Consider the following 71408-nt stretch of genomic DNA (forward strand, 5'->3'; position numbering starts at 1 on the left):
ATGTGGCTGAGTCATGGTCTTTTCTCAAGGACACGGTTATGTCTGCAGTTGATGCGTGTGTACCTGAAATTAAGCTTGGTGGAGCCAAAAAAACAGTGGATGAACAGTACAGTTCTAGCTCAGCTGAAAACAAAGAAGGAAGCCTACCAGCGTTATTTACAGACTCGTAGCGATGCTAACTATAAACTATATGCAAGAGCTCGAAATCAAGCTAAAGAAAGTTGTCGCACCGCAGTAAAAACCCTCGAAAAAAATATTGCTAAAAATGAAAAAAAGAACCCGAAAGCCGTCTTTTTGTACGCTAGCTCGAAGTGCAAGATGAAGGACGGTATTTCTGAATTGAAAGGAGATCAACGAAAGATATCCTATGAGCTATGATGAGAGCAAGGCCAACGTTCTTGATCAGTTTTTCAGTAGCGTATTCACTGATTTGAACAATATTCCAGCTATTGAGGAGCGCCCAGTGGGCTCTAAATTAACAAGCTTTGAAATACAATAAGAAGAGGTTCTCAAGCGCCTTATGGCTGTAAATCCAAACAAGTCATGTGGACCAGACGGCTTCCACCCCAGATTACTCAAAGAGTTAGCAACTGTCCTAGCCGGCCCTCTGACGTCACTTTTTCGAAAAACTTTGAACGAAGGAATGTTGCCGGCTGACTGGAAAGAAGCTCAAGTGACACCATTGTTCAAAAAAGGTGACAAAAGCTTCCCGGGCAACTATCGCCCTGTCAGTTTGACAAGTGTCGTTTGCAAGGTAATGGAATCTGTTGTGAGGGATCGATTGATAGATCATTTGACTGCAAATAATCTCCCATCAGACTGTCAACATGGCTTTATTGCCGGGAGATCCTGCACCACTAACCTCTTGTCTACTCTGAATGAATGGACCCGCCTGCTGGACGAAAGGGAGCCAGTAGTGCAGTGTACCTCGATTTTGCCAAGGCATTTGACAGTGTCCCAAATGAGCGGCTGTTGCGGAAATTGCAGTCTTTGGAAATTGACAGCAATGTACTCCAATGGATAAAAGATTTTCTGGTAGGGAGACGTCAATGTGTCAGTATTAATAATGGGTCCGTATCAGACTGGGCTTCAGTGCGCAGCGGCGTGCCACAAGGAAGCTTTCTTGGGCCTGTTTTATTCGTTGCGCTTATAAACGATCGCCAGAAGCTGTGTCTAGCGTGTGCTCGATGTATGCTGACGACACAAAAATTTATAATACAGTGAAGAATACGTCACAAAAAGTACAGTTACATGGTGATCTTGACAGGCTGGTTGACTGGGCTGATAAGTGACAGCTGCGTTTTAACGCTGACAAATGTAAAGTAATCCACCTTGGCCAGAATAATGAACAGCAAGATTACAGTATGAGAAGACACGGTTGCAACGACAGAGTGATGATGTCGAAGTCGATAATGGAAAAGATTTAGGAGTTAATATCGACAATGAGTTGAAATTTCTAAGCATTTTGAAGGTCAAGTTAATAAACCAATAAACGACTTGGACTGATCAGACGCTCTTTCGAGTTCCTAAATGCAGAAGCGATGAAGCAGTTGTTTGTTGCTGTCGTGCGCCCGACCCTAGAGTTTGGAAACGTCGTGTGGTCACCGAGACTTGAAAAGGACAAAAATTTAATAGAGAGTGTTCAAAGACGTGCAACAGGGATAATTCAGGGCTTGAAAGGCAAATCCTATAATGAGGAAAGATTAAAGATTATGAAGTTCCAAGCCTCAGTTATCGACGTCTGCGTGGGGAACTCATTGAAGCATACAAGTATACCTATGGCTTATACAAGGCCCCAGAAGGATTACTAGAATTTGAAACAAGAACCAACACCAGGGGCCACGGCCATAAACTAAAAAACTGCGTTGTAACACATCCATGCGACAACATTTCTTCTCGCTTCGAGTCACCGACATGTGGAACAGCCTCCCTGATAGCATCGTTGATGCTCCGAGTATGAACGCCTTCAAGAACACTAGACGAAGCTATGCAGGAGCATATGTTCAGTCTTAAAATGCCTTGCAAATTACGGGCCAGGCAATAAGTCTAGCAGCTATCTCAATCAATCGTCAGTTATGGAAAGATCGGGTTCCAAAGGCCGGGGATCCCTTGTGAATCAAATCACGAAAAATTCAAGAATCGGCAACAGGCCATGGGCCTATTTCTTCAGTGCCGACACTTCTTTTCTATTCTATTCTATAAGAGAAAACGTTTCGGAGTCCAGCTACATCGTTAGTTCAAAAACCTAGAACACAGGTACAAACAATTAGTAGTATTAGTAGTAGTATTAGTAGTATTCACATTCAAACAATTCACCTAAACTTGAGGACATTAGAACTAATATCGAAAATAAGACAAATAAAAAAGAACATGTGGAGAAAGTACTATCTATTTACAATTTGTAGGGGATAGGAACTGAATGCGGTTTTTAAACTGGGCTTCTGTTTGAAAATATATTATGATTCTAGAATTCGTAGGTCAAAAACGCCGGTTGTGGAGGCTAAAACTCTAAAATCACTTTTAGACACCGGGACGTTGCACTGCTCGGCATGAATACATACGGCTGAATGAGGGGGATGCGCAAGTATGTTCCCTGTTCTATAACTCCTGCCTCTATGCTCTGCAAGCCTAGTATAAAAATTGCGCGATGTCGTACCGACATACGCAGATGCGCATTGCGCACAACTATATTGATAAACTAGGGATGATCGCATAAGAACAGGGAGAGGATCTTTGTACGTGAAAAACGAGCTAATTTTAAAATTGTTCACTAGCAGTACATGAAGATTTACATTCGGGAGGTATTTAGAGTACCGGTACAGATCTTTCAATTCCTTTGCCATCGTCTCAGATGCGGGGCCAGAGTAAGGAAAAGAACAATAAACACTATTCCTATCGTCACGCTCGGGAACCACCTCAGCATATTGTTTAGACAATAATTTCTTACAGGTTTGTGGACAGCTTGAAGAGTCTCAATAATGTTCAGGGTTTGACTATGGCTTCATTTGATGTAGAAAATTTGTAACATACCCATTTCTGAAACTATTGAGATTTGCCTCAATTCTTTGTTTAAAGGTGTCAATGAGCTTGTCATGGTTTGAACAGCAACTTTTAAAAATCTCTTCTTGAATTATCAGTTTTGAACTCTGTTTTTTTATTTGCTGGCAAGTTTTATAGGCAAATTGACGGTCTATGCATGGGTCTTCCTCTCGGCCCTACCTTTGCTAATATTTTCATGTGTTACCACGAGGCTACATGGCTGGCCAATTGTTCTATTGAATTTAAGCCAATTTTCTACAACCGATATGTAGATGATACATTTTTAATTTTCAAACATCCCTCTCACGTGGGCCTTTTCTTTGATTATCTTAATCGCCAACACAAATCTATCAAATTTACTATGGAGCTTGAATCCAACAATAGTTTATGTTTTCTTGACTGCAAGGTCGTAAAATCCGATGGCCGTTTCCAGACATCTGTATACCGAAAATCAACGTTCACCGGATTGAGCATCAGCTTTTTTAGCTTCTGTTCCTTTCTTTACAAATTAAATGGGATTCAAACGTTATTAAACCGCGGTTTCTGAATTTGCTCTACTTTCCATAATATGCACACTGAATAGTAAGGAATTTACACGAATATAATCGCTGATAAACTTCATTTGAGAATCCACAGGATAAATCTTCGAAGATTTTCGAAGGCAAGAGAATAAGAAGTGAAGAAGCAGTGGAGCAACTGCAACCAGAGAAAAACAGTCTGATTAACTGACAAACGTAGTTCAAGTAGGCTTTTTATGATCATATTCTGTATTCCAATTTATCGGCACATAATTTTACAGTGAAATGAATTCCCAGCATTAACCTTGCCGAAACTAAATCCGGCAGCAGCAAACAGACGAGGCGTTCCTTACGACAAAGTTCCCGCAGATATGGGTGACTTGTGATGCGAGTCGTTATACTGTAACGTAACAAAGATGTCTTGAATTGCAGTAAAATATGAAGGATTATTTAATTAGCAATATGATGTCACGTTTGGTAAAGTGCGATCAATTATTGATTCACGAACCTTCTAAATTATTGCCGATGGCTCCATTTAGAAGTGGCATAGATGCCATTCAGAGGTTTGATTTAGGTAAAATGTGCAAAGGTTAGTTATAGGTTGGCCCAACTCAGCTAAGTTAGTAAATAAGTTAATTAGTAATAAGGTTAAGGTTAAGGTTTTATGCCGGCATAAGGTCAAAGTAATTAATGCGTCATAGACGACTTTGCATTGTTGGACCCAACCAAAGAAGTGAATTCGCATGCATTAACAGGACTAGGGGCCCATTCCATGCATTAAATCAAGTTAATATAGAGAGAAAATGCACATATTATGCTGTACATTATACAGCAATCTAGAATGCACCATTTATCACCTCCTTCCAAGCTCTTGACTGTCAATTCCTTATCCTAGACGTTAATAATTATTCAAACTTAATCTTCATGGTCTTTCTTAAATTAAAACGGAACATAATTTCTTATAGAATTTGAATATTTGCGCAGTACCTTTTCGCTGAATGGGTTTCCTTCACAATTGGTGTATACTCAAGTCAAATTAAGAAATTCTTGTCTAAACAATATGCTGAGGTGGTTCCCGAGCGTGACGATAGGAATAGTGCTTATTGTTCTTTTCCTTACTTCGGCCCCGCATCTGAGAGGATGACAAAGGAATTGGAAGATCTATTCTCTAAATACCTCCCGAATGTAAATCTTCATGTACTGCTAGTGAACAATTTCAAAATTAGCTCGTTTTACAAGTACAAAGATCCTCTCCTTGTTCTTAAGCGATTATCCCTAATTTATTAATATAGTTGTGCGCAGTGCGCATCTGCGTATGTCGGTATGACATCGCGCAATTTTTGTACTACGCTTGCAGAGCATAGAGGCAGGAGTTACCTAAACAGGGAACATACTTGCGCATCCCCCTTATTCAGCCGGACGTATTCATGCCGAGCAGTGCAACGTCCCGGTGTCCAATAGTGATTTTAGAGTTTTAGCCTCCACAACCGGCGTTTCTGACCTACGAATTCTAGAATCATTTTATATTTTCAAACAGAAGCCTAGTTTAAATGCCGCATTCAGTTCCTATCCTCTACAAATTGTAAATAGATTTTACCTTCTCCACATGTTATCTCTTTTTTATTTGTTTTATTTTCGATTTTAGTTCTAATGTCCTCAAGTTTAGGTGAATTGTTTGAATGTGAATTTTAGGCTACTACCTACTAATTGTTTGTACCTGTGTTCTAGGTTTTGAACTGACGATGGAGCTGGACTCCGAAACGCTTTCTCATATAATAAATGGTGAACTTTTTCGCTATTTCTTTACTTTTACATTCCTGGTGAATTTGCGACTTAAGCAGCCAAGTGATCTTAGTACTTATATCCAAACAAATTAGTGTTCATGCAGACTGGATTTCAGTTATTGGGATTACAGGATTTGGGCAACAGGATGAGGGAATTTGGTTTTGAGATAACAAAATCCTAACTTGCAAAGACTATAAATTTTCCCAGAGCCATGCAGGTTCAAACATTATTAGGGTGGCTTAATAACTAATAAGTAAAGGATGGCTTAATAACTAATAAGCACGTCTGCAACACTGCATCTTTTGGGTGAAACCATGATGTCCAAGCTAAGTGTAAAATAAAAACATGTGATGAGATATTGATGACTTATCATGACTATAAGTATAGTACACACTTATTCGCTAGATTGCAGAAAAAAATCAGTTAACATCACCGGAGAAAATATACTAAGCATTGACAGCTTCTTTACTTTTAAATTTCTTGAGCGGTCGACTAATATCTAACCACCGTAAACCACGGAGAAGCTTCTGTTTTGACAATGCGCAATGCACACTCCAGTACCCGACATCCGACACTGACAGACATTCTAAAAGCCCGTTCACACTAGTGGCAACAACATGCGCTTTGAGTCGTTTGCTGCAGTGCCTCACCGCGCACAACCGTTCACACTACGTTTGTAAGCGATAGCTCGAGACAGCGCGCTTTGAACAGTAGTTGCTTTACCTAAATAAAAAGTTACAATATTCGTACCAATGTTATATCATTCTTTCAAATTGCTAAACGGTAATGCATAAATTGACAGGAGTAGCTAAAATCACAGAAACTAAACACGTCATGTAAAAGTAACTTACATCATTTGAAATCTTAATGTCTTCATCGAGAGTAGACGTTGACTGACGAAGAGCATCGCTGTCATTGATGAACATCAATGATTCAAAGCACCATAGTTTCGGTTTGTACACTTGGTCAGCACCTGCGCCAGATTTGGTTGATTCTCGTTTCAGCTTAATTTCACGATGGAATTGTGAACGCAACGTATGGATTTTCTTTCGAACTTCAGCAATGGTGACTTCTACACACAAGTTTCTTAAAGCTCCAACTATTTTTACCATAGCTTGTTCCTTTGCATTTCGATTTTTGTACTCCTTTGACCGAACACTCCATAGGCATTCATTTTCTCTATAAAGATCAATTAGGCTCTCTACTAGAGACTCCAAACGAGAGTGGTGTTAGTCGACATTTGGTGTGCCGGACCAGCGTACACAATCAACCTTACTTACTAGACCACAGACAGCTATCCACTAACTAAGTATTTAAAAGCAAAGAATAGTCCACAAAAATTCATATCTTTATAGAAAATGTTTCGGAGACCAGCTCCATCGTCAGTTCGTAGAATATAGAACAGTGGTTCCCAAAGTGGGCGAGATCGCCCCTCTGGGGCGGTGGAAAGATTTTGGGGGGCGGTAAGGAAGAAGAGGGCGTTAGGGGGGCGGTAGGGAGGGCGGCAGTCCGATGTCGAAGTCAGAAGTTCCAACGTTTGTTTGACGATTTGTACACAAAACGTGCAACACATGACTCCCAGCGATGGTTCTTTCACCCAGATCTGTTTTTTTAACCTCTCCTGGGTTTACGTCTCGGACAAATTAACGGCCGGACTCGAGGCCGGTCTCACGGCCTATTTCCAAATTCAATGATCAAGGAATATCTCTCAAACTGATGAACTTAACTCGATGAAACTTGGTACACGTATTCATTAGGACCTAACGGTAATGTTTAGCTCGTGATATTTTTTTGAATTTTGACTTCGTTTGTTTTTGCCATAGTTATATGGCAATACGGGCCGAAATTCACAGTGATCAAGGAATTTCTTCCAATTGATTCTTTGATCACTACGAATTTCGGCCTTTATCGCAATATAACGCACGAATGAAGATGAAATTTAAAAAAAATTTACGAGCTAAACATCACCGCTAGGTTCTGATGAATACATGTTCCAAGTTTCATTGAGCTGCGTTCGTTAATTTGGGAGATATTACTTGATAATTGAATTTGGAGATTGGTCGTGCGACTGGCGGCGAGTCCAGCGGTAAATTTGCGCGAGACGTCCTTCCTAGGTTTCTAGTGCTGAAACAGTTAAAACAGCTTAAAACATATTGGTTCACTAAATGGGATTCTATTTGTGAAATACACATTTGTGTTTAACCTTTATCTTTTAAAATTGCAGCGTACTAAATTTCAAGAAAGAGGCGTATGTTTTTATATGTGTCTGTGGGGGCGCTAGAAATTCACTAGGGAGCCAAAGGGGGCGCCAGCCTGAAAAAGTTTGGGAACCACTTATCTAGAATCACAAATCAGAAGTCACAAATTAATACATTGAAAGCACAGAACGAATTGAATTTCTTTAATTAATTTAAATTCTTAATTTAATTTAAATTCTTAGTTAATTTGCGATTTAAGCAAACAAGTGATATCAATTCTTTAATAGCTATCTACTAAGTGCCGCGCTTGTGTTTCATGAGGCATGGCCCCTGTCAATCGCTAGCTCGTCAATCGGTCAATAAGCGCATGCAGAGGCTGCAAAGCGCCTCTGCATGCGCTTTGAGGCACTTGATTCTCGTGTGTTGCCCCTATCGGGCTCGCCAAGCTCCCGCGTTTCCAAGTAATCCGCGTTGCTCCGCCGCCATCTTTGTAGACCATTCTTTCGTTCTTACTCGTTTCAGTCGGTTGGATGTTTTGGTGAATGGTGATTGGTGACAATGGAGAAAGAAAGAGCCAAGCAGAAAGGATTAAGCTATTGTGAAAAACTACTTCCTTCAGCTAGAGACCGTTATTTAAGAAAATTGCTAGACATTAACGATGTTGATCCATATGAAGTGCCGGCAAAGCAGTGGTGTAAAGATTTTGCAAGCCTGCCCCCCATTTCTGTTTCACACGGTGATTTACTGAACTATTTCGTGTTTGGCGTCAGCCAATACACCTTGCAAGAATTTAAGGCATTCAAGACGCTTGAATCTTACAAACAATTTGTGGATGGATGGGTGCAGGAGATATACACCCACAAACCTGCCAACTGTAACAACACTGTCATTGCTGCCAAGGTGAGGATAATGGATCACGAGTGAGTCGGAGTGAAGGGTGGAATCATAATCATTAGAATTTTCAAATTCTACATAGCCTAGTGACAAACCAGAGATATTCTAGAAGCAGTTCATTTTTAATTTCCTTATTTACTGAAGATTTAATCCATTAAACCAATATCTTAGGCAGCAGTTAGGCTATGTGTGAAGTGTGATGCCGTCAAACAGCCTGAACAGGCAACAGCCAANCCTGATTCTGTTTTGGAAAGACAACTGCTTGTGCAGAACTATGTTCACCATGACGATCAAGAACAAAGATAGAAAGGAAGCACCGTGTTTATAATAGATATGACCAAAGTAAAGAGGTATAACTAAATAATGATAATACGTACCAGAGAGAAAATGTCTTGAGCAAACGAAGATTTTCTGTTTAGTTTCAAATGTGATGGCCCCACGTCGAATCGCTGCCACCCATGCTCGTCGACGTCTTGTGGTAACGTCGAGAACTAAGCTGCCTTGTCCTTCCTTCACGGCTGGTAAACTAAAGAAACTCATTCCATTGTCAAGTTTTCTGTTTAAATGGTCGTGAGAACGACTTGTACATCCAATAACGGCGCAGTAGCGTCCCATCTTCAAGCAAAAATTTCAAATGGAGACTTAGATTGAATACTGTAGCGAAAGCTAGCTCGGTCTACAAACATGGCCGTCGATCCCACAATGCATCTGGCGATTCGGAGCCGTGACGTCATCCTTGCGAGCCCGATAGTGTGAACGGGCCTTTAGAGAATAAGGAGCTCTCGTGTTTATTGGAAATCCACGAGAGGTGCAACGTTTTAAAAAAATGATTTTCTATTTAAGCAGAAATGGGCGCAAGTAATATTTGTTCCAATATAATCAAATTGTTCCTTAGTTTAGTCAGGTTGGAGACGCAACGGAAGTTCCCTTCTTCTAGTGAAGAGATCCAAGTCTCGATGCTTCGCTCTATTTAAACTTTTGGAATTTAAATATCAAATAAAATTTTATGCCAGCTTCTTTAATATGTTTGGGCACGTGTTAATATCAGAATTTATGCTTGCTTTTGTTGGAATTAGCTGGTTCAACGCTATTTTGTGTTTATCAAATTCTTTTCTACTGCACCCCAAATAAAGATAATAAAAAGATTATAATAAGCAAACAAATTGATAACAAAGAGATACTACTTAGATAAAAAGTAATTTAGATAATAAGAAATGCAACGAAATTTGTGCATTTGCTAACATTCTCATTATTGTATGAAAAATAAGATAATGTATTCGAAACGTTTGATAGTCGCTGATTTGAATGGCAGGGTAGAAATGCAGGCTGTAGGCTGCAGTTGCAGCAGAGTTTGGGAGTCAGCTTGTAGCGGATCTCGCTACATAAAATTAATATTATGTATATCAAATCTCGCTACCTAGAACTAGTTTTATGTTCATATTAATATTAATACTTACCATATTAAGTTTAACACATAAAAAATTATATAATCATCATAAGAATAGTTCGGAGAAAGCTCAGTTTAGTCGATGGCAACATCTCACTTCCGCCACGCCTAACGCCTTACCATTTCATAGCCTCCTAGATCTAGAACGGTAAGGGTAAGCGTCCTATTTGACTCCGGACATTGAACAGACAACATCTCGCGTAAGCTCTCTAACTTACAAAATCTGCCCTTAGAATAGCTCTTATTCAGTGTGTTAAGTGTCAGAGTAAAGTAATGTCAGAGAGAGACATTGGAAGTTTTGAGTAATCAATTTTCATTGACGTAGAAGCTCACGTGACATATAGCTCATTTGTGAAATGGTGTGTAAATAGTGTATTAACATTGCCCTATTAACAGTGTCCCCACATCGGCTAACATTCGGCCCCTGCAACGCATAAACTCAAGACCACGTGCCTCCGTTAACTTCTCTACGTGCTTCCGGTAACATCTCAACGTGCCTTTGGAACATAATCACGTGCCCGCGTAAGGACAACGTCGGAAACATTGCGTGCCTTCTACGACGCCATCGTGCTCTGCGTGCCGACGCTTCCCCACGTGCATTTAGCGAACTTTCCCACGTGCATTTAGCGAACTTTCCCACGTGCATTTAGTGAACTTTCCCACGNTTCCCACGTGCATTTAGCGAACTTTCCCACGTGCATTTAGCGAACTTTCCCACGTGTATTTAGTGAATTTTTTCTCTACGGGCATTTAGTAACACGAAAGCGTGCTCACGGTGTTATCTCCACATCTCCACGCGTGAACATCTCTACGTGCCCTCGTCACCTCGTGTTTCGGGTAACGTCTTTTCGTGTCTCAGCAACGCCTCAACGAGGACGTCACGTCCACGACGTCACACCACGCAACCACGCGTATCTCCACTCACCACGCAACCACGCGCATGCCGTCGACCTTCATCACTGGCCTGGCCTTCCAACTCCCTCCTGGATCATCACATATCGAGCAGGTCACGTGAGCTAAACGAGTAAATTCACTTTATCAATTTATCGTGTGTTTATTTACCCGACCAGTTTCGTCTTGCCGCACCTAAACCTTTCAATCTGAACTTAGTGAAAGATACAAGTTGTATTGGCCTTAAATAATCCTCTGATAAGAGTAAAATACGATATATATACCCCATAAGCTGACACAAAACATTTGTTTAGTCTTCCTCAATGCTCGGTGACGATAGGGTGTCGTACCTCTGACTTAATTTAACTTGTATGGTAGTGGACGAATCGTTCTGTGCAGCTTTAAGAACACTGTTTACAGGTCTGCAATTATTTAAATGCGCAGTAAAAAGATTTATTTCCGAGATAATGCAAGTAAAATACTAGATATTTTTGTTTTACTTTGCAAAAGGTAGCTTCCCAGAAAAATGACTGTCTACAAATTTCTCCATTTTCAAGTTTCAATCGAACTCAGATAATAGAATAAATGCGTATAATTTATTAAAACCAATAAAAATGTCTATAAAACGAATACATTAGGAAGTTCAATAACACATTGAAGCAAAGTTTTGTGTAAAAAAATAAGTTTCTATGTTAAAGATTTGCAGCGGAACGAATCAAATTTGTGCTGTATATATTCTCCTTGTAAACCACAGTAGCCCGTAAGGGTTACACGGTAAAAATTAAACTGTTGCAGCTATAACGAGCTGCCAGCGTCCAGGTCGAAAATTGGATAATTTTCCCGTTTACAGATGCCAAAGCTTTTGGAGATTATCTAAAATGTTGTACTTGAGTTGGCATTACTTGGCGTCTCACGATGTAAATATTTCACAACCTAAAAGCCGAAATAATAACTGAAAATTTGAATTAATTCAGATTTAATTGAATTTAAATACAGACAAGAAGATGTACACAAGTTATTGTTTGCATCATTATCCGTTAAAATTACCTGTCGTTTAATACCTTTCCAGGTCTTTAAAGGCTCAAAGCAATCCCTGTTTATTTCACAACCAGTTCTACGGTATATGTAACTCGTAGCTCATATAGAGATGGTTTATGAAGACGATAGCGTATATAAAAAGTATTCAGAAAATGACCCTGAAGCACAGGAGAGCAGATTTGCTGTCCGTCTATCGGAAGCGACGGACGGTAAGACTCTCTCTCGCGCTAGTGGTCCCGCTCGCTCTCATTTGAGTGACTTGGAACTTCTCAGCGATACGGTTGAATGCAGCCAGAATCAGCAGGACAATAACACGCAGGATGATAATGTTATTTCTTCATCACCAACATGTGTACCTGACTCACGTTATTCATATAATTCTAAATCGTTAGAAAATTCACGAGACTCTGGTAACTCACAAATTTTAGGATCCATTCACGACCGTTGCGATCTGGAGGTCCCGATTCACAAGTCCAAGTCTACCGAGGAATCGGGTCTCATAGATGAAAGTCAGGTACCAAAAGCAACGATAGTCAAGTCTTCGGCGGGGAAAATGATTGCCAGTAATAACCCCATTGATGATACCGACTCAAAAGCTTCCAAAGCAAACTCAATCGTCGGTGATTCAAATTTTAAGAAGACCCAGCCGAAGTTCGTGCCTCCTGATGGCGGGTACGGCTGGGTCGTGGCCCTAGCTTCGTGCATGGCTAACATGTGGATAGTTGGGTTCCTGAGGAGCTACAGTGTGTTGTACCTCAGCATCATCAACCAGTTCGGCGGCACANATGATACAGACTTTCAAGTTCTCGATGTAGCCTCATTGTCAGGACTCAACTGTGAGCTGCGAGATTTTTATTTCGATGCTAGAAATTTTCTTCCAGAATAGAATGTGTCTAAACTATAACATACCGATGGAAACTTCCGCCTCAAACTTGTGACTGATGCTACAAATTACTATTGAGTTCACGTTTGTAGTGATATACAGGGCCATCAATATTTAGCGTTACATTGTTTTTCCAAAATCAATACACTCGCAAAACAGTGAAATGTGTCGTATAAGGAACCATGTCGACTGTTCTCTGGAAGGACCTAAAGTTGTCCCCATTCAAGCATGTCAAAAAACACCAACTGTCTTGGAGGCGTTTGTCAAGTTGTTGACAAACGCCTCCAAAGATCCAAGATTCTTCTTTCCCGCATTCATGATGGCACGCATGATTCATGATGTTGAACACCACTTCAACTCCCAAAATGATCGAATTTAATCGAACCTCTGCCTACATAAATACATTTTCAAACATTCACAATTGTGTTTCATTTCATAGTTCTAACCACTCAACGTTGTAATGCTAAATATTGATGACCCTGTATTGCCCACCATGCATCAGACGTCGGAACAACGTTGAAGGATTAAACGTGGTTCCAACAAAATCTGTTCGTAATAATCAAAGATATTTCAACCTAATTCGACTGATGGTAATTGCTTACATGCTTGCACTCAGAGAAGTAAGAAGGATCTGTCCAAATAGCAAAGCCATTTCTGCGCTTATGTGGGTCATCGTGACATCGTGAAAAAAGTGTATGAGTGCTACGGCCGTACTCGCCTTGTGTTGCGAGTTCTATCAAAATTTCGACAATCGAACTCATTTACTTCTCTTTCTGTGCCCACGCTCCCGCAGCACGGCGTTAGCAGCAGCAGGCACCATGTTCGTCCCGCTTACAGCGACGCTGGCAAGTGCAGGGACTGCAATGGGTTGCTACGGGTTTGGCGTGGGTGCCTACGTTGTGCTTCTGCCCACCCTTCTGGCCAAAACTCTGGGGGTGAAACGCCTCCCTGTCGCCTACGGCTTCACCAGGCTCACTATGGGCTTCATGAGCCTCGTCGCCCCACAAGTCAACGGTGAGGCGAAAAAGATTTGCGCTTTTTAGCGAATTTTATCATTTATGGAAAAAAGGCGCTATGTCAAATGCGCTCTCTGTCACTCACTGCAGTGAGTACTGAGTTATATTTTTTATTATGAGTTCTGGTGTACGTGTCTCATCTTTCAGATAAGTGAACGTCACTCTGAAATTAAATAAAAAATTAGTTTACAGGCAGGAATTCGTAATCCGTTGGACTTACACAAAACTTGTCATTAATCGTGCGTTTTAGAGTCTATTAATTCGATGTTCGTACATTGTTGGCAAAAGAATATTGAGCGTTCAACAGTTGACATCAACTCCAAGGTTGTCAGAACTTGCGGTCAGAGTTAGTCTGCATATATTGATCCGGTTTGAGGTCGGTCTGTCAAGTCACGAACGTGCAAGACCGTTGCTTTTGCAAGGGGTTTAAGATGAACTCTAATGTTCTGAGAAATGTCCTTAACCAAATAAGATATACTCATTATACTATTTTAAACATAACAAAACATTAATTTCTTACTTTATCTACTTAAATTTTAAAGCCATAAGTCGTTACGAGTTACAAAATAAAATTCCAAAAAACAGAAGTTGCTAGTTACATGGAGGATGATGCTTGGTTTAGGTCCGCGACCCTAGAAACGTGGCGAGATTCGCCATCCACACGTAGTGAACTTCAAAACTGGTTTTCAAGGCTCCAATGGCCATCTTGTTAAGACATTAACCTCCATTAAAATTGTTATCGATTGGCGATGACTTTTTCATCTAAGGTTTAAATAACATTCGGACTATACGCTAAGGTCAATGCCTCGCCACATAACTCGCGCCGCTGCCTAAAGATGGTTAAATCACGAGTCACAAATACGATTCGGCGTTCATGAGGGCCTCACAAAAATTCAAAAGTTGATGGAAAGACGTGATAAAAATGTTATTCAATTTAGTTCATACGGTCTATCATTCTTATTTGAGACTAAAAATTAAGAAACGGCAACTAATTTTGTGCCGTAGACGTTGAAGAGTTCATATCATACGTTGGAAACGGTGCACTCAAGGAAATAAGTAAAACTTTGTATAAATATGGAAGCCTGTATTGCGCTTGAGTGGGTCATCCTAAACCAGTTAGTTAGTTCCGGCAAATGGGCGTATCAGCTTTCTGCTCATGCTGTGAGTAGGAAAGTGTGTCACTATTTATACAATATGACTCCACTCATTATTCGATTTATTGTAAGCTTTAGAAGGTCCCGTATGAACGTGTTGCCAATGATGGCAAGTAAGTTACAATTCGTCAACAAAATTTGCCATTGTCTACAAATTTTTTGTAAGACCACTGTTTAAAAATTTGCCATTGTCTGACAGTGTCATTGCCTGACAGCAAAATTATGAGGTCTAAATCTACATATTTTTTGCAAGGCCATTGTCTAAAAAATTTGCCATTGTCTACAAATATTTTGTGCGGTGCTTGAACGCGCTGTTTGATCGTGCAGGCGCACTCGTGGACGGGACCGGGAGCTACGCGCCCACGTATTACCTCATGGGCTCGTGTACGGCAGTGGCGGCCATACTCTTCTTGTTCATCCCGCCTCCTGTTACTGAGGAGCCCGACACCGCCAAATGATTATAATACATCGTAGATTTTATACTTCCTTAAACAATGTATTAATCCGTATTGGAGGCTGTAGTTTTGTAGTAAAGATTATTATTGTCTTTTATTGATTAATAATAATATTTTATTAATGTTATTTATGTGTTTTTATTGATTTACATTCCCAAATATAGCTAAAATACATTTTTACAAACCTGTATGTTCTACCTTAAGAATGGATCGAACGCGGTTCAATCAAGCTTGGTTCACACCATGCTGCCGGGCACGTGCCAGGTGCCTTCACGTGTTCGGTACGGTCACGTGCCGTCCTCATTTCAGCTCCCTTCGTATCACTTGCCATGCTAGTCACGCAGCGTTGCAAACTGGTATATTTCCATACCAGATGTATGGTATTTTGAGAAAGAGTCAGGTAAATATATTTTTGATCTGCTATATTTGCTAAAATCGGGCATTTTGAGCGGTCAATCTGATAAACTCGTAAAAAAACAGTTGGCAACGCTGCAGTCACGTCCCGGTCAAAATACCTTTTGCCTTGATCGTCCCTAGCATGGCAGGTGCCTTGCCTTGCCTGTCTGGTGCGAATGCTTATATAGAAACGCATTAAAAATTATTGGACTGGATCTTGACTGACATATGCCCGGCAGTGTAGCGTGAAGCAAGCCTTACAGCCTTACCGTACCAGTCCTACAGCTCAATTTATTACCGTACCAGTCCCACAGCTCAACTTATTACTGTACCAGTCCTACAGCTCAACTTATTACCGTACCAGGCCTACAGCTCAACTTATTACCGTACCAGTCCTACAGCTCAACTTATTACCGTACCAGTCCTTCAGCTCAACTTATTACCGTACCAGTCCTACAGTTCACCTTATTACCTGTCTCTTATACACATCTAGATGTGTATAAGAGACAGCGATAGCGTATATAAAAAGTATNTTAGCTGCTGTCTCTTATACACATCTAGATGTGTATAAGAGACAGGTTCTACAGTTCAACTTATTACCGTACCAGTCCTACAGTTCACCTTATTACCGTACCAGTTCTACAGTTCAACTTATTACCGTACCAGTCCTACAGTTCAACTTATTACCGTACCAGCCTACAGCTAAATGTGTTCAATATCTTTGCCTTAACTTAAGCAAATTTTGCCTTGTATATGCTTAAATCGAATGGAAGACTGCTAAACTGCTCCGTAGCTTGCTTTACAATGCTCGCAAAATTATGAGGTCTAAATCTATTCTCGATATTCCTTGTTACTTAATTAATCAAATTGCAGTCTTCTGCTTTCTGCCTAGTATTTTGAAGCGAAAATAACATGAACAATCTATGCACTCATAAATTTCATCATAAAAACGTAAAAATTGTTCAAAATGTCTCCTGTGAAGATTAATCACGTGTATAAATTAACAATGATCCAGGAAAATCAAAATACGTTTCGTTGCCGGTTTATACCTAATCGACATTCCTCCTAACTCACTAGCAAGCGGACTCATGTTGACTAAGTATTTCCATCTTATGGCGAAAGTGCCAGTCATTCCCAAAAAAGTGAGGGATGAGGTGAACGGAAGCTTTTCCTCGAATAATTTAAAATGGGAAATTAAAGGGAATGTATAAAGGAGTTTTATTGATTTCTTACACGCAACTCCGGATAATTTAATGTCACGAAGTTTGAATACTGAAATAATACTATTGGCAACTGTAAAGCCCTGTTGACATGTAAATCTTATCTGAAACCATCGTTCAAAAAATAAATATTGCAATAATAGTTACTCATAAAACTATAAAGTATCTTAGACTGGAACTTAACTAGCCTGTTGTGAGGATCGGCCTGAAGATAACTTACTTCGTTAAGATACGGGGCAGCAACGACGAAGGTATTAGCGTAGATATTAGATGCGGTAACGATTAAGAACTTTAATATGCAGACCTGACATAAACTTCCTACTCGCTGTTGCCATGTTAGAGGTATAGTTTATTTTAAGTAAAAAACTCGAAATTTTGGAGTACTACACTATTTCAGTATTTTTGATTTTAGGTCATCGACAGCAAGGTAAGGGAGCGGCAACACGGCGAGTCCATGCAAGCAGAAGTCAAAGAACCACTGAACACGTGAGAAATGAGACTGGATATGCAGTGACCGCATCTTATTCTGCATCGTCACACTATCTCTGCTTGAAGCGCTAGCATTTGTATGCACATGGCAACAGTTTTCCGTGATGTTCAGTGCAAGACGGTGCAGGGCACGTCAAGGTCTTGCTTTATTCTAAGTAATTATGCGTGTTACTGTTACCATACATTAGGCAGAACAATGGCCTCTGCTAAAATATGGAAATAAGGACACTGGTTGATGGTGCGCTATATTTAAACCTAAATCAATTTCCTATTCACAGTTTTTTTTATTTTACTGGCACTGTCCAAGACTAAGTTCTTTGTAAACATCATCTCTTCTATTGTGTAAAACGTTTCTTAAATAATATCTTGGTGATTCGACGGTATGAAACATGGATGGAGTTAACGTTATTCAGTCATGTCCAACTTCCCAACTTATAGCATCATGTGCACACTTTTATTTCACTTTTTCTGTCTTCACCTAAAAAATCTTTTTAGTCAACAGATTGTTGGCAGCCAGTAATTAATTAACTAAAAACGTTACATTATTTTATCGTTCGGATTTGTAACCTCTTAACTCACGCTCCATCATGGTTTGCGAATCAGGTGGCAATTCAGTAAGTACCGTAAGTAACAACGAACAAAATTTAGCGACGGCTGACAATAAAGTTCTCTCAGCCTCCGCTACTGCGACAGACAGCGAGCTTTGCTCAGTTGTTGTACAGATACTTCCAGGTCCTCCAAGTACCGGCGAAGAATATTGCAGAGATATTGATGACGCGATCGAAAACGGCTTGCAATATCATAGATTTTCGCAGGGAAATGATTCTCAAAATAACAATCCAAAAAGTTTCGAAGGGCCTATTATCTCAAAATGCAAAACTAACAGCTATAGCGAAGATGCTGAGGAAACAAGCTCACTAATGGTCGAAAACAGCATTAAAAATGACGAACGAGTAAATTCTGCTCGGAGCGATAAACTTTCCTCGAGCTCAAGTCACAATTTACGCACTGACGACGATGCTTCCAAACTAAAGACGAAAGAACCTCAGTTCATACCTCCAGATGGTGGGTATGGCTGGGTCGTGGCGCTTGCTTCTTGCATGGCTAACATCTGGACCATCGGGTTCCTGAAGAGCTACAGTGTGCTGTACCTCAGGATCATGAACGAGTTCGGAGACTCAGCGTACCGTGCATCATGGATACATGCATTGCTAAACATGTCTGGGCTGCTGCTGTGTGAGTTGTAGAGATGTGCGAGTCATTTACTTTGTGTTTGAATGTCAATCCATTCATTTATGCTCCTTAATGATAGGTTGTGATTGTTTTTTGACGTGAATCGCCGTACATTCTTGATAATTAATGATGTAAAACGCTACAATAATCTTATTATTTAATTTATTTTTATTGTGAATTTTATAAGGCCATATCATAAAATTGCCATAAAAGGGTAAATGAATACTGTGGCTGCTCTTGAGATAGTCATTCATTTTGCTGCCTTTGTAAATGAATGCTCGATCCTTGCTGCCTTTAACTCAGTGGTGATTACTGCAATCTAATCTACCAGCTATCAAAGATCATTATCTCTTAGAATAGAACTTGACCTCATAGTTTTAAATTCTCAGGAAATTGATATACATTGTGAAAAATTATTCACGCAGTGCCATGACATCCTAAAAGAATGTCACTGATAATGAGATTGTATGATATATTCAAGGGCTTTGGGGAAAAATCCATAAATCCAGAAACAAACCGTTTAAAATTATCTAAAATAATCAACGTAGCATCAATATTGTGTTTTTCAAGACCAAAAATATGAACGTTAAGACCAATCGTTTGAGCGGTCATTTCTTTAATATATCACTTTTAAGCGATTAGTCTGCTTTGGCGCAAATGGGGTTTACCCAGTTGCTAGAAGATTAGTGATAAGTTTAATGCGACATAAAAGTGATCGTTGCATTGTCAGGCATTGCACCATTCATACTTTTGCAGCGAAGTACATCTCGCTTTTGTTTACCTTCAGGCCCGGTGACTGGTGTGTTATGTGTCAAGTTTGGCTCCAGGAGGGTAGCCATTGCCGGGGGACTTCTAGCCTTCTGTGGACTACTATCAAGTGCCTTCGCCACATCCGTCTCGACTCTTGTCTTCACGCTTGGTCTTCTTGTTGGTGAAGTCATGAACTTTAAGCCTCACGACCTGTTATGGATGATTTCATTATCTTGAAACATAGCAGTCTAATGATGTCTCTGAATTACGGTCTCGAGTTTCAAGATCATGCCATTTCTTTGCACTTTAATAATTATCAATTTGCGATCATATCAAGAATTTTGTTACTGATAATTAATGACGTAATATTTGAACGAGCCGTGATAAATTGACATTTACATCGAGGTGCGATGTTAGCATTGCAGGATAATTTGCCTTAAGAATATTAATATGACACCTCAGGTTTTAGTTCCGTATCAGCCAGAATTGTCCTGTTGTGTCTATAATCATGCTTAAAGTAATAGCAAAAATTTGCCATACTTCAAGTTTCTTAACAAGCATTATTAGAATCCATTTATCCATAATGTTGCGAGGGACGCTCTCAGTGAGTTAGTTGAAAACCCCACAGGAATAATTAATTATGGAATGCTTTTGTCGATTAATTAATTATGGAATATTTTGGAATGTGTCAATGTTTTTCGGGTTGTGTGACTGACGTCTACAATTACCCAACAGGTGTAGGAGTTGGTTGGATCACGACTCCTGGCATCCTGATTGTCAACTTGTACTTTGACAAGCGCCGTACAATCGCGTGTGCAATTTGCGTGTCTGGAAGCGCCATCGGAGGATTCTTCATGCCGATGTTGCTGGAGTATCTCTTGAGTGAATATGGACTGCGAGGAACTCTTCTGATCAGCTCGGCTCTGGAACTCCAATGCGTTGTTGCTGCGTGTCTCTTCAGACCCACAGACATTCAGGCTCGTATCCAGGAACAGGATAGGAGAAGAGCCTTGCGTTCCGTCCGAAAAAGCTCGTCATTGCCTTCGCCTGTTGCACATCTTGAGAAAAATCCAACGTGGTCGAAACTCGAAAATTTCCTGCTGTCAAATCACCAAGCAGCGCAAAAGAGCCCTAGTACTATTGATATATTGAAAAACGAACGCCGCAAACTTTTAGCGCGTCAGCTGTCCCCTTATCGCAGCGCGTCTCTTTTGGTCAGTGTTCCAAATTTGAAAGAATTCACAATTCCTTCAGATAATAAAAGAGAATATGAACTTGAAACTAAAAGGACTCGCACTGTGTCGGAGATGGAACCAGTCTCTCATCATGCAGCGTCAGCTGATCTGTTGAAAGCAGGCGGAAGAAAGCGCTTTTATAGTGAATGTCAGAGCCCCAATGATGACAAGGACTTTGACCTTTTGAAAAATAATTCGTCGCTGTCTTCAGTTGATGAATTTTCTTCCGGTTTTCTTTCACCCAAGGCTCCTACATCTCTAGAGACAAAGGCATCGCATCACAAGATTTCATTAAGACAACTTGCGTTAAAACAGTCGTCTCCGAAAGTTGATTCTCCGCCCTCACTTACATCGAATGGTAGTGCAGCTTCGAATTTAAACGAGACAGGGGAGGATACAAATTTCAGTGTCGAAAATCTCGAGTTTGGGAATTGCTTTGTTGAACCTGATGCCTCGCCATCTGCATTAGAAAATTCTTTCAAGAATCCCGGAATCTCAAAAGTCAACGATAGCTCAGAGATGGACAAGAACATCCATCCAGAGCATCAAGTGTTTCCTGAGAAGAAAAGATCATTGAGGAATGAATTAAAGTCATTCGTGACGGCTGTATGCGCGAGTTTTGACACCCAGGTTTTGCATTCAAAGTCAATGATACTCATGAGTATTTCATCATTCTTTATAAGCATGGCTGCTCCATTAGTTACATATTATCTCCATGCATACTTCACGTCCATTGGCATGTCGACCGCTAAGGTGACTACTTTGTTGTCCATTACTTCAGCGTCGGATTTCTGCGGCCGCATGTCCATTGGGTTCCTCGCTGATTACGGCTTCTTCAAGCTGTCACATCTGATATTTCTGGTGTAAGTTGATCAACTGATAGAAGTTCAAAGTTTTTGAAAGTATTCGATGTCACCACAACTTCGCCGTTAAAACCCTATTTAAACCAGTCGTTATCCGTACAAAAAAGTAAGTATGTTGGTTCTTTAATATCTATCAGTTCTTCCTTATTAGCGAAACTTCTTAATGTTCGAAAAACACTTGAATGCAACAGCATTCCCCTAAGCGAATACTTGAGACTCGATATAAGCGTGAACTTGTATCATGCACATAGATACTTTAAAAGGTACGTTTTATTCACTTGAATGCGTGGCTGCATTATCCATATTACCTGCAACCGCCCTGCTTGCCGTAAGGCTCCAAGTTAACAAACATCAACATTCACTCAGTTATGCTTCAATAGACATGAGTGGCTAAAATTTACTGGAATGCTGCTGGAACAGGCGTTGACAGGAATAACATCGTTGCAGGACTTCGCTGGCAGCAGCGGGCACCATGAGCGTGCCGTTGACAGCATCGCTGGCAGGCGCGGCGTCAGCGATGGGGTGCTACGGGTTCGGCCTGGGGGCGTACGTTGTGCTGGCGCCTGCCATCCTCGCCAAGTACTACGGCTGCGAGAAGCTCCCTGCCACCTACGGCTTCACCAGACTTGCCATGGGCTTCGCCAGTTTCATCGCGCCTCAAGTCAACGGTGAGACTATGTGTATTTTTATTGCCTCGCACGAGTATCTGTGAAGTTTTCGATTTCGTGTACAATGCTGGAAAACTCGTTAAAACGGCGAAAAAATATATACGTGGACCTGAAAGCGAGTATTACACATTTCATACCCATTTAATATCCACATTTCATATCACATCCACGAAGATGTGATCCAAAAAAAAAAAAAAAAGGTTACCGGATTGTACGAAGATTTACGATAATTCCTGTTTGGAATTAGTCGGCATTAATCTTTATTATTTGTATTTGTATCGGCTTATCCATCGGAATTCGATCAAAGCTTTCAACAACTCGTTCGTAATTTTCCAACTCACAGGCAGCGATTAATGCATTTTTGCCGCAAAAAATATAATAAGCTTTCGATTTATTGGACAGCGCATTCAGGGATCTTTAAATCTCATTATCACTTATCCCATAGGGGTTAGAAAAAGTCAGTGTAAAAATAAGTAAGATCGGGATTATCAAATATGACAGGAACTTCTATCATCAAGCGGAGATTAAAGCAACGTTATTTGCGATAAAACATAAATTCCGAAATGCCCAGCCACTGCGTTTGCAATTTTCTGTGGGAATTTTAGATATCGATAAAATTTGCAATTTAAGATATCAAATTTCAGAACACATCAATCCTGATCGAGTTCAGGGTAAGCCTACAAAATAATTTTTTCCTAAATAACTACTGCTCACATATGTCGACCTAAAATGATTCAGAATTGAAAAGATACGCCCAATCCTTGTTATGCATTCGTGAGAACCTCTTATCATTCGACGAAAATCTTCGAAATCCTGTATTATATTATAGAAACGCAATCAAGGACGTAATATCAGATAAGCAGTGCCCGGTCATTGCATCATTCTTCCCTGCATTAGAAAGAAGTGAGTACAGTGCGACACGTGAATTGTTTTATATTTTAAAGAGTGCAATATCTCCCTCTGCCACGTCACTCAATGCACTGACTCGTGTCCCATTACTAACCTTAACTGTTGTTAATTATTACCTTATAATATGAAATAATTAACGTGTCGCCACTGTAACCCACTTTCTCCTACCGTATTCAACATAAGTTATAGGTACAGGGGCGAATAAAGGCCCAATTTAGGATATATTTTCTGCGCTACTGGACAAATGATTCAAAATATGGTTATTGAGTAACGATTAATCGCGACAAATCAAATTATTTTATAGAAATAGTGCACATGCTTTAAAGATTCAGATACGGATTTTAGCCAAGAAATAACGTTTTAAAGTTTTTAAATCATAATTATGTGTTGAAATATCATACCGGATAAATTCAAGACATTTCTGTGGACGTACGATTAACTAACGATTTGTTCCATAATTTTAGCAGGAAAAAATATTCGTGCTCTCGAATATGTCATAAATTTCTACATAGGTAACGCATAAGTGAAATTATATTTTACCGACAGGGGGCGAATAACGAGTGCATGTTTTGGCAAAAATGTGTTCTGCACGACGTTTATTTTGCCTGTCATGATGCCCGTTGTAAGATACAGTAAATATTCTCCGAAGTGCATATGGTCGAGTTCACATGGCTATTAAGAGAGGAAAAACGTGTAGCGAAAAGAAATTTTTCTGATAACAACCAAGGAGGGCATTTTCATGCAGATAAGGCGATCGGATGATTGCCGGACGGAGAAAAAAATGCTTTGGTCTATATTTAGATGCAACGATGCCAAGCGCACAAGCTTCCGTTAATAATTATTCCTCGGTCAAAGACGGTAAAGTAACTTCTTTTCACAAAGAATATATTTAGACGCTTGAATAGAATTTTAACTCTGAGAGAAAAATCCTAAAGATTTCCTTCAGTCACTAGAATGAATAAAGAGATGATAAAACGTGCAATATTTTTAAGAATACAGTAGTAGTTGGTTGCCAGGCAAGAACATCTTGTGGAATTGGACAAATTCCAATCGAATTTCTTGCGAAATTGAACTAATTCCCTGGGGATGAATCCCACCAAAATTTCCTGTGAAAAAAACTACAGACGCAGGTCAAGGTCCCCCATCAACGACGACCAGGACCCAGAAGTTTCCTAGGTCACAAGTAATGTATACTCGAATACCTTGGCTCCCCGCCATTGATGACGTTCAGATCTCGTGAGCGTTTTGGCGTAACGCCTACTTAGTTCAACATGAAAGAGTCTATGCTTGCACAGGCATGATTACGCAACGAACAACGTGATGTTTGCAAGAATCTATGTTTAAGAAACATGATTACGCATTGGACAAAGATTATGCGGAGGCCATTGCTTCTCAGCGTTTAGGGCATGAGCAAATGAGGCTTGCTTCAACATTATTCATGGACTGAGATTCTATGTTTATACTCTATGTTTATACAGGTAGATTCTATGTTTATACTCCAAGTGCTTTTCAATAATGTTGTAATGAATAATCAGTGCATTAGAAACTAAATATACCCTTATAATCTTTTTGGAATAGATTTCATTATTATCTCAAAGAATATGAACTCCTGAATATCCATCCCTATTCAGGACTCGAACAACCCTATTTGAATTCCTGAATGCCAAGCGTTTTTATTTATGCGACTCTATTTGATTGTACAAGATCAACGAGTTTCTCGCATGTATTAATTAAACATAACCAACGATTGTGACGGTCATTTATATATGAACTTATTACTTTTATATTTTTAGATGAACTTAACTTTTCGCAATTTAGGTTTCGAAATTTTTAGATACACAATGGCGTGTCATAACCTCACTTTTAACATAATTCTACCTAGCAGTCTTTTGGACTGACAAAACTGATAATTCTTCTTTACTATTAAAATCAGATCGCTTTTATTTCTTTAAAATTCTAGTTACTATTAGCTCGACTTTCATGATCTACTTAGGCTCTTTTTAGCACATTTTCTCATTTATGGAAAAAAATGCACTATTGTGCTCGCCATGTCTGTCCGTGACTTCACGTTTTCGACGACGAGAAAATGCGCTCTCTGTCACTCACTGCAGTGAGTACTGAGTTATATTTCTTTTTTGTTTCACAGGCGCCCTGATAGACAGCACGGGAAGCTATGTGCCGTCATACTACTTGATGGGCTCCTGCCTCCTCATCTCAGCTGTCGTCGTGCTGCTAACCTCCCCTATTGTCTCAGACACGCCCACCGCCGATGATTAATTTCGGAAGCTGGAGAATTCGTTGCTGGATTTATAGGTTTATAATGATGTTGAAGTTTCAATAGCAATGATATATGTTTGAAGTAATTTAAGAACTATTTGTTTCATTCCCATTTAATTAAAGGAAAATCTAGATTTACTTCCATCTGGATACGTACATTCACAAAGAAGACTCCTGCCACCGTATGTTGTTTTTGGGGTAGTGATCTCTTCACGCCACGCGAGGCGTTTTTAAATCATAAGCTCCAATGTCAATAAATTGCATTGCAGTGCTCCAATGTCAATACATTGGAGCACTTATGTTGTGTGAAGATAATTCTTTTGAGGAACTAGGCAAGTGAAAATTACATCATGAACTTTGAAACTACGAGTGCTGCTCCTTGTTTAACAAATAGCTCTATTTTAAATTGTCAAAATACTAAGATTTGCACCAATAAAATTTCATAGGTGAAACCAGCAAAATTTTTAAATGCAGTTTTCAATTTTAAACGAGTCATTCCATAACAATTAGTCTACCGATGCTAACTTTCAGGACCAGACCAACAGTGTAAATGACGATTATCGTATTAGAACCAATGAGTAAAGAGCCAATACTTGGGTGGGTGCTGATAGATGAGAAGAAAAGACTAACATGTTGGCCTACTTATATTTACAAGTTCTCCAAAATAATTATGAACCACTTTCGGCTTAGAAACTTAAAATGTTATTTTAACTTGAAAACAAATAGACGTTATTAGGGGAGAAAAAATTACAATTATAAAAATTTACTTGAAATTAGTTTGGCTCTTGCATATCGCAGATATATAATTTTTTAATGCACTCAATAGAATGGTTCAAAAAAATACCTAGAAGGCCTATTTGAAGCTATACAGGACTTTTAGTTCATCTGTAAATTACTATATAGTAGGTACGATGCATCAAGTACATGATGCGCTGTATGATGGGCACATAAAATATGCAGACTGGAGCCCAAGTTGTTCACTCCATGCCGGTGTATTTTGGTCGTTCAGCGGTAAGGGTGTAGTCACGCTTATAGGTGTCAAAGGTGCCATATTCATGCTTCAAGTGAGGGAAGAACTCGGTTCCTCTAACACGTACTTCCTTGTAGATGGCGCCACCCAAACCAAAGAGTAGCATCAATGGAATGCCGACCGCTAGCGACCGCCCTGTGAGCCGAAAGGTTCCAATTTAACAAAAATCAGCATTCACTTAATTATACGTAGTACTCAATTTGACTATACAATTAATTTCAGACATACGTAGACAAGATATTTAGGTAACAAAATCCTAAACAATCTGCATGATTTATAATCAGCAATGACAGATGATGCAGATAAATAACAACCTAATTATTAAAAAAATTGCCAGGAAAGCACACAGTTGCTGAAGTTTCAGTTAACAAACAACATAGAAAATATCTGAACAATCATTTATTTTTCTATTTTGTCCATTAATGTTGGATATATGATCATGTAAATGCTCCATTCCATAAATAGTGTTTGATAGAATAAAAGAGTGCACATAAAATCAAATCTAGATAATAAGCAAAATTTAGGTTATGGCAAGAACATCTTAAGAGGCACAAATCATGGTCCAGAATACTTCCAGTGGATTATTGCATTCATGATTGCAAAGTAAGAACATCAACCCTCATTAAACAATCTAGCAAAAAATGAGTTTTAGAAAATAAAATGGTTTTTATTAATCATTTGCGAAGGAGCCTTCAATTGTGAAAATTATTTCCAGTAGAACTTATCACTACCAGAAAGCAAAAAAAAAATTACCATATTAGAGATCAATAGTAATTAATTAATAATCCACTTACTACATGCTCCAATGACAATGCCAGCTGATCCAGCACCAACAATGTAGTTGAAGTGATCATCCTTTTGGCGCATTTGGGTGAGGGTGCACGTCGTTAGACCAAACACAAGACCAGAGAAAAAACCCGGCACCATGTACCGTGGGTATCTTATAAGTGCTCCACCGATGTTGCTTGGTTTTGAGATGTTAATGACATCAAATGTCCCCATGGCCAAGGCTTGAAAAAATACATATAAATTAATATTTTTCATAAGTTAAGCTTAAAAACATGAGAAATGTGGCTTGAAAAATACAAATAAATTAATATTTTATATAAATTAGACTCAAAAACATGAGAAATGTCTAATATGAAAAAATAAACAGTCAAATATATCTAAAACTGTTATGAAAGAAACTAGGAAAGAGTCATTGGAACTGGTGGCAATGTCTGCAAGCACAGGCATTCCTGTCTTGTTTAGAGGTGATTCCTGCCTGATTTGCCAGTTTTGGTGCTCAAGAATCAGACTGTCAGTGGTATGGCATAGGATTCATACACTTTCTGATGCATCTATAACCCTCTCCTGTCTGCCATGAGTAACCAGAGCAATATTGTCTCAAGCCTCCTTCCCAAAAATGGTACATTCTAGTGGGCCAAAATGACTTGCATTGATGCTTGCCACAATGTACGACCACTTTAAAATGTTTTCTGTTGCATACAAATGTCCTCAGGTTTCTACACTCAATAGTTTACAGATAATTTAACACATTGACTATGAAGTGTTACATATGCATACCATGAAATGTATTTCTCTAGGACGTAGTGGTACATAATTAAGGGTTGCCAAAAATCGGATAAATCCGAGAGCAAAAAAGGCCAAAAAAGGCTGATAACTCAATATATACTAGTTTATTTTTAGGTTCCACTATAAAAATTCTATTTATTTTCTTTTTGCAGTATTTAAAATTTAATTAGGAAGTACCCCTATCATAAATTTTAGTCGGCCAATGCAATTGAGAAAAACTAAATCAATTTTTACATCTGATTTACACTAGATTGAAAATTCTTATTATTACTGAAATCTCAAGGCTTAACAGAAAACTATTTTATATCATTTTTTAATCTTATGGATTGATTGTGCATCTTTGTAGGCTATTAGATAGAAGATTGTTCATCTAGCTGCTAGCAGGAATATTGAGGCTCCATAAATGGTGTGACTGGGAAAGTTTGATAGGTACTCTAGTGTCTAGTCCCTTCACCCTTGCTTGAAAAGTTGAAGGAGACAAAAACACCCTTGCGGCCTTGCTTGCTAGCATGATTCTGTATGGAAAACATCTACCTTTCAAACCATCAAAAGAGTCTTCATAGTATGAAGATTAGGACTAGTACACTAGACATACCTAAAAAATGGTATGTTCATACCATTTTTTGATTGACAAGATTACTGCTAAATAAATTACCTCCTATGTCCCATCTAATTATTAGTAAAGTTGCATAAGATCATATAAGATTTCAAATTTAATGAAAATTTGTCACTTTGGAGCTTAAAATTTTTGATAACAAATAGGAAAATTCTAATCCTGCTTGCCTGTAATAAATTTTACCATTTCAAATCACTTTGCCTAATTTATTTCATAATATAAAAAAATTATATATTTTTCTGTGCAATTTTTCTGAATAGCTTATAAAAGGATCTGTTTTAGTCAGCAATTTTTTAGAATTTCTGTCCTAATGCAGAAATTCTCAATAGGCAATGAATGTTTTACCAACCAAACAGCCAACAACTGAAATTTGTTGGCCTTTTTTCAGAGCTGCTAGATAGTACTACTGTACTAGACTACTAGTAGTAGTAGATACATCATACATGGTCTGATTATCGTCTGATATTGCTCTCATAGTGGAAGTCTATGAAGAGAGGTACTTATGTCGGTCCACCGCCGAGCGGCGGTCCGTGGTCTTAACCCTTCGCAAGGCCCCATGCCCTTGGCCCTTGGGCCCCTGTTGCAAGTTGCAATCAATGCAATGGTCTAAACTCAACGGTTCGACTCCCATGGTCTCATCACAACTCCCTTTAGAAATACATAAAGTTTTGAAATTTATATAAATATATCAATAAATATTTGAACTGGGAAATTCCTTAGTTACTTACGTTGGTTCCAGAATGATATCAATGACGTAAAAAATGACAATGACAATTATGACATCAGTTAAGAAGCTTCAGCCATGAATGATCTCAGCTCTGCTCAGTCCTTTTATCTCGTAATTAATTATGTTAGAACTTCGATGTTCAAATGTTGATAGGTACTACTGGCAAGTGTCAATATCACAATCAAAATTATTTCACCATCAGAAATATGTTATAATATCACAATCAAAAATATTATTCACAAATAACATCGATCGCAATACTAAACTGTTTTCATATTCACTGGGATCACTGCCTTAACTGCAGTGACGTCACACAACAACAAAAGAACACATCACACAACAAGACATCAAACAATGCAATATTTCGCATTTTTGCTGCACCACAAATAAATAAATGTGAATAATTAGCAATGGAAAATGTGTTGCTGCAACATTTTGAGAGACTGTGCCTAAGCAGAATAATATATTATTATTATCATAGTAAATATACTAAGTAATAAAGTAGTTCCTTGAATGGCCACTGCTGGCGCTAGGATCTGGATGTATGCGCCATGTTTGTTTAGAATTCAAACAATTTGATATCTTACTGCACCACAAGTTAATATATTTAAATAATTAATAATGGAAAATATGTTGCTGGAACACTTNCTGCTTTATTACTTGTTCAGTTGACACTTGCTGTACAACCGGACTGTTTTTAGGGTAAAATTAGTTATTTGGGGTAACACGTGCATGCAACCTTGTAATAAGTTCGTGGCTTGTAAATAGTTCGTTCTGTTTGTCATTACTCAGCGTAAATGGCTTTTCATTAAAAATTACCCGGCGGCCGGCGACGCATCTTTAAAATGGCCGGCGACGCTTTGGGCTTAAAAATCCATATATTGCCGATGCTGCATCCACCCTCTGCATAGTGGAATAACCTATGGATTGGCACCATGATTGCTCTCCAATATTGTTATAAAAAGTACACAATAAAGATGCAAGATTCACATTTATTAAAAATGTTTCATTCTGGAGCTATGAGGTCTTAGTAATAAATAGGGAAAGTTAGAACTTCTACCCACTTACCACATAGGCAAGGCTAAACCAACTTACCAAGCTTGAAGCTTCTATGATTCTATCCACGTAAATTTTGAAATCATGTGAATTTGAAGCAACAATAAATCAGTAAAAAACTTGAATAAATTATATTTACCAGCCTTGATTGTGACTTCAAATATTGGAGTCGTTGATTTTGAGACTGACTTAGACTTCCATAAAAAATAATATAATAAATTTCAATACCTATTTCATTATTACCGTATCAACGGTATCATCGATACCATAAAATTTAAAAAGGTCTTACCTAGAAGTGATGTTTGTTTGGTGACACAAGCTGTCTTATACAAACAGTGAGTACCATCAGGGTAATCATCGTAACTGTACTTCCATAGAGCTCCCATTATACGAATGAATTATTAATACTGAAGAAAAATATGAAGTGACACTGACAGCTGACCCGACTTGTAGCCGAACGGAACGCAGCCACACATTTCCGAGGAGATCCGTTAGAAAGGAAAGACAAAAATTATCTAATGAAATACATGTTTTACTATTGATATGTTTAAAAGCTTGGAAATGATGTTCAGAGAAAAATGTTCAGAAATCATTGTCGATATTCTCATGACTTCCGACATTTCTTTGACGAGCGACTGAGGGCTTATTGGTAAAAATGATTCGTAATGATGATATAAACTCTATTTTGAAACGAATTTTCGATTGCGATTTTAAACGCTCGACGTCCCTGTTGCTATATTTAGCGACGTTTTCAATTATGCAGTCATCATGTCAAAAGATGTCAATGCAAATTTGTCTAAGAAGTAGGAACTGGTTTAAAATAATTTAGCTGTTATATAAAAATATTTTGTTTGTTATATATTGCTTAGTGTTTTAAATTTCCACTGGGAAAATTAGAACTAAATGCAACTGATTGAGTAGTATATTACGAATATTCTACACGGGTGCAGTAGTTATAGTTCGTAGTATCAATATTGGATCAGTCAATTATCATTTGACTGCTAATAATCTCCTATCAGACTGTCAACATGGCTTTATTGCCGGGAGATCCTGCAAAGCTTCTTCAAACTATCGCCAGTCATGAAAAGATCCGGTCAAATGACACGAGTTTAGATTCTATGAACAAGGCACGAAATGGAAAAGAATCGGCGACAGGCCACATCAGGCCTACACTTCAGAGCCGACATCACTATGTTATGTTATGTTAAGTCCAGCAGCTATCTCAATCAATCGTCAGCTATGGAAAGATCGGGTTTCAAAGGCCGGATCCCTTGTGAATCAAGTCACGAAAAGTTCAAGAATCGGCAACAGGCCATGGGCCTATTTCTTCAACGCCGACACTTTCTATTCTATTCTATAATTGTGGGCTTGTGTGGGCTCCAAGATACCTGCAACAGTTCTGGACAAAATCGGGGCGAGGTTGCCGGGCGGGTAAGCACAGCAAAATTGTAGCATTAATTGCGTGTTTGAGGCCCGAAAAATGCTGCGAAGATCCTTCGATATTCAGAATCAGCTACAGGTACAATAAAAATCGACGCTGACATTGCTATTACTGTTATAAAGCGACCGAGCAGACTTTCTGTGTCTGTACAAATTATCATGTCCAAGAAACGACGACGGCCTTTGGCTTTCTCTGGTCGTTGAAAATCCTGGACTGCCTCCAAGGCAAGGGATCAATTCCTTCCATCGTGATTCGGTGGCCCAGGAAGTCAAGTTGTGACGGACCGAGTTCGCATTTCAGCGGGCTGAGTTTTAGACCGTGGTTAGTCAAATGCGTGAATAAGGCACGTATGTCTTCGGGAGCGCAGCCGTGGGTAACAAAATTGACTCGCAAACAGGGTTGGGCCCAACGCCAACCATCAGCATGCAATATCTACTCATAGCCTCAGATCAATGAGCTATGCCTATGGGTAACTCTGGCTAACAGTAAATCCGCTTTGCACAACACAGCCGGAGCCTGCAAGGAGCCTGCAACACGGCGCTGTGCCTGCTTCACGGCGCCGGAGCACAACTGGCCGGAGCGCAACAGGCCCTACCGCAACAGGCGCAGGTTAGGTTAGGTTAGGTTAGGAGTAGCCTGTTGCGGTTGGGCCTGTTGAGCTCCGGCCAGTTGTGCTCCGGCGCTGTTAAACAGTGCCTGTGACTGAACGGCGCTGTTGTGGTGGGCGCTCTGTGACGAAAGGCGTGAAGATGCCCGACTGCGTTACGCACGCGAAGGTATATGAATCGCACTGTGGAGTTGGGCTATGCTGACCTCTAGCTATCCACCCATGTCTTCTAGATGCTGCTCATCGTCATCTGATGCTTTCAAGATGCCGTCGATGTAGGTAACTGTTATTGTTATACTGGGCGTTATTGGACGAGATCCTCCTCCGCTTAAGGGAACTGGCAAATCACGAAGTGCTTCATCAAGAAAGCGTTTAAATGTCTGACTAGCGGAGCACAAGCCAAAGTTCATTGTGAGGAACTCGTATCGTATGTACCTAATGGAGTGACAATTGGTTTTCAAAATCTCATCTGGGTGACTTGGCACGTGTAAGAAGGGAGATTTTAGATCAACAAGCCAAGAAATTTTCTTACCATTAAGTTTGGCAGTGAAATTTGTGAGGAAGGGAAATGTGTATGTATCAGGCTTAGTTATCTTGTTGATGACCCACTGGCCTCCAGGAATTATTTTTCTGGGGACCATATGGGAGAACCCCATTCACTGCGGCTGGGGCGAATAATTCCATCGGGTAGCATTTTCACTTCAGGGGTCTAACTCAAAAAGATGATGCAACATCTGATATAATAGTGATTAAAGTGCACTGGAAGGCAATTTCTCATTATAATTCATTATCCCTGTTCAGCTCTTATGTACAATGGTTGAGGCTCTGTGTGTGAGGCAATAGTATATTTTTCAGCATACTCGTAAATTCGATGTTCGTAAGTAATTGAATGTGCAATTCAAATCCTATCACCGAATGTGGTAATCATCCAAACATTTTTCTCGCGAATGTGTTGCATACGCTTTTTTAAAAAATGTGAATAATATTGTACCTTAAGAATGTTGTAATTCCGCATTTTTTACGTTGCAAATGAATTCAAAAGTTGAAAATTGCAAAGAAAAAGTAAATGAAGGAAGGATTAATATTAGAGTGAAAGTAATCAAAAACCCTAAACAGAAATGAAAGCTTTGTCTCTTATTGTAAGGGAAAGGCGTCAATCAGAATTATGCACATACAAATGTTACTCGTGATTACTCAGTTAGGTACAGAAATATGATGGATGAGATACGACAACATGACATTGAAGCTACGGTGGATCGAACCCAAATAATCCCTTATGAATGTGTCCCCTTATCTCTTTTTCCGGAAATTGTTAACATGGCGGAAATACCGGAATTTGTACACTATGAGATTGCAAGTTATCAGCGACTTATTTATTATTACATACACTGTAAAGAATTTAAACATTACTATCATTATCTTACTTTAATTTGTAGTTGGGGAAAATCTTGAAAGCAATCATCTATATCTACAATAGGATTTAAATCAACAAATGAAATGAAAAGAGGTCAATATATCTGAACTTCGAAACTAAATCTGATAAACTTGATCTCCAGCTTGCCGGGATGGGTCGTCTGCCGAAGACCACCACTGCCCTGGATGTAATACACCATCATGATTCCTGCTTTCCGGAACGTAGCCTTCAACACTTCTGGCCGTTCGTATCTAGGCCGTGGGTCGAACCAGCCCTCGGTCGAACGGCCACTTGTCGAAGGACGATAAATTTTGGAACAGAACTATGCTATCTGAAACCTAACCACAGATGCGGTGAACGTAAAATTACGTAATTTAACGATGCCCGGAAGTCAGATTCGATCCGCCCCCTGGTGGTGCACGGCAGGTTCTATGCGAGGCCGGAGGAAGACAAAGCCGAGTGGTTCACGGCTGATTGGTGGATGTCTGGAGAGATCGAGTTCGATTCAGGGCTTATTGGTGCACAAAATTGGTGGTGCACGGCTGCGCTCCCGCCGGGATTTGTTGGAAGCACAGTTAAAGCTGCTCAAAGACGCTCAATATTTTCGCGCATTATGTTTTGCCAGTATTGACGGAAGCCATGAGATGCTTAATATCATTGCGTAAAATGGTTTGCACAGTATACTGACGGCAGCCATGAGACGCTTAGTATAGTATAGTATCTTCGACATTGAAGAATAGGCCTGGATAGGCTTGTCGCCGATTCTTGTACTTTTCTTAATTGGCTAGACTGGCCTTTTGATCAAATCTTTTCAACGGACGGTAGATTTAAAATCGCTTCTGGATTTCAGTTGTTCCGTAGGACACGAGGCATTTTAAGACTAAACATATGCTCCTGCATGGCCTTGTCCAGTCTGTTCTTGAAAGCGTTCATACTCGGATATACCATATTACATACCATATTACGCTTAATGTCATTGCGTAATATGGTTTGCACAGTACTTCTAAATTGACGGCAAGGCGCCCAATATCATTGCGCCCAGAAGTTCAATATTATTGTGCAATATTTTGGTTTATTGCGTCTAGAGGCTTCTTAAAGTGGTCTCCATCCGCACGCCATGCCGGTCTAGTGCCGGACTACCAGTTAGCAGCTAACGTCCTCCAGGAGAGGAACGTGAAGAAATCTGCTGTGACTCGGGGTCTGATGTTCCGCTGATGAAAGCTATTTATGCATATGTTTTCGGTGCTTGAATTTAAGGAGTAGCAGTCGTCTCTATTATTCATCACTCAATATACAATCAGTTTCTCAAAATCAGTTGGTTTCCAGTAAAGGTAAATTCAACCAAAAATGGATAAAAAAGTGTAAACAGAAGTAACAAAATTAAAATGTTGGTGAGATCTACGTATAAATGCAAAAAATACTCTCGAAAACAGATTGAGCATTAATGACGAGCAAATTCTTCCAATTTACATCTTCTTTGCGATTTGCTTCGTATTCATTATTAGACTCATGCACGTAGAATTGTGCAATATGAGATATTAAGCGTAACACTTCGGGGCAACTTAGCTATACTTCGTTCCATTTCATGATTAACAATGTACCTACTTTTTATTAATTAAGATGTCTATAATACTACACTTAAATGAAATGAAAAATATATGTAGAGAGAAAAATTTTTGTGGGCCTGAGTGTCAAGTTTTTTACAGGACTGTGTAGTTTTCAGGTTATCGAACATTTTTCTATACAAGTTTCAACGAAAAATTACTTGAAGTTAGTTGTTGGGTGAACATGTTATTGCATGCCCGCTAATTGCCAGCTCAGGTGCGTGGTCACGTAAATTGAAAATAAGGTACGTTCTGAGAATAATTTAAAGCGTACGGAAGCTTTAGGTCCGCTACTTTTCAAACCCTGATAAAATAATATTATTTAACAAATAAAGTTCCTGGATTATCGTTAAATTCTAAAATGAGTTTTCATGAAGTGTTATTAGTTAATATTAGTTCTCATTTAGTTCCGTTTAACGTTAAGATTCTAACATGAGTTTCCATATGCACTTTTCAGTACACATTGAGGTTTACTGAAAAAAAGTCAATAAAGTTCCTCGACATTAAAAATTGCATCTAAATAAATCCTCTCTCACAAATAATTTATGTGTCATCGCATCATCCATCACAGAAAATTTAATAATATGTATGTGTCTGCTGTGAGGCTAACTATGTTATAAAATTAATTCAGCGTAGCCACTTGGCTTTCATATTGGTTCAGACAGACTTCAGTCCCTCTTAAGCTTCACCGGCCGAGGTATCTCATCTAAGGAGGCCGCAGCACTGAGGTACAATTAGTTCACGACAAATTTCACTACAAATCGTCAACGACTCGTCGTCAATTCTATCAGACATTGCGTCCTCCACCAAAGACCCAGCGTTGACCCCTTGCAATGGCGGGCAGGCGGGAGAGCCTGTTCAGGAATACAAAGTAAGCCTGATGTTAATCTCACCAGAAGTTCAGTATGAAACTATAGATTTATCCACACGCAATAGGACCCGGCTTTGCTGAGCATCAGGGCATAGAGATGCATACACGTTCATTATACATGTTCACTCTCTTATTGTTCGTGCAGGAGCGTTCCGCAATAGCAAACTTGGTGGTGGTGAGTGAGTGATGGAGATTCATTTTGGTTTTGTATTAGCAGCTGCGTGAAAATAGGACATACTGACGACAGTGAAATATGTTAAACGTCTTCAAACTGTGACAGTATATCAATGTTCTTCGTTAAAAGTAAACTACTGAAATATGCTATTGTTGTTAACACGAAATTAAATATTATGGAACCTCAGAAAATGTTTCCGTATCTCGCTTACGTTAAAATAGATGCTAACATATTTTAATGTGTGAAAAAGCCGGGAGTAGCTAACAGTGGCAACTTTTAGATTGACTTTTCATGGTTAGGAAAATATCATTGCCTGTAAAATAGGACGAATTTTTACTGATAAACTTGACCCAACAGTTCACGGCTCCTGATGGCGGGTATGGCTGGGTGGTGGCTGCTGCTGCATGCTTGGTTAACACTTGCATCATGGGCTTCTTGAAGAGCTACAGCGTCTTGTATGTCGCCATCATGCAGGCATACCCTTACACCTCTGCTTACCATGCATCGTGGATACCTGCCTTGCTGACAACCCTGCAGCTCATCATTGGTGAGATGAGGATCCATCGAACTTACCGTGATATATATTATGTATCATCAAACAATGTAAGCCACATGTAGAATACGGCAAGTTTGAAAATAACTAATAACTTTTTTGATCTCAATGCACCTGGTCTATTGAAACGAAAGTTTCAATAGACCCGGTCTATTGAAACGAAATGCGCAATTGAAATATTCTGAAGCTAAAAAGGTTGTCTGTTTGTTTAAAGAAAAATTATATAGTCTAAACGGAGATGTTGAAATCAGTTTTTATGTATTGTGTGGTAAACTTTAAAGTGCGATTTGCTAATGATTCCATTCAGTTTTTTGTGATATTGAAATTGTGAACCTCCTTTTTACTCGAATGCGAATGATGACAACACTTTCCATTAAACATGTTAAATAAAACAAACAAATTCTTAAAGATTTTCATTGCCAATAGCATAGACCAGCTGGTGACTTTTATCAAACTGTGACTGAATGCGATAGTAAGAAAATTATTTATTGCACATTGCCCTATTTTGGTAGTGCGTCTGAAACTGTGTCTAAAGAATTAAAAATGCTGTGTTTGAAATATTTCCCAAATATAAATTTGCATGTTTTACTGGTAAATAATTTCAAAATTGGTTCTTTCTTCAGGTATAAGGACGTTATTCCTGCTCGGATGCGATCAAACCTGGTCTATGAGTTCTGTTGTGCACGCTGTGCATCTACGTACGTTGGAATGACGTCGCGTAACTTCTACATCCGGGTTTCTGAACACCGTGGCAGGAGCTATCGTTCTAACTTGCCTCTCGCCAAGCCTCCTCATTCTTCCGTGCGCCTCCATGCTGAACAGTGCGACGTGGCTGTATCTGAGAGTGATTTCAGGATACTCGGTTCCACTTCTGGCTGCTCGGATTTGAGAATTTTGGAGTCTCTACATATCTTCAAACGAAAACCATGTCTCAATAATGCGTTTAGCTCATATAATCTGGAAATAGTAAATCGCTAGGATTTTATATTCTTGTCGTACCCCTAGGACTAAGTTGTTCATAACTAGTCCTGTTTATTTCGATATAATGTTAGGTCTTGTTTAGGTTTTATGTCTGTCTTTGAATTTTGACTTTTAAAGTGATTTTATTCATTTTTAGTTTAGTCGAACTGATGATGGAGCTGGACTCCGAAACGTTTTCAATATCGATATGGTGAATTTTCTTGGCGTTTTCTTTGCTTTTAAATTCCTTGAAAACCAACCTAGAATCAATGTACTATTTCTTACTTTTGTTTTGTGAACAAATTTCCTGTAGCTCCGATAGTGTGTAAAGTGTAAACGAACGTTTTAATAAACTATAGTCAATAATGCTTGAATTTCCGAATTACAGGTTTGGGCTCAGGCTTTGTAACGACTCCAAGCATAATGACCACAAACAAATATTTCGACAAACGACGAGCCCTGGCGTCCGCAATATGTATTTCCGGTAATGCATTTGGTGGCTTCATCATGCCGCCTCTGGTGGACTACCTCTTGCACCAATTCGGCCTACGAGGAACGTTGTTCATCACCTCCGCTGTTATGCTCAATATTGTTGTGGCAGGCGTGTGTTTCCGACCTGTCTCCGTCCATGCCATCGTGCAAGGGAAACACAAAATTAAACTTAAGAGAAGGCGTCAAGAAATTAAAAAGCCAGTTACGTCAAAAGAACTCCCTAAGAGCAAATCAAAGATGAAAGATGTAGTTTCACAGCGAGGAAGCGCAACATTTGCCTCTGAAGCCGGAGCGCTAGCAGGATTCGAAAATTTGATAGATCCAGCATTATATGACAAACGAAAAATGATCAATACATCTAGCACAATAATACACGCTTCAAATGTTTCAAATTCAAGAAAATTGCTCAATAACAATGAAGAATTTAGTGACATAAGTTCGGACAGTGAGTCATCCGTACATTCTGTCTCAGAATTGCGACTTTCAGTCGGCGGTGATGACTTGATGCATATTGGCGCGGAAGCCGTCTTCGATGGAGACCTTCATTCTGAGAGGCGATCATCAGTAGAAAATATTGAACTGAGATCTGTAAATTCAGTAACCGCCACCAATGGAACGAACGCTTGCGACACGTGTAGAGTTGATTCTGAACCCGTAACCAAAGAAATTGGTGTAGGGGTTCTATCTTCCCCGGTAACAAACGAGCCTGTGTCCTCTGTTAAAAGTCAACAAAACTTGCATTATTACTCGCAAGAACTTACTACAGCAACAGAATTTAAAAATCCATTCTTACAAGGTACAACCCCGCCTACAACAGCGAAACTGAACGGATTCATATTTCACAAGAATCTCGATACATGTTTCGATTACGAAGTACCGAAGACCAGGCAAATGTTCCTCATGACTTTGTCTTGCTTTCTCTTCAAGATGAGCGTTCCACACCCTCTTTTTTACCTCCACGTATACTTCATTAGTGTTGATGTCGACGTCGGCACCGTCTCTGCCATCATCGCGGGGTCGTCACTTGCGGACGTCGTGGGTCGCCTGGGAGTTAGCTGGCTGACTCGCACCAAACTCGTGCCTGCCGTCTACCTTTATAGCTTCAGGTTCGTTATTATCTACCGTTCTTTACGCATAGCATTATAACAGCGCTTCTATTCATCAAGTGATTTTATTAATATTTCATTGAAGTAAGCGAGTACAAATTATATTTGATCGAAGGTTTATCATAGACCTTATATTTTCGAAGGCAGACTTTTAATCAGCTAATAGACATTGAATTTTCTAAGATAAATGTTTTAATCTGCTAATGATCTCTTAACCTATTTTTTCTATAATATGCAACTCAACAATCGCCTTTCTCATAGAGACGCATAACTATGTATAACCTCGTTCAAAATCTAAAAAAAGCTCTAGATGAACATGCATGCATTCAACCGGTCATTTTTGTGCTTACATTTTTACATAATTAAAAGCTACATAATTTACACATCTAGATTGAGTTTTATTGTTTTTACTTTCATCATAATAGTTTTATTAAATTAGGTGTTTTTCGGTGCACATGACGTAACTATTCCAACAGCTGTTTCGTGACGGGCGCTTGCATCCTGTGCGTGCCAGTGGCAACTTCGGCCGTGAGTTTGTCGGCAGTGCTGAGCGGCTACGGCTTAGGGGTGGTCGCGTGGTCGGTGCTCATGCCTGTCATGCTAACACAGGCCCACGGCAGCGACAGGCTGCCTGCAGCATACGGATTCCTGAGGATCTTCATGGGTGTCGCTAATTTCGTGTCGCCGCAGATCAGTGGTTCGTACTGGGACAGGTGCAAGATCGATCATGTTTATTGCATTGAGTTGTTACCTGACTTTGCACAATTGATGGTATTGAATGAATTAAATGTAGGCTCAAGATAATGGTCGTATATGTGCTGCAGAGTATACCAATGTGAGCGCTAATGACGACTTATAGCTATAAAGATGAAAAAAGGGCAGTGTTGAAACAAATTAAATATCCTCAATTTAAAAAAAAACTAAATAACCAGAATTGTTTTGGAGGTTTATATTGACTTCATATTTAACATTTGTAGTAATAACGATAACAATTGTTTTTTGAGCACAACGAATTCTCTGAAATGTCTTCAGTTGCGGCGAAGTTTCTTCGAAAATAGAAATACCAATACAATAATGTCTTTGTCAATACAAAAAATTGTCAATAATTTTTATCTTTCAATTACATTTCAATTTATAAACTATTCCTTGTCAGTCGCTTATATTGATCCTGAAATATGATCTTTTGAAAGCCATAATTTCTAACCACGTCGATAAAATGGTCACAAAAGTTTCAATTCTTCTTCTTATTGGACGATTATTTTTTCATATATTTGGATTTAAAAAATTGAGTAGATGACCCCAATTTAGAGTGCATAGAATAATTTTCAAGAATTCGTCGAATTTTGCAAAGAATTGTAAGATGCATGAAGATATTTATTGCAGTCACTGCTTATTGTTTTCAGAATTCATTAGTACACACTAACTTCAGTTCATTATCTTAAATTTTTTAATAGGTAAGACAATCTCGTTCTAATGTTTTAACATTTGAATTGGATATAAAAATCACAACAAATTTTTCACCAAATCTTAGCCATTTTTCATCGTATCAAAACAAATCTATTTTGATTCGTGTTCACATATGTTCATTTAGTCTCGGATCAAAAGAAACTGTTTATTCTCAAAAGATTTCATAAATTCACTATAAATTTTGTTCATTTTAAATCATGTCAAGGTTGTGCAAACGTTGCTCGCATTAACATTGCGTCACGTTTCCTAATGTATTCTTCATTTACTTTTTTAATCCCGTGAACGGTTCCACTTAATTCTCTTGTACAACCCGTATTAACGGTAAATACAACAGTCTGAACGTGTATGGTCGGTTCACACGTTAAAATGCGAACAGCTTCCTTACTACTAAACTCCACACGTTGTCTCTCAAGTATGGTATACTTCTCTCATATCCACTCAACGCTGTTATTCACGAAACGTAAACTCACTTCGCATTCAGGCGCCAACAGTTTTCTTGTGTTCACGTCCCTTTTATAACACTTCTCCTGAGTGTACGACACTCGCATTTTCACCACATTTAACACTTTAGTAATGTTCGCCACTAACGCATTTTTCGCATTTTGGATGCTAACACGTTTACCTTAATTACGGCGCTAGCGCTTTTATAGCGGATTGAATTCCGAACATTTCCGCATTCATGCAGCTAACACGACTCCCGTATTCACAAAGCTATCTCTACTTCCTTATTTAAGACCATAATACTTCGACCATATTCTCGACGTCCACGTGTTTGCAGGCGCCCTGACAGATGCAACGGGAAGCTTCTTGTGCAGCTACCGCGTGATGGGTGCCTGCTCGCTGGCCGCTGCTCTACTGGCGCTCTCTGCCTCCACAGGCTCCACTCGCTGCTCACAGCCGCAACGTCACGAGTCTATTTAACAATATGAACGATAATAATATATATTTTAATATATAATGATGACGTTATAAACTCCTAGTGGCTGATATTCTGAGTTTGCACTCGTTTTGGGAGTGGAACAAAAATGCCAAAGACAAGAGATGTTCGAGATTGAGGGAAGTTAGCTAATTATTTCAAAATTTATTTCTGTAATCAGTCCTAAAATTGTTTTTAATTTCAACTATGACTATAATTAAATAATCTTGTCTGACAAGGCCAACAACGCAGGCGTTTTAGGGGGCTGGACCCCTGCTCATGCCCGGCAACGCCGACATGAGCAGAAGAAATTAAAGTTGAAGTTTGCTGCCGGCTGACATTATGCCGACCAACACTGGGTGCCCGTATCTACTCTACCGCCTTCAAAGAATCTAAGTCTTTGATAGGAGCTTCAGAATTCACATTCATCGCGACTATTGTTAGGATCGTGCAATCTCGACCTAAATAGGAAATTTTTTGCTTTCTCCTACCGATATGCCGTGTGTCAATTTATTATTGATTATCGTCATCAGACATTCGAATGAAAATAGTTTGTTTCATTATTTCATGATACCGCAGTAATTTACAAAGTGAATTGAAAGAAAGAAAAATAAATATAAAAAGTTATATATGTTGATGGCAGGCTAACTGTTAAATGAATGACACAAGACAGGAATCAGATCATCAGTGTTTGTGACAGCTAAATTTCGTTAACTCTGGCTACTCATTCGTGCTAACAAGCATGACACGATTATACGTAGCTGTCCAACTTAGAAACAATGCACGTAGCGAAAGAAACAAATTTGCAAGGCGTTTGAAGTATTTTCTATACTGATATGCCATTGGCCAACCATCATCAATACTATTTGTTTCTACGAGCATTGTAACGTTAGTCACAATGAGAAGACAAAGTGTTTTCTTAAAGTATTATTTACTTTGCACTATTCCACAGTAGATCAGTAACTGCTTCAAATTTCTTGCTTCCGACTTGTATCTACATATCATATATCTATAGGCCAACACTAACAGATCCATTTATTATTTTTAATTAATTAAAGGTATGCTTTATTAGTATTTAGTTAAACACTGCTATTCGATATTAAAAATAATAATTGAGTACCGGTACACAAGTTTTATCGGAAAATTTAAGCGTAATAAATATATTCCGTCATCAGGATCGAGAAGAAATTTCAATATCTCTTATAGCTTCAATTAGTTCGAATTGCAGTATTTTTACTTTCTTAAGTTTCGCAGTTTTAGAAGTACAAATCTTGACGAAACTTTATGTGAAGAAATCTTTCACCTTTCCGTTCCTAGAATTAATTGTTATCACTTTTTTCCTGCGTGTTTGAAGTAAAAATAGTCATTCTAACAAATGCAAAGTAGGCCGAAGATAAATTTTTCCATCATCAGCTCTGACTTTTTTAGTTATTATTTGTTGAAAATTCATAATTATGGCTATTCTAATCCATGATTTCACGAATTTAAGAAAATGTGGAATTCATTTATAAGGGTTGAATTCTCAACTCAACGTATTTTGGATTTCTGTAATACTAAATTGAGATTTTGGATGAAAATAAAATTTCATGTTGAAGTTGATTCAAACAAATACTCGATTCCAAGTCTTATCTCATTGTTGCATGTAAACAATAAATTTTCTGTCCTAAAAAACTGAACTGCTAACACAGTGTGAAAAACATAAACAGTAATTAATACCTCGCTATATGTTGCGCTTCACCTACCCCGGCTTCACTTCATCGCGGGTTCCTAAAGGATGTCGATAGGCAGGTTTGTCGGAAAAATGTATCCAAAATTGTATGAAAATACAAACAATGAACAACTTATTACTTGACTCATTACATATTAGGATTAAAGATCTTTAAAGATCATATAAGACAATAAAGTTACCGGCCGCATCTGGAACGTAACCCGGGCGATAAATGAGGGATTTATGTGGTCTAGGAAATGTTTTTGGGCCGCAGCCAACAGGAGGTCGAGACCTGCGCGTTCGAAACTGTTCCAGTCCTGCACAGACACGCTTCATTGATTGTGCAGTAGCCACGAGTGCACTGGTGAAATTTATCAGTGATGTTTATACATTAGCGGGCAATAATATTGCTGTAGAAATGTGCTTGAAAGTAAGCAATTCTTCTTGTTATGTTTTATCTTCTATAGTTGCTACAATGTAACCTAGAAATTCTTGTCCAGTGTATCATTGAGAGGTCAAACCACGAGTTCAACTCAATGAGTTGCCCAAAGAGTTGTAGCAATTTCTATTTTATATGCTTATTAAATAAATTTTAAGAGGGTAACGTTTTCATGCATATCGTCAGTCATTGCTACACGTGAGAATAATTTTCCTCTCTGATCTACATTCACCATCAACGTTGCGCGCCCTCACCACCACCACGTAACGTCAGCCACCAGACTCCGGCTGAAGCGAGTCTCGTCGTGCATGCAGATCGATAGAACGCACGCTTACGGAACGTGATACCACAAATATTGCTTACTTTGACACCAGCTATAAATTGTGCGAGTGTTCTTAAATTGCAGTCGACCGCTATTCGTACGTGGTATAAATTGAGATTCAAAGAAATAAACATTTATTCAAAGAACGAAAAAGAGAGTTGGGAGCGATAGCGCTGCGGAAATTCTGACGCAACACTTAAGTCAGCGGTGAAATGATCATTCAAGCAGCGCAGTGACTCAGTCTCGAGAGATTAAAGTTTAGTCTTCAAGTCTTTCACAGTGTTCGCAAAATCAGTGTTTTCCTTTGCTACAGGTTGGTAACTATTTTTTTTAATTAAAAGTAATATTTTGTATTAAGGGGTATCAATCTGAAATTCATTCATACCCAGCACTATTAGGTACGTGAATTTCTTGGTATGAGTAAATTTCCTATTGAAACTATTATGATACTTTGTTCACACCGATTGAATTCATTTTTGCCGTTATATCAGAAATAAACATAATATTGAAATGAAAGCACTCTAGTGACATTCAAAGTGAAATAAAACTGTTAAAGGCTGAACAAATTTATTGCAGAACCGCATTGAATAATTCCTTCCAAGAAATCAAAATCGACCACTTATTTCTCAGAATAAATCCTGCCTCGCGTCATATGAAGTTAAGATGAGACAAGCATGTAATTTGTCTGTCTCCGGTAGCCCGTATCCAGGGGCGATGACAACTGTAGCTTTAGTTTTTGTAAGCCGCGCAATGATTACATGCATGATTACATGCATGTGGTCTTGAATATTGTGGACCGCGTGTAAGCAGTCGACGTATTTTTCTCTTTTATCGTCCACCTCAGTATCTCGTGTTTTAGTTTAGTTCCCTGACCAATTTACGCCAAAGCTGTGCGAGAGAGAAATACGGACTCTTGCAGAGCAGAATCAGCCTCGCCGTCACCGCTCAGTAGTGCAGTATGTTGCTGGCTGCAGCCGCGGTTGGATAGAATGCGGTGGTTGCGCGCCGCGTTGCCTACCCAGTCTCAAGATTTGCGGTTTACGTTAGAATGACTAGTGCCTCCACTCCTATCAATTTATATTAACACTTTTCGACCCTCCATTGAAATTCCACAGAAGTTTAATTTCAATGCTTGTGGAAGTATTTTTTTTAGTCGAACAAGTAGGATTTGTTGAATTTCACATCTGAATGACTATTCAACGTAGCTTGTGCTACATTGATTTATGACTTAATTAGAAAGTGAACCAACTAACTGGTTGAAATGGATGAAAATGAAACGGAATACTCTAAGCTAATCAGCTCTTCACCTGAGGTTGTCAGGGACATATCAGATCAGGATCCGTCAGTCTCCGTGCCGTTTTTGCCAAGTCAGGAATCATCTACTGACAAGGAAATCTGTCCTGACGAAGTCTCTGACAAGGATGTCATTCTTGAGGGAGTCGTTGACGAGGAAGTCACTCATGATGGAGTCGCTGCCACGGAAGTCTCTCCTTACGAAGTCTCTGACAAGGAAGTCACTCATGATGAAGTCGCTGCAAAGGAAGTCACTCCTGACGAAGTCTCTGACATGGAAGTCACTCCTGCTGAAGTCTCCGGCAAGGGAGACGCTCTTATCGAAATCGTCGACAAGCAAGTCACTCTCTACGAAGATTCGACTGCCGCGAAAAGCGAAGAGGCTTTGCCTAATCCATCAGCTGAGAGCTCTGTTGAACGGGCCCACTCTTTCGAGCTCACAGAAACTGAAAAACGCAGCGATAGTCTTCCCAACATCAATGAATTGGGAGATTCTCCAGTACAGTCATCGTCTGTAGGTGCAATCCCCCACGTGTTGATTTCCGCTGAAACTCCTTTATCATCGGGCCAAAAAGCAACGTCTGAGGAACTATCTCTGAACCTGAGCCCCGACAATGGTGGCGCCTTCTACATTGGTGAGGAACGAACTTGTAGTCCAAAGTCTCCGAACTCTGACAACTTTGGCGGATCGTTCCACAGCTTGCCTGATAAGAGCAGAGAGCGAAGACCAAGTTTTATCCAGTCACTATTTTTGAAAAGCGTCTCGCAAAAGCAAAAGGATGCAAACCAAAAGTCTCCTGAACCAGATCATATGCTTGAATTTGTACCTCCGGACGGCGGCTTCGGCTGGGTGATCGTGATGGCGGCGTGTGTTGTCAACATGTGGATCGTGGGCTTCATCAAAAGCTACAGTTTAATTTACGTCGAACTCAAAGCTGCCTTCCCGGACGCATCGGCCTACCACGCTTCGTGGATCCCAGCACTACTCTCTACCATCGGCTTGCTTGTAGGTGAGAAATGTTTTGCACTCTGCACTAGAATTCGCACTTGTTTTTGTTACTCTTTAACTGTCATACTAAGTCCATGCATAAGTTAAAACGTTTGAATAAGTTAAACGTCAGTTAAATTTATCGAATAAATTTTAATTGTAGTTTGCCTCATTACTCATGAAATGAAATTGATTATCCCAGCATTTGTTGGTTGACTTAGTGAATCTCGGGCTTGAGATAATCAGTTGTGGTTTGCCGTGACTTGAGGGAAGGGGAACGTATTGAGGGTAGCCTATTTCGCCGTAACTGGCTTCTAAAAGTTAATAATACATCGAGTACATCATTTCTATTAGAGTACACATAGTTTTCGCATGTGATTTGAAGCATTCCTTTACCAGGACAGCAGCTTTATTATTTATTTCATTTGGGAAAAACATTTGGGGAGAGATTCAGTTAAAACGTTGAATAAATTCTCAAGTTTTGAACATTAACTTGGGTTATTTTGAACATTCTTCAATCATGGCTGGAAGGTTCTTAGTTTTTCTAAGTCGCTTTCTGCTGAGTATTCGATGCATTGCCAGCTGATTCACTCCTTCATGATACTCGGTTTACGTGGTTAAAATTCACGACATTTTGACAATAAGATAAACTTTAATTGTCACACATCTTAAGTTAACAATATTTCGACCATCGATTTCGTTATGAGATTTATACTTCACCCCGGACACTCTTGAAATTATTATTATTTTCTATAATAATTTGTTACCTGGGCACCTTAGTATAATAGTATATATAATATTAATAGTATAATACTAGTGCAATACTATCGACCTCTAGGTTGGTCCCACTGACCTGCTGCCGGCGTCGGTCTCTGTGGACCCTCTTATAATGAGGAGTTCGGTCGCAAATCGCTCTTGTATGGCAGCCCTCGTTAGAGGATAATATCGCAGTGACTTGATGGAAGGCGAACTTGTTGAGGGTAGCCCATTTATCCGTAACTGGCTTCTAAATAACTAAGGTTCATGAGAATTTACGTAGTTTGAGAGAAAATTTGTCGTTTTATTTATTTGAATGGAAAGTATGTTTTTTGGCTTACATTGTTTATATTTGCCAAAGAATTCTTCACAAGTGATGCTGTCTTAATTATAACGTATGATAAATTGAACATCGGACTTGGCAGAGCTCGCACAGCCATGCAATGCTTTGACATACTTTTGTTTGACGAGTGTTCTGATTTGACAAGAAAAGGTTATTCTATAAGAATTCATTTATAGGACGTGCTGCCAACACTTGGCTCCATTTTCTTTTTTGGTCCCTAAGAACCTATTGCAATTTCCGAATATTTCGCAGCGCTTTACATGCAATATATATCGTGGAGTCGAGTAAAGTTGAAGCATTTTTTTACAATTTCACTGCTAAAGAAATATATTTGGAGGTAATTCGGGACAAATTTAAGTGAAATATTACATTTAAATTTTTAGTTTTGTAAATTTCGTTCCTCACAATAAACTACTTGTGTGTGTTTAGAGAAATCTCCATTGTCTATAAGGAGTAGAAATTGTCTAGGAAAAAATTTGCTTACTCGCTGCACGAATGAGCAATCTTTTCTCCTTTCTTTTACCTTCTCAAACGTTCCGATCATTTTCTCGTGCATTTTTTCCGATCAGGGCTGCAAGCAACTGTTACTCGATTATTTAAGAATTTACCATTAATGAACAAGTATTAAATGGTTGTTTTGTGATCGTCTTTATTAATTACCACTTGATTTGAGTTTACGCTTCGATACATAAAATTTAAACGATAAAATTACAAATTTTGCTCTTCAAAAATGACGATTTAAACAAATTTCATAATTGATTTTTTGTTTTAAAAGCTACTTTGTAAATTGAAAATAACATTCAAGATTCTTCAGGCGAGTTTATCGCTTACGTCATTCGTTATCAAACAAACCATGCAGCGGTCACGTGGACGCTGATAAGCCTGCTTGTCAACATAGCAATCAGTTCTCCCTCTCTGCGCATGCTGGTTGTAAACAAGATGTACAAAGTGCAATCGCTCAACTCTTGACCGCTGAACCCTCGGGATCAATGGAAATTGATAAGCTATTTCCCTAGATTGATTATCCATCTTATCTTCGGTTTTTATAGGTCAGTGATTCATGATAGTTGGTAATAAATTCATATGCACATACTCGTGCATGCACGCTGCACATGCTTATCATTGTGATTATGTTTGTTATTATTTGTTCAATTTAGGGCACTTGTCACGGTCTAATTAAAGAATTTCCGTATTAGGTGATAATAATATTAAGTGCAATTTCATATAAGAGGAGGCGCGGTTCCTGCAATAATAAAATATGTATTATGTAAAGAGTTACTCCTCGAAACAAATTTGTTAAAGCTGTTTTTTAAGCATTGCTCATTTATAACTAATCTATTCATGGATCTTCAATTACAGAGGCGGAAATATACGAATAGAAATAAAGTTTCACTGCGCTGATTTTCGATGACAGTTATTGTATTTTTGGTACAAATTTTCTACTCAGAAAATTTACCCAACTACATAATAAACTCTCCAAATTATCAGCAACTTGAAAATTACATCTTTTTTCCATGCATTACCTCAAAAATGATCAAGATTCAAGAACCTCAGTTCTCATTACTTCACTAATGATAACTTTCTTAAGCAAATTTTTTATTTACTCACTAATATTCGTATATAATTTTTCGGTACGTCTCTTCGCAACAAAAGTTTTTTTACGTCACTAATCAAAGTCAATACTTTTCGGGTGTGTCACAGCTCCAATCGCGGGTGTGCTCAGCAGGAAATATACGTCACGAAAAGTGTCCTTCTGTGGCGGGTTGTTGGTGTCTTCTGGCCTCTTCTTCTCCGCTTTCACCACCTCCCTCACTCAACTCATCTTCACCATTGGGGTGCTCACTGGTAAGCTCTTCTACACACAGACAAATTATTGGCTCATCGTCCAAATGGCGGTGCATATCCTAACCCATTTTAGCTCGACGAAAGGACTTATCATAGTTACATCTGCCATGTACTTGTGCTGTAGGTAATAAGTACATTTTTAGTTGTAAAATTATTCATCCAATTTTCGGAGCCTTGGTGTGTTAGCGGAGCACGTGGAGTCAAAAGAATGTGATGCCGTCTTTGCAATTTTCTTACTTCAATAATCGAGAAACGTGAAACGTGCGTGGTCATATCTTCCATGGTTGAACTAGTATAAGGTTGATCCATGAGATGCTCATTTTTGCGGATGGAGCTTGTTGTTCGTCTGTGACGTCACTGATCTCAGTGACGTCATGGGCATTGACCAATCACCGAAATGCAATCAAACCAGTCAACCATTCCGTCGTGTGAATGATGGGATTGTTTACGTTTTTCGATCTCAGTGACGTAACAAGAAAGCTGAACTGAAAGACGGATGATGGTTGAACTAGTATAACTGATGGTTGAACTAGTATAAGGTTGAACTGATGGTTGAACTAGTATAAGGTTGACCCATCAGAAGCCCATTTTTGCGGATGTAGTTCGTTGTTCGCCTGTGACGTCACTGATCTCAGTTACGTCACGGGCATTAACCAATCACCGAAATGCGATCAAACCAGTCAACCAATCCGTCATGGGAATGACGGGTTTGTTTACGTTTCTCGATCTACGTGACGTAACAAGAAAGCTGAACTGATAGACGGAACTTCTCGTGGGTCAACCTTATATTATATAGTTCAACCATGATATGTTCCTTCACTATTTACAAACGTCTTCGTCGGCGTAACAGAAATACTTTCAGCGTATATTTAGGTCAAAAATAAATCCCGCCAGAGTATTGATAGCAATATTCAAACTATTTACTTCAATACGGAAACGTGAAAACTATGCGGAATTAAATCTCAACATTTAACTAATTATGGTATTTTTCACATGATTTAAAACATTTACATTTCATAGGAATGTTTGAACGAATTATTCAAGATAAACTGTGCGTCTGATATAATAAAAATTGGCTTTAATTATCTCATAGATATTAATATTTATTACGTCTCTATCACGCGATACTTTTATTGCAGGTCTGGGTGCAGGTCTCTGCCAGACGCCCGGCATCCTCATCGTGTCATTATACTTCAAGAAAAGAAGAGCTTTGGCGTCCGCCATCTGCATCTCGGGCAACTCTATCGGGTCGTTCTTCATGCCTCCTCTCATCGACTATCTGCTGTGGGAGTACAGACTCCGTGGTACGTTTCTTATCATTTCAGCGCTGCAGCTCCACATATCAGTGGCTTCTCTCCTCTACAGACCAGTGAGAGAACAAGCAAGAATACAAGCTATGGAAAGAGCGAGGCTAGCTAGGGCGCAGGCAAGCGGGGACGAGAGCCAGAAAAGTCTTTTGCAGAACGGTGAAGACTCGGCTGGTGAGCTTACTTTAACTCCATCCAATCAAAGCTTGCGTCGGAAAGGCTCCAGCTCGCTGATGATGAAAGTCAGAAGCTCTAAACTTCTAGCAGGCGAATGCAAAGAAATGACTCATCATGTATCATTCCTGCGCAGCATGTCCATGGTTGCCAGCGTGCCTGACCTCGCGGAATACGCTAAGAAAGTTCACGTTTCCATGGACCGAGACATTAATGTCGTACCTCCTACCCAATTAATAGTCGCAAAACGCCATCACACCGTCAGCGAGTCTTCCGCTCCCGGGGAAATTTTCAAGTCGAGCTCTGGAGGGCGCTTGAACGATCCCGCCAGACCGACTTCTATCCGGAAAGTACACAGTTCGCTCGGCCGAATGGTCCTCACAAAGCAGGCGGTGAGCCGACTGCCGCCTGGGCATTTTCAGGCTTCGCTTGAAAATGAATTAAATTCCTCAATTTGCTCCATACTCAATGAACCAGCGATTCCGGAAACTGACGAAGATGAAATCAACGACGACAGCCCGAACCCATTCTTGGAAGATTCTAAGCCAGAAGCAAGCCCAGCTCCCAATGAGGTGACAAAGGAAACAAAAGAAGAGAAATCCGAAGAAACCTCGAAGTCTTGTTTACCGATGTTCAAGGTCCTTGGAGCCTGTTTTGATAAGGAAGTGCTCAAGACCCGCAAGATGATCCTCTTCACGACGTCTGTGGTGCTGTGCGCCGTAGGGGCGCCGCACGCGCTCTTCTACCTTCACGCGTACGCCAAGTCGGTGGGCGTGGACCCCAGCAGCGTGACGACGATGCTCTCCGTGTCGTCCATCGTGGACCTCGTCGGCAGACTCACTATTGGTTTCGTGGCCGACATGCAGCTCATTCCAACCGCGTACATCTACCTTATGAGGTGGCCGAAAACTCGATCAAAGTATTCTTTTAAGTTATTAAGCGATTCCGATACGCTGGTTTGTCATGACCGTGTCATATTCTTTCTTACTAAACTTCTTTTTTCTAATTAACTTGTGAAAACTTTTCATCAATACAAATTACCTAAACAAGAAAACATAAACTTTCTGGCTTTCCGTGGCCACAGCTGCGCACTGGGAGGCTCGGCCGTGCTGGCCATCTCGTTCAGCCAGACGTTCACGGCGATGGCCGTGATGCTCTGCTTCTATGGCGTCGGCATCGGCGCATACTTCGTCATCATACCCACGGTGCTCGCGCAGATGCATGGCATCGTCAAACTCAACTCGTCCTACAGCTTCGTCAGGTTCGCCATGGGCTTCATAAACTTCGTGTCGCCTCAAGTAAGCGGTGAGTCTTTATTGCAATGGATCATTTCAATGTTGCTTCATCATGGAAAAAGTTCAATTATCGTGGAACATGATAAATTGTTGTACCTATTTGAATAAACAATTTCTTACTCGTATCTGAATGGTTCTTAGTATCTGGCTTAAAGACTGCAATCAAGCAAAGCAGCTGATCTTAGTTTTGCTGAGGTTATTACCTCTACAATTGCCACCATGAAATAAAATTAACATGAATTTGTTGGCAAGAAAAAACACAAGTTGCTTTAAAGCACTCAATTACAGTTTTTCAATTCTGGCCGAGGTTTTATCCGCAAAAATTGATGTAGCAGGTATGATGGCTATGCATTAAGCAGGCTTTATGAGCTATTAAATATACCATGCACATAAAATTTCAGGGTGGAAGCATGATCGTATTAAAAAAATTCCGATTGAATCAGTATATACTTCAATGTTAATGAAGGTACTTACATGTGTCGAAGGCATTTTCTGGGTATATTTTTAAGCTGGCAGCTTCCATGTTCTTGTTTTCGTTTTATTCCTTCCCTCTTCCTTCTCCTCCGTCATGCAATGAGCAACGTGATTAAAGTGCAGAATGAAATCACGTGAAAATAACACAATTAATAACATTGATTGTTATTAACAGACTGAATCAAATTATAAACACATGACGCCCTGAGCGACATTCTGTTCACCATCCAACATCGCGCCTTCAAAATTAAAATCATTTGTATTATCTACATAGGTACCTATATTGGCCTATTTTAGAGACTTGAAGCGTGTATATCCATGCAGTATTGGGGGGGGGGGGGTCGAGAGTTTATGTTTCAGTAATCTGTGATGAAATTATTGAAAGTTCATCTGAGCATACCAAGTATTTAAGAATAACGCGCATAATATTGATTTTCCCCACGCTTGCGTCACCATTTGAGCCGTAAACTAGTAGGCTCGACATTGATGATGGTGATGCACGTCACGTTAATGTGCACAACGCGGCCCTGCATACACTTACACTTAAACCGCGGCATCACGCTTGATATTTTGTCGTTCAGGGTCAGTGATAGGAATTATGTGTCCAGCCTGTGATGACGCAAAATACAGCATCTCAGGATATTCAGAGATACTGTATTTTCGTACTATATATTGTATATATGTATTCAGACTGCGTATCACCAGACGGCTGTGACTGAAATAAATAAACTAATGGCTTGAGTCGATACGTAGGAAATTGTGCTTTACATCCGCAAAATTTTTGGTGCGTCGGTTGGCAAGTTCTTGTCACTATGCGGAGCAAAGACACGTGTTGTAAGGCTGTACTCTGTTCGAATGTTCGATCTTTTATTAAGATCTCAGCGTTAACGAGGCTCGGTTGCACTTCGGCCGTAATTTGCATACAGTTCACTAATTTTTCCGGGATTCAGATAAGTTCAAAACTTCATGAAGATTGACTGATTTTATTTTCATAATATGTGTCGTAATCATGCGCATACTTTACCGTGAGAATACAATAATTCTATATTGATCTAATCTTATATCACTACACGGCAATGATTTTCAATTTACCTACCTTTATAAATTCGTTGCGATGCAAATGCAAATGCAACGAAGTACCTGACCTACGTACTGGACAAGAACCGTTCTAAGGCCATCAGTCAAGCTTATTTAATGTGTACTGCAAATACACTCTGCTCCCCACACTCTCTGCCCCGCATATACTGAGCCAATTATTCACATTTATCAATTACTTTGAAGTGTGTCTTTCTTTTAGTTAAATTTGATGAGAAAAACGCGATATGAGCGACGTAATTTTTGCAGATTGGAACTCTGTTCTTTAATTTAGATCTTTATCATCTCGTTTTTTTTCTTGCAAGTGTTGATTGTGTAATGGTAATCTGTGGAACCATTCTTAGTATAGATTTTTTATTATATTTTTGGAAGAGGGAGGTCGAGGGAATGATTACATGCACAGTTTTGAAAAACCTTTATTCAAATCAATTTCATGCTGTCACGATTATACGTTCACAAGCAAATAAAATGTTAAAATAAATAATTATTTTACTTAAAAGGATCACTAAAGCTACGTTTCAGAAATTGTACAAGATTGTTGTTTCTTATGTAAAAAACACTATTGTATAAGTTATTAATTAGATGTAAGTTTGCGGTTCAAGTAATATTCCTACGTGATACGTGCTCGAATATGGCTCAATTACTAACTACAGTATGGAAACTCAAAAATATTTTAAACTTTAAAGTAATGAAAGATCATTTATTTCAATAAAGTACCTAACGTTTATATCGATTATTTATTTTCATATTTATTTTCAATCTCGACTGCGAACTCATTACTACATTACGTTCCGGTTGAGAGCGTTAAAACTGTTATGACAGAGGTGCTTCGTATGACATTTTTTCGCTACGCCTACATTTAAGATGCTATAAGCACTTGTGCGCTTTTATCCCCATTTAGTGATCTTACTTCAATGGAGTCATATCTGCGTACTCTCTGCGTCCGAATCCTGAAAACCTGAAATCTTGCCGCCTCAGTAGCTGAACTTTATCAACGCTCACGATCACAAACATAGGCCAGCGGGTCAACACCCTGTTGATGCATTAAATTTACGAAACGAGTTGTCAAGAAGTACAAAATATATGTATTGTACTTATGTTAATTTAATTCTTGCTTGAAGCAAAAATTAAATTTATATTGATTTTTTTCTTGTAATTTTTTAGCCACTTTCCAATTATTTTCCTACCAATTCGGACCACATAACAGTAAAAAGTTTTCAAATATTAAAAAATTTCTAGGATATAATTTGCTGAAAATATTTGGTTTCTAATTAATTTTCCTAACTTGTTTATCTAGCGCTACATTCACATCTATCTGGCGTACATAAAAAAATTTAAGTCGACATTGTAGCTTATAATTACAATTCATTTCATGTAGGTACATGAGCATGTAGGAACATGGGCATGAAGGAATAATGTCCATGAAGTTGTTGAGTGCGTGATGCCGCATTCAGTTATCTTGTATTGAAACTTCTCTCTTCTATTGTAGGAACTTCGTGCATCTAAAATTCTCATTACAATCTTGTAACTAATTTACCAAGCAATAAATTGCTGCTTCTTAATGAGCTTCCATGGATATTTTAACATCAATTATTCTCGTCCCACTGAAAATTTCTTTGACGTATTAATAATTTTTTAATTATAAATTTAATTATACAGCTAAGAAAATAAAATGTCCAGCATGGTTAAGTAAATTCATCAGTCCCTGCAATGGTTTATATTCTATTTTCAATAAATTCTGTGTTTATATTCTGTTTTGAAGCATTTGTAGTAGAAAAATATTTTCTTCTAAATTTACAATCATCGAGTGCCTAAATCAAGCGATTAGAAACCTTGTCGCGCGCGTCATCCCCCGAAAAATGATTAATTATTGTCCACAAATTCGTGTTACCAAATCGACGATGTAGTAGCACAGCAAAATTTCGCGTTAAGCCGTTGGAATTTAAGTGATAGTGAGCACCACTGCGTGGTACAGTACCTTCACCATCCATTTAGATCATCTCCTGAAATCTGGATTAATGGTGTACATGGAGAAATGGTGTTACCACTTGTATCACATGAACATTATTGTAACCTACGTCTATGGAAGGAAATGAAGCATATACCAGTCTGACCTGCATCTGGGCAAGGAATTCTCGCGTAACTAGAGCAGTTAAAAATAGAGCTTTTGAGATGGTCGCTGCGCGGTGCTTGGTTAGGGAGGCCTTGTGCGTGCATTTCTCAGCCTCCACTCATGTGCACTTCTCTTCTCCGCCACTCATGTTCATTTCTCAGCCTCCACTCATGTGCACTTCTCTTCTCCGCCTTTCATGTTCATTTCTCTGCTCCACCACTCATGTTCATTTCTCTGCTCCACCCTCCGCTACTCATGTTCATTTCTCTGCTCCGCCACTCATGCACATAATATTGCACCAAGATGCTTATTTCTACAAAGTTATTCTTATTTGCCATCATCAGCAAGGTCGACAATGCTGAAGTCTTTCGTAACTGCAGCGGCACTCTGGTGTTTAAATTTCAATTTAATTTTCGCTTTTAATTTATTAGGCAAAATGATATGTTATTTAGTCGATATAACTGTTTTATTTCCCATTCAATACCGTATTCATCAGACATGAGCATATATGCGGTCTATACTGCGCCTTTACTGATACTGAACAAAATTTCTATAACGAACAATTCCTTTTCCTTTTTCAAAATCATCGCTTCTGGTATTTTGCGTTTTACTGACCTCTTAGGCCTCGGCGTCATGAACTTTAGTAAGATCTTAAAACTATTTTCTAACATAAAGTAAGCATTAGATTTTACCAATAATTCAACATTAATAATCTTAACGTTTATGATTAATGTTAATAATACTATTATGTTTAGTAAGATTTTAAATCTATTTTCTAACATAAAGTAGGTATTCGATTTTACCAATAATTCAACATTCTTAATCTTAACGTTTAATATTAATGTTAATATTATAATGTGTAACGTTTTTTGCACAACAGGAGCGTTGGTGGACTACACAGGAACGTTCGCCGCGGTGTACTACTTCATGGGGACCTGCATGCTGGCCGCGGCGCTGGTGGTGCTTGTAGAGCAGATCTTCTGTCCTCCTAAGCCTTTCAAAGACACCGAGAAAATACCTGTGTAATAACACAAATAATGTCTTCCTTATTTTCTATCTTAAATTGTAAATATATGGTTATAATCCAGGCGCTGTTAATACGAAAAAAATCTGATCCCATAGTTTGAATAAAACAAAATTCTGAGACATAATACAATTAACTAATTTTTGCGCATTCAGCCTTTTCTTGGCCTAATATGATTGACTGAAGGAAATAGAACTTTTTTGGTTCTTGGACCAAAAGCGACTTGAAGTACTTTAATTTCTCCAGGTTTTGAATCCCACACGATACAGACTTCATGTATATCGTATTTTGTCATCACATTTACCTCAGTAACTGACCAATACCCTGATGATGTAGTGTTGTACGTCTGGAGCCGTTACCGCATAGGCTGTGTTGTCGGTTGTGTTTCATCACACGATCAAATAAAATGTGTGATTACACACATCACATTCAAACATCGCGCGTGCTAGTGAAATGTGACTAGCATCGTTACACAAACTTAATATTTATAGATTGTAAAATGTTTTCATGATGTACAGAAAAGAATTTATGACGCGTGTACAGGTTGACAATAGGCGAGCATTGTAAACGGTTAATACATGTTTGTTGTGGTAGTGTTGCTCATTTATACTCCAATCAATAACGAAATGTGTCTTTCATTATATATCCTAACGCATATATAATAAATAAATTGCTTGAAAATTATCAGGATGATGATACGCAGGATGATACGGGAATATAAGTGTATAGGTGGGGAAAGTTTGGGTGAATGGAACTAAAATGAATATAATAAATTAATGCAGCAGTCACGAGTTGGAATATATCCTTGCGAAGTTAAGAGAAACTAACAAGAAAATTACAAATCGTATAAAATTATTTGAAATATAGCGGCAACTATTTGTTATTTTATTATTTTTTCTTATTCATCTTATAATCACGCGAACTTTGCTATTTGTTTATATATATTTTTTATCGTTTGCGCTGATTACGTGGTCGATGCTGCAGCCGATGATCAATATGATGTAGCAACAGCTTCTCCAGACGAGCTCCCAAGCTGCAACGACTCACCAGCTCGTAAAAGAATAATTTCTCCTGTGGGAGGTCAGCCTTCAACGATCAAAGTACTACCTATGCTTAAAGTTCTAGCAAATTTTAGGAATGTTTGGGAAAAAATTAAACCATTATTTTTTCTTTCGCTACAGCTCTACTTTGTCGTACATATTGACATAAAAAATAAAATATGCGGAAAAAGTTGTATTAACTGGCATGAAAGCACAGTAAAACCATTTTATCATATGTTCAATATCTATATAATTCGGCTCATGATGATTCATAAGTTATTTACTCATTCGAATTCAATCAACGGATTTTCCTGCGATCAGTCTTCTTGCTGTAAACACGCGTTTTTTTATAATTAGGTTTTCAAAGAGACTTGTTGAGCTTCCATGCATTACATGATATTTGTAAATCAGCAATGTGTTTATACGATACAAAATTATCAATTCTTCACATCCTCATTGCTGTGCAGTTGCGAGGTTTGTGGTATGAACAAAACAGCTTATTTAATATCATCCTTTTTGAAACTCCTCAAGTATTTTCAATAAAATAATCTTAATTATTGCATTCTCCAGTTTTTTTTTATAGAATAATTCGCTTTATGCAACTTTACTTTTTTTGCGAGTGTGTAATATAGGAATATTATGTGCAACAACTCATATGTGAACCCCACTGACACTGAGTGCAACGCTGGTATCGACAAGCAAGTCTCCAACGTTCAGAGGCGTTCGGTTCTATTAATATCATTGCCAAATGACCCGAGATTTTTGTGCTGCTGTATAGATTGAATGCAAGACGGCGGAATGATTTAATTTTTTCTCAACTTTATATTTTATACAAAAAACGAAGTTGCTAGCTAAATTTATAAGCGTTTATAACGTGGCCTCAGATAGGCATTAATTCTGTGACGCTTTCTGCACGTTTTTATTTTTTCTAAGGCGGCAAACATTTTTTTTGTACTGGATGGCAAATTCCACATATCAGTAAACCATGGCACAGAGCAGACATGCTCAGCGATTGATTTAGCAACACACAAGACCTTCAAACTGTCAAGTTTGTTGCGAAATAATCAATGCACGAATCTATTTATCATAATTTCGCGCTTTACATGTTAAAGGTATAGAGTGATAGTCTTGTTTTTTTAGGAACTATCTTACGATCAAGTACAGAATTTATTCTCGCGCTCACAGAATAAATCTATATAAAATATATGTATAGGTTAGCGTATAAAATAATTATAACTTCGTTAATCAGGATGGTGGATTGCAATCTCGCAATGATTAAATACGACGAGGAGCCTTTGGTGATGGATTTGACGATTATAGCCAAATTAATGACTTACTTAGTGTATCCATACATAAGAATTTTGTACCTCTTGTCCAAGCATAAATGAAAACAGCCAACTGAACACTCACGCGAGCCTCTGCCTGCGCAGTAAATTTTTCTGGACCTATAAAATCCATTATGAGATAAGCCAGCAAATTGGGGGGGGGAAGGAGAATAATTACAAAATAAAGTAGAATTAGGTCAGAAAAATGTACATTTTGATAAAATCAAATAACAGTGTGTATAAATAACAGGTATTTAAATGATGAGGTGAACCAATGTACTGTACGTGAACCTCGTGTACATGAGGGGAACCAATGTACTGTGCGTGATCCTCATGTACATGATCGAAGCCACGTACACGACCAATGTATATGAACCTCGTGTACATGACCACTGCTGTGTGTTCAGACATGAATTCCCTGTCATGGCGACCGGACCCAAACAAAACATGCTCACGAACAACCTAATTTAATAACCATCATATCGGCTTATCATCTTTGAACAGCTATGGTGTATCCATGGATAACAATGAGTAATTTTTTGCAATGAGATTCAGTCAATTTCGGGTCCAGAGTTTACGTGAGAATTGGCTACTCAAGAGCCCATGAAGTCATTTATTATTTATCTCTAGAATAAATAACCAATTTATCAAGTTTATAAATGGATTAAGTGAATTTAGGGAGGTCATCAGTAGTGAGCAAGTTGATCGAAGACGGAAGTGTCGATGTTGTTGAACAAACGTTGAGTAAAAAGTACCGTCATTCCGAGAAGCCTTCGATTGATCGCAATGATTCATGTACAATACCCGGAAAATGAACTGCGTGCCAAACCCGGAACTTCAGACAGCGATGAAAACATTGCGATTCAATAAATATCGTGAGAAAGATATATTGTGAAAAAAATCACATTACGTATACCTAATGAAATTATAACACTCACGCCCCATTTTTTAGACAGCGTCGAATATTATGATCGAAAGAAATTATGTCACAAGTCCCCCAGTGTGTCTCCAATCATTTAATTAAAAAATTCACGTTAAAAATCAGTTATTGCTCGCTAGCTTAATTAGTCTTAAAATATATATTACCACATGATGCATGGAATTATCCACAATCCAATTAGCATCTGTATTTTCATTGAGGAGTAATGAAACATGTAGTTTTTATCAATACACTTAAAAAATGTATTAATTGAACCATCATATTCATTTTTCAAGAGAAATGACTTTCCGGAATTGCAATTGCAATATAACTTTAAAAAATGTCAGGTTGTCAGAAAATTAAAATTTTACAAAATCGAAATTTATTTTCATATCAACTTCTGTGAAGAGACTACATATGTGTATCTGCGCACCTATTCCCTTATTAAAAGCAAGAAATGGCTCCAAAATATCATTAATGATGGGAAGTAGGCCTAAAATCTCAATAGTTGATCACACTGGTGTGTGAAGTATCGATTGTCAACAAAGGAACAAGCGTAAAGAACAAGTACAATGCGATTTTATTGAAATCTATTCAATTGGTTCACTGCATTTATTGTTCACTGCATTTACTAATTTATTTATTATTTATTAACAGGAATGATCATTCTTCGTTGAAATTCAGTGAATATTACTGAACGTTATTTATTCTCTTCCTCGAAGAGTAGGCAAATTTGTTGCAAATAATGTGGCTAGATGAGAATGCGAAGGCTGATGGACTAAAATTGAGTGTTCATGAAAATCTCATATGAAGTTCAGCATTGCCTTTCAGTTGCAGTGTAGTGAATTTATGACAGCGCTTGTTACGAATTAGCTCAATGGGTTACATAATTAATTGAAAATGAATGATGTGAAAAAACTAATCGAAAAAGCTCTATTAATCGTTGAAAATGTCTACAAATTGTTATTGCAATTCATGGCAGAATACGAATCCAATAAAATAAAATAAAAGTATTCTGTCTGTTTGGTAACATTTTTCACAGGAGGCTGCACACGCTGCTGGTCTTCTTCTGGTAGCTTTCATGCAGCCGGCTTATGAGAGCTGTGAGCTTAACTTGTTCAGTCTCGCTCATACCTCTCTCTTCGGTGTGGAACTCGTCAGAGAAAGAGTTGAATGTAGAAGAATTAGAGAGAATTCTACCGTTTTTAACTCCAAAGCCAGAAATTGGTCGGTTTTCATCTTCTGGCGGAGGGTAGCCAATTTTCATCTCGTACGCAAGATGGTGCAGCGTCTTCTCTTGTCCGCCGCGGCTGCACGAGACGGCGAGGACCGCGAGGTACTGGCTTTGTTGGGAGACCGCGAGTCTCCCGTATCCAAACCTGTAAGTTGAATTGTACCAGAAATTGGGTTGGTGTACGTTTCATCCTGTAGGTGAATGAGAACAAGAAATTAATTCAACTTCTTTGGTTTGTATCCTTGTGCATTGTGTGTCTTGTTGGTGAGATGTTCCTGAAGCCTTTCAGCGTCCACTAAAATCACTCCAAAAAGAGGATCAACGAATCAATGAAGTCTTTGTTTGGATCATAAGGATCAGATACGTGCCCCAGTTTATCGTACAGGTCGTGAGGTAAAATTTGCACTTGCAATTCTTTACCTTCAAGGAAAAGTTCTGCCTCTAGTTCTCTTATGCAGGCTATTGGTCGGGTACTCTTCCCAGAAGTACTCATTTTCAAGCTTAATTCTTGTTCTCATTTTTCATTGACTTCAAATTATCTTGACTTAATTGCATTAGAGCAATTGATCTTGACCTTACCCTTACCAGGCGTATACAAGATACGCAGCTGCAGCTTCTATATGGTTTGTTATGTGTACATAGTATTTGTTTAATTAATTTTCCTAACATTCAGAAAGCACAAACCACCTGCCTGGAAAATAACAATTTTTTACAATGCATGGCATTAGAAATCGTAGTATATAATGACCACCAGTCCGCAAAGTGACTGAGTGCCACATTCCTCAATCATCCAACAGGAATTTCGAGCGCTAATACTGCGAAATCAATTTTATTCTTTCAAGTGTTAATTAAAAGCGTAGTAAAATTTTTACAAAAAATTTTCAGACAACAGTTCTAAGTTATTAGTATTGTCGTTCATGTATTCTCATTGGTAACGGATTTTGTATATATGTGTGACAAAATTTTCGTTTATGAACAATTTCGAGAGAGATTATATTAATGAATATTTGCACCTTATTCAACACACTCGTGTTTCATAAACCTGATATCTTCTCGGCACTAATTATGTTACTTACAAGTCATCAAGACAACATATAAGGAAATTAATAATAATAATTAATAATCAAGCTATCTACTTTAAATAATGCATAATTTTTAACATTGCCAGTGTTAAAATTAAACATTTAGCTGTTGCATATGGATAGCTTGCTATTTTTAGCCTAGATCAACTGGCTCTGGCATTTGCCAAACGCAAGCTGACCCGTTTGGTTTTTTTTTGCGTCTCATTGTCTTATTATCCTTTGTCGGGAACGCAAGAATACTCGAAAAAAATATTAATCTCACTCAACTTGCAGCTCGGCTAAACAATGTTGCAAGTTTTACTTGATGTAGCTGAGTTTCTTGTCTTGTTCAGTTGTTGCAACAGAGCAGATAGCTTTTCTCTCTCGTATTCACCCATCGTTCTGTCTTCCGAGTGATATTCATCATTATAGGCGTTAAAAGTGTTAGAGTTGAACAAAAGCTTGCCCTGCTTAACACCAAATCCCGAAATGGGGCGAGTGTCGTCGTCTGGCAGAGGACGGCCTATTTTCATCTCATAGGCAAGATGATGTTTGGTCTTCACATCGCAATCACGGGTGGAAGAAAAAGCGTTCATCTCACTGCACTCGCTGTTGTTTTCCTTTCGTCCGATTCTAGATGATGGACTTTCTGCCATTGTAACTTGTATGTTTTCGTTGGTCAAGTTTCCCAGTTCCTCATTCACTGGATTTTTGATCTCAACTCGAATTGTGTGTTCCGTTTCCGAGTCACCGTCGGTGCGACGAATCTCGGTTTGTATTTCTGGTGGAAGTCCATAATTTCTCTCCAATGACGACACTTCCACCAAAACCACTCCATGAATTGGATCCACGAAACCAATGAAGTTCTTCAAAGGGTCGTAAGGATCTGAGATGCCGGAAAGTTGGTCGTATAAATCCTTGCGCAGACGTCGTTCTGCTCCACTTGTGCTCTTCATCATCAAGTCTCCGCCCAAGTCTTCAACCATTAAGGCCTGCATTTCAAGCATGTGGACTCAGAAGTATTTTGTTCCAGTAATTGAATCGTCAAAAAGAAGATTTTGAGTATAATTAAATATTTAATTCATTGATACAAATTTGCACTGCAATAATATGTAACTTGGTTTGCATTGATTGAGGAAGTAAGGAAGAAAGCTGAATAATCTGTGAGATGAAGCAGGAAAAATTTTTTAATGTAATATAATATCTAGACTTGAATTTTAACAACCCGTAAACTGAAAGATGTCAATGATTTGCCCATTAGTTTCCCAAATAGCTTGTGGCGGAGCTAGTTATTCTTATCTAATATGCGAGTCACGTGGATTTTAACTTTTCTTGTTGTTTCGTGCCCCCACCAAAGCTTCCAGTTTTTAACGCACTTGAAGCATTGAAGGCAAGAATCTTTGATACAGGCAGGGATCGACCGCATATGAACGCTTTCTGTTCTGCGTAGCTTTTATCTATGTCAAGTAAATGGTATATAATTGTTATTGTATGTGGGCGCCAATCTTGTGTGTTGTAATATTTGCTGTGTATTCTAACAATCCCACTTAAACAATGCAAATTAGTAATTTTGAATATCCCTATAAATTTCTTAATTAAATTAAAGGCGTTTGAGCAATTTAATACAATATGCACTAAAATTATTAAGCTGATGATGTGAGCGTTGCTGCTAAACCTTTTCACCAGCAATTCCCTCATTCAACTTATCCACGAGGGCTGCGAGTTTAATTTTCTCCAGCTCTCCCATTGTCCGCTCTTCCGAGTGGAACTCATCATTGAATGCATTGAACGTGGACGAATTGAAAACGAGTTTTCCAAACTGATTTCTGAATCCTGAGATAGGCCTCGTGTCATCATCGGGCAGCAGACGCCCTGTGCTCTTTTCATAGGCGAGTTGATGCATCGTAACGTACGTCTTTCACATGTGGTGTTGATGTGATCGATGAGCTCTGTGATCCAACGTTTTCAACATCTTTAGATTTCGTTGTAAAGCGTAGTGGCCTTCTCTGAAAGATCGACCCGTTCAGTTTATTTTCAGGATCTGACGAAGGAGCTTCCCGCTCCTCCACGTCTTCAAGCTTGCGTTGGTTCAGTTGTAAGAGTTCGTCTTTTAGGGACGCAGCGTCAACCAGCACCATTACCTGCACCTGTTCGATGTATCCTATAAATTCCTTCATTGGATCGGAAGGATCTGAGATGCATGAGAGTTCATCATAGACAGAGGTTGAGAGACAGAGACCTTTCCTTTCCGCGATTGCTCTCCAATTTCAACTTTCTGTCGTCTTCCCGCAAATTAATTTTTCCATTCGATTTTTATCAGTCATTTTCTCTCTTTTCATACCCACAATAACCCATATTACTAAATTGTACATATGTTTCCCGAAAACCAAATATGAACATTAAAATTCATAATGCATGGATTTTTCTTCGACGGTATTTGCATCTTATTCCAATGCTTGTTTTTTCCGCAAATAGAGAGTCATGTCGCGAAAATCACAAAGCTAGTAAGCATTCAGCTATAAGTTAAATTTAGAGTTCTGTTTCTTGTGACTCTTCATCTTTTGATTTAAAATTTACTTGTGCTAGAATTTTGGGGTCTGATTGGCCAAATATTATTTGGCCTAATAAAGAATATGGATGTTATTTAATGCATGCAGAGATTTCTATTCAAAAGCCATCTCCGAAAAAAATTCAGGAAATTCAGGACAATCCCAAGTGCATTTTTATTCCAGTAATTTTATCAGTTTAAATACACGATCTACTGCAGTTTATAGATAATAAATCAGGTACGAAGGTCTAAATGAAAGACACTCTTAGGGTGCAGAATTCAAGACAGCTCCAAGAACGATATAGTATATTGGAGCTCGTACAAACTTAATCACACAAATTTCTGAAGTAGTTTCAATTTATTTCTTGAGGCATGTTCTTGTTCAAGAACGCAGTAGATGGGCCCTTACGAATATCTCTTAAAACACTTAATATAAAATGAGAATAAAGCAATATTCGAATATATAAGTTGCATAACATTTTTCACAGGAGGCTGCACACGCTGCTGGTCTTCTTCTGGTAGCTTTCATGCAGCCGGCTTATGAGCGCTGTGAGTTTAACTTGTTCTGTCTCACTCATACCTCTCTCTTCGGTGTGGAACTCGTCAGAGAAAGAGTTGAATGTAGAAGAATTGAAGAGAATTCTACCTTTTTTAATGCCAAAGCCTGAAATTGGCCGGTTTTCATCTTCTGGCGGAGGGTAGCCAATTTTCATCTCGTACGCAAGATGGTGCAGCGTCTTCTCTTTCTTGTCCGTGCCAGCACGAGACGGCGATGAAATGGCTTCCTTGGGAGACCGCGTGCCTTCCGCAGTCCTATTAGTTGCAGAAATTGGTTCTTCTCGGTTTCGATGTTCGTTTTCATCTGTAAGTGAATTAGAGCACGATTTCAGTCCATTTTCTTCTACCGTGTTTCCTTGCGCATTGTGAGTCTTGTTGGTGATATGTTCTTGAAGCTTTTCCGTGTCAACTAAAACAACTCCAAAGAGAGGATCAACAAATCCAATGAAATCTTTATTTGGATCATAAGGATCAGATACGTTGCCCAATTTATCGTACAGGTCATGAGGTAAAATCAGTTCGTGTCCATCATTGCCTTCAAGGAAAAGCTCATCATCTCGCTCCTGTACTTTTGCTGCCCTAGAAGGCTGGGGAAGCTCACTGATGGGAATCATTTTCAAGCTAACATCAAGAAATTACCATTCACGTGCATTTTGTTTCAATTAAATCTTAATTATTTTCATGTAGCTTCCAATTATATTCTTAGCACAAAATTTAACACAAATAATTGCAATATTTGAGATGTACCAACCGACAGTCTGAAAAAAATTATTGAAATGAAAGACATATAATAATATTATCTCCAATCCACAGAACGGCAACTCCAATACAAAACGTTCGATTTCATGAGCCATTAATCGTATATTTACATTAACCAAATATTCCTAGAATTTTAGTTAATAACTAGACAATAGATTTTTTGAAATCAATTAATTAAAAAGATATTCTACTCTTTAGAACACTATTCTCGAATACACTCATCATTATTGTTTATTATCTTCCTCACAATGTTCTTAGCGACACATAATCAAGTTTTTTATTACATATTTTGTGATCATACCATATGAAAGACTCATTAATTAAGTTGTTCGTAATTAATAGTTTGAAATTTATTCAACAGCTTCGTGGGAAATTTGAAATAAATGAAGGATTAAATGAAATTTTTTGTCTTTCCTTCAGAGATTCTTGGTCATTTCCCCAAAAATGATATACATTAAAATATAGTATCATTCAAAATTTCCAAAATAACTGACGTGATTTATTAGTTATAACTCATTACATGATTATTAAACGATTGCACTTGTTTTCCTTACTATATCCTGTTGCACTACCAACACTGGCTTGGCGCTGGACTTGGACGATTTTTTTCCAACTTCTCTTTCTCGTTGAGTTTCAACACCAATGCCTGCAGTTTCCCTTTCTCAAACTCGCCCATGTTTCTCTCTTCCGAATGAAACTCGTCTTGAAAGGCGTTGAAAGTTGACGAGTTGAATAGGAGCTCCCCTTGCTTTATGCCGAATCCTGAAATGGGCCGAGAATCGTCATCGGGAAGTGGGACGCCGTTGATGAGCTCGTAAGCCAGTTGGTGCATTGTTATGTCATTCATGCCACATTGAACTGCATCACTCATGTCGTTCGGAGACAAGTTTTCACCCTCTGTCAGCTCTTCGACCGAGTCATGTGGCATGAGCCTATTTAGAGGAACAGGTTTGCCGTCTATAATCGGATGTCCTCTAGACTTTGCAATACTTTGTTTTCTCAACGCATTAAACTTATCCATGAGAGTTGACGAGTCGACAATGACAACACCGGCTATAGGATCGACGTATCCTATGAAATCCTTCTTAGAATCGTACGGATGAGACAGCGGGGAGAGGTTGTCGTATAAGTCAGATGGGAGTGATCGCTTCTTTCCCTCACGGCCTTCTAGGAAAAGGTTGTTATCTTTATCACTCACTACCAGAGCTTGTCCCATCTTTCACAAGATGAAATGAAGAAGTTCAATATTAGATAATAGCAAAAATTTCTTTAATTAATCGTCTATATTGTAACAATCTTTAAATAAAATTTCAATGCCTCGTGTGACTGAAATGAAACCTCAAAAACAGGAAACCTTGATCTGAAACAGGAAAGAAGAAATCCTATAGTAAGATTGATGTCTATTATAATCTTGAATATAGTACTTTCATTTCTTATCTTCACCCAGATAATAAACCAAAGTAGTTCAATTTTACAAGAATTTATTGTGTGTACAATAAATGCTCCTTGTAATCTTAAAAAATTATGCAAGCTTTACTCGGTGCAGCAGAGTTTCTTGTCTTGTTCAGTTGTTGCAACAGCGCAGATAGCTTTTCTCTCTCGTATTCACCCATCGTTCTGTCTTCCGAGTGATATTCATCATTATAGGCGTTAAAAGTGTTAGAGTTGAACAAAAGCTTGCCCTGCTTAACACCAAATCCCGAAATGGGGCGAGTGTCGTCGTCTGGCAGAGGACGGCCAACCACTCCATGAATTGGATCCACGAAACCAATGAAATTCTTCAAAGGGTCGTAAGGATCTGAGATGCTGGAAAGTTGGTCGTATAAATCCTTGCGCAGACGTCGTTCTGCTCCACTTGTGCTCTTCAACATCAAGTCTCCATCCGAGTCTTCAATTATTAGGGACTTCATTTTGTTGGTGTAGTTTTCTCTATTAAATGAATCAGTCATGAATAAATATACGATGAAGTAAATGTATGATTTTTGCCGCTGTTATATTCGACGCCAAGTAGAAAGTTATGGATAGTCATTAAAAGAATAGTCTGTGAAACATAGAAAGATAAATATTTATGTGCCGACACGAAAATTTGTGTACATTAACTTAATATATTTCGGGGCACAGAAGACTAAGAGATAGAAACGATTGGCCTTGTGTCGTGGAAAGATTAACGAGGAAAGCACATATAAAATATCACCCAATTTTTGCAATTCTTCTTGCGTAATCGATTACGATTTTTAAAGATTATTTTGACTCTGAATATGAGCGACCTCATCATCTAATAAATGCAAATAAAAGCAATATTTTGCATTGACTGGATTACTTTGGAGCCAGTATTAGGAATTTAGGAAGCATCACGTAAAATATACTTGTATCGAATAAACTCTAAGGAACGACGACTCTATAAAGTATAACTAGCGTATTGAATCTATCTACTACAAATTCTTAGATGGACGACTATATATATCTCAGCACAATAAGTTTTGACCGTACAAACGCACTGGCATGAAAGTTAATAAAAGCATAAGAACACCTGACGCCACATAGTAGAAATTACAAAAAAAAATAGATTCGTTTCTTTATATTCCGGAACTTAGTTTACAGGAGGCTGCACACACTGCTGGTCTTCTTTTTCTTATAGCCGTCATGCAGCCGGCTTATGAGAGCTGCGAGTTTTAATTGTTCAGTCTCACTCATACCTCTCTCTTCGGTGTGAAACTCGTCCGGAAAAGAGTTGAATGTAGACGAATTGAAGAGAATTCTACCTTTTTTAATGCCAAAGCCTGAAATTGGCCGGTTTTCATCTTCCGGCGGCGGGTAGCCAATTTTCATCTCGTACGCAAGATGGTGCAGCGTCTTCTCTTTCATGTCCGTGACAGCACGAGACGGTGATGAATTGGCTTCTTTGGGAGACCGCAAGATTCCACCTAAACCTGCAGCCAACTGTGATACAGAAGCTACAGAAGAATGATTTGTGCGTTCTAGCTCGCTGAGATCGGTGTCTTCAGTAGTTGTAATGGGCTGATTAATAGTGTGTAGTCCAAGGGGAGAGGCCATTGTATTCCTCTTGATTGGAGTAAGGCTGGAGGCACGCTTTGAAAATTTCGAAAATGTGTTAACCTCATTTTTCGCTGGAGCATGATGAGCGGAAGTATTTCCGGTAACTGCATGATTGTCTTCATCTCGTTCAGATCGTGCTTGCCGTTTATTTTCGTCATTATTCGAAGAAGAAAAATAAGTAATCTCATTATTTTCTAATGGTTTTCCGTCCTCATTGAGCGGTGGAATCAGTTTGTTGGAGAGTTGATCTCGAAGCTTCTCAGTGTCAACTAACACGACTCCAAAAAGAGGATCAACGAATGCAATGAAGTCTTTGTCTGGATCATAAGGATCAGACTCGTCGGCCAGTTTATCGTACAGGTCGCGAGGTAAAATTCGCACTTGCCCTTCTTTACCTTCAAGGTAAAGTTCATCATTCCGTTCAAATAATTGGACGGAGGGATGAACTACTTGAGCAGGATGGGGACACTCGCTAGAGGGAAACATTCTATGGCTGATTTATTGCAATGATCTATTCAAATGCGTCAATTTGTCCTCACTTCAATATAAATATTTTGATGAAGCTTGCATTGCTAATTTGTGAACGGGGACAAGCTTGCAAAAATATGTATTTTTGAATACTTATAAGTACTGCAAATCTTCAGTCCCATGTTCTGAAAAATCAATTTTTCATGAAGATCAAGGTTTCATTTATGTTACAGGGATTTTAGTTGAATTTTCTTGTGAACAATTGAAAACTGCGTATCACACAAAACATGCATACATCGCAAATTGATTACATTTTGTAATGTCGTTCGTCATATAATGCAATTATCTTAAATATAATGTTGCTACATAATTTTAAAAATCCTGTATATTAGAAAATGAAATAGAATCATTAAATATTCCTCCTCGAATCGAGTTCATTCAACAACGCAGAATATAAACGTTCCCAAAGTCAGTGTAGCTTTCTGTGTAGTTGATGTCTTATGCTACTCATCTTTCATTGAACAAACGGTAATATGAATATAATTCAAAGAAAAGTCACCACTCTTCAATTCATCTTTTTTACACAAGAGAACATTTCGAACATTGCCTGCGCTCAAACTTCGCATTTAGCTTCTGCACTAGAGCAGCGAGCTTCTCTTCTTCGATCTCGACCGTGGCTTTGTCTCCGGAGTGGAAACCGTCAAGGTATGCGTTTGAAGATACCGAACTGAACTGAAGTTCCCCTTTCTTGATGGCAAATCCTGAAATGGGGCGAGTGGCGCCAATCGGAAGCAGATTGCCCATTTTCTTCTCATAAGCCAGCCGGTGCATATCTTTCTCGCTCATTTCGCTTTGTGCATTCTCTGTTTCTCTGTCCTGCGATCCGCCTTCGTATAACCTTCCTGCGTTACTACTCGGCTTGCCATGTTGGGTCAGCCCGCCCCAACCTGCCAGCGGGTCTCTCTCGAGGCCTTTCGTAGTAGAGTTATTGCGATCCAGATTCTCCATATCCACCAGGACCACACCCAGCAATGGGTCCACAAAGCCAATGTAGTCTCTGCTTGGGTCGTATGGATCTGAAATGTACGCCAAGTTGCGATACAAGTTTGGAGGCAATGGTCGCTTTTTTCCTGTGGCTTTTTGATGGTAAAACCCTTCTTCTTTTTCTTCCAGCAATGCCCTTCCTGGAGGGAGCGTTTCGTCGTCGTGCATAATGAATAAATTTCTAAATGATTTATCATAAATTAGTGAAATTGAAATCTACATTTTCTAGAGACGATCGGGTTCGCTCTTTA

General features: G+C 38.8%; 6 protein-coding genes across 6 annotated transcripts; 4 read left to right on the forward strand and 2 right to left on the reverse strand.

Moving 5' to 3' along the window:
* Positions 1–13500: 13500 nt before the first annotated feature.
* Positions 13501–15384, forward strand: LOC125178715. The gene is made up of 2 exons (XM_047883118.1): positions 13501–13707; positions 15191–15384. Exons 1-2 carry the CDS (start codon positions 13512–13514, stop codon positions 15319–15321), a joined length of 327 nt encoding a protein of 108 aa, XP_047739074.1. The 5' UTR covers positions 13501–13511; the 3' UTR covers positions 15322–15384.
* A 2561-nt stretch (positions 15385–17945) lies between these two features.
* LOC108671951 lies at positions 17946–25449 on the forward strand. The gene is made up of 5 exons (XM_018159552.2): positions 17946–18659; positions 19444–19587; positions 20142–21504; positions 21952–22172; positions 25228–25449. Exons 1-5 carry the CDS (start codon positions 18011–18013, stop codon positions 25356–25358), a joined length of 2508 nt encoding a protein of 835 aa, XP_018015041.1. The 5' UTR covers positions 17946–18010; the 3' UTR covers positions 25359–25449.
* A 540-nt stretch (positions 25450–25989) lies between these two features.
* Positions 25990–30856, reverse strand: LOC108671953 (NADH dehydrogenase [ubiquinone] 1 alpha subcomplex subunit 11). The gene is made up of 3 exons (XM_018159554.2): positions 30652–30856; positions 27183–27398; positions 25990–26523 (listed from the first exon to the last, which is right to left on the reverse strand). The coding sequence occupies exons 1-3, from the start codon at positions 30746–30748 to the stop codon at positions 26336–26338; spliced, it is 501 nt and encodes a 166-aa protein (XP_018015043.1). The 5' UTR covers positions 30749–30856; the 3' UTR covers positions 25990–26335.
* A 7490-nt stretch (positions 30857–38346) lies between these two features.
* LOC108671952 lies at positions 38347–43352 on the forward strand. The gene is made up of 3 exons (XM_018159553.2): positions 38347–39585; positions 40062–40282; positions 41831–43352. The coding sequence occupies exons 1-3, from the start codon at positions 38411–38413 to the stop codon at positions 41971–41973; spliced, it is 1539 nt and encodes a 512-aa protein (XP_018015042.1). The 5' UTR covers positions 38347–38410; the 3' UTR covers positions 41974–43352.
* A 2051-nt stretch (positions 43353–45403) lies between these two features.
* LOC108671960 lies at positions 45404–57737 on the forward strand. Its single transcript, XM_018159561.2, has 5 exons — positions 45404–46740; positions 49519–49662; positions 50802–52041; positions 52228–52448; positions 57001–57737. Exons 1-5 carry the CDS (start codon positions 45699–45701, stop codon positions 57144–57146), a joined length of 2793 nt encoding a protein of 930 aa, XP_018015050.1. The 5' UTR covers positions 45404–45698; the 3' UTR covers positions 57147–57737.
* A 3003-nt stretch (positions 57738–60740) lies between these two features.
* Positions 60741–66443, reverse strand: LOC108671950. Its single transcript, XM_018159550.2, has 2 exons — positions 65985–66443; positions 60741–61695 (listed from the first exon to the last, which is right to left on the reverse strand). Exons 1-2 carry the CDS (start codon positions 66441–66443, stop codon positions 61465–61467), a joined length of 690 nt encoding a protein of 229 aa, XP_018015039.1. The 3' UTR covers positions 60741–61464.
* Between the last annotated feature and the right edge of the window lie 4965 nt (positions 66444–71408).

The sequence above is a fragment of the Hyalella azteca genome, unplaced genomic scaffold, assembly GCF_000764305.2.
Source record: "Hyalella azteca isolate HAZT.00-mixed unplaced genomic scaffold, Hazt_2.0.2 contig12030, whole genome shotgun sequence".
NCBI classification, from domain to species: domain Eukaryota; kingdom Metazoa; phylum Arthropoda; class Malacostraca; order Amphipoda; family Hyalellidae; genus Hyalella; species Hyalella azteca.

What these genes read in the sequence shown, in the direction of transcription:
- LOC125178715 (XM_047883118.1), top strand. Translation starts at nt 13,512, where the DNA reads ATGTTCGTCCCGCTTACAGCGACGCTGGCAAGTGCAGGGACTGCAATG. An exon ending in CGTCGCCCCACAAGTCAACG is followed by an intron (nt 13,708 to 15,190) that starts GTGAGGCGAAAA and finishes TTGATCGTGCAG; the next exon opens with GCGCACTCGTGGACGGGACC.
- LOC108671951 (XM_018159552.2), top strand. Translation starts at nt 18,011, where the DNA reads ATGGTTTGCGAATCAGGTGGCAATTCAGTAAGTACCGTAAGTAACAAC. An exon ending in CATGTCTGGGCTGCTGCTGT is followed by an intron (nt 18,660 to 19,443) that starts GTGAGTTGTAGA and finishes GTTTACCTTCAG; the next exon opens with GCCCGGTGACTGGTGTGTTA. An exon ending in CACGCTTGGTCTTCTTGTTG is followed by an intron (nt 19,588 to 20,141) that starts GTGAAGTCATGA and finishes ATTACCCAACAG; the next exon opens with GTGTAGGAGTTGGTTGGATC.
- LOC108671953 (XM_018159554.2), bottom strand. Translation starts at nt 30,748, where the DNA reads ATGGGAGCTCTATGGAAGTACAGTTACGATGATTACCCTGATGGTACT. An exon ending in CAAACAAACATCACTTCTAG is followed by an intron (nt 27,399 to 30,651) that starts GTAAGACCTTTT and finishes TATTTTTTCAAG; the next exon opens with CCTTGGCCATGGGGACATTT. An exon ending in CATTGTCATTGGAGCATGTA is followed by an intron (nt 26,524 to 27,182) that starts GTAAGTGGATTA and finishes TTCGGCTCACAG; the next exon opens with GGCGGTCGCTAGCGGTCGGC.
- LOC108671952 (XM_018159553.2), top strand. Translation starts at nt 38,411, where the DNA reads ATGACCACAAACAAATATTTCGACAAACGACGAGCCCTGGCGTCCGCA. An exon ending in GTCTACCTTTATAGCTTCAG is followed by an intron (nt 39,586 to 40,061) that starts GTTCGTTATTAT and finishes CTATTCCAACAG; the next exon opens with CTGTTTCGTGACGGGCGCTT. An exon ending in CGTGTCGCCGCAGATCAGTG is followed by an intron (nt 40,283 to 41,830) that starts GTTCGTACTGGG and finishes ACGTGTTTGCAG; the next exon opens with GCGCCCTGACAGATGCAACG.
- LOC108671960 (XM_018159561.2), top strand. Translation starts at nt 45,699, where the DNA reads ATGGATGAAAATGAAACGGAATACTCTAAGCTAATCAGCTCTTCACCT. An exon ending in TACCATCGGCTTGCTTGTAG is followed by an intron (nt 46,741 to 49,518) that starts GTGAGAAATGTT and finishes GGTGTGTCACAG; the next exon opens with CTCCAATCGCGGGTGTGCTC. An exon ending in GCGTACATCTACCTTATGAG is followed by an intron (nt 52,042 to 52,227) that starts GTGGCCGAAAAC and finishes CCGTGGCCACAG; the next exon opens with CTGCGCACTGGGAGGCTCGG.
- LOC108671950 (XM_018159550.2), bottom strand. Translation starts at nt 66,443, where the DNA reads ATGATTCCCATCAGTGAGCTTCCCCAGCCTTCTAGGGCAGCAAAAGTA. An exon ending in TGCACCATCTTGCGTACGAG is followed by an intron (nt 61,696 to 65,984) that starts ATGAAAATTGGC and finishes CTTGCGTACGAG; the next exon opens with ATGAAAATTGGCTACCCTCC.